At 50.7% G+C, this 70696-nt stretch overlaps 1 protein-coding gene across 8 annotated transcripts; it reads left to right on the top strand.

Moving 5' to 3' along the window:
• The first annotated feature begins 13996 nt into the window (after positions 1-13996).
• Positions 13997-68734, top strand: SYT17 (synaptotagmin 17). Of its 8 annotated transcripts, none has more exons than XM_081299803.1 (8): positions 14287-14611; positions 18142-18159; positions 18841-18951; positions 24424-24572; positions 25002-25621; positions 44851-44971; positions 46455-46610; positions 68210-68734. In XM_081299803.1, the coding sequence occupies exons 4-8, from the start codon at positions 24425-24427 to the stop codon at positions 68404-68406; spliced, it is 1242 nt and encodes a 413-aa protein (XP_081155929.1). In that variant the 5' UTR covers positions 14287-14611; positions 18142-18159; positions 18841-18951; position 24424; the 3' UTR covers positions 68407-68734. The 8 variants fall into 8 exon arrangements, with proteins under 8 accessions (XP_081155924.1, XP_081155929.1, XP_081155925.1 ...); XM_081299799.1 differs by having other exon boundaries at positions 18803-18951; XM_081299804.1 differs by having other exon boundaries at positions 18137-18159.
• The last annotated feature ends 1962 nt before the right edge of the window (positions 68735-70696 follow it).

The raw sequence follows: 70696 nt of genomic DNA, 5'->3' as shown, positions 1-70696 counted from the left end.
ATTCTGACTCCGAGGACTTGGGATGGAACCTGAGATTCTGCATCTCGCTCACGTTTTCAGGTGATGTTGATGCTGCTGTCTAAAGAACCCTACTCTGATTAGCCAGGAGTCATGCATTAAAATTGTGGACCCTGGAGCCTGACAACCCCAGGTTCCAACCCTGGCTCCTCCACTTCCTGGCTGAGTGAGCTTGGGGAACCCCCCTGGATCTCTCAGAGCCTGTTTCCACCTCTGTATAAGGAGGAATCTGATTCCGATTTCATTGTGTTGTGCACAAGGTGTCCAATGAGACAATTCAGGTTTAGCCCTGAGCCTAATGCCCAGCACATAGTAAGTGCTCAACAAAAGGCAAAAATAGGTCTTGTTCTAGGCTCTTAAGAATTATTTGAGAATTCTGAAGCTAGTGCTATGGACATTCAAGGGAGGCTTCCCAGAGGTGGTGACCTGTGTGCTGAGCGATGCGGGACAGGAAGCATGCAGGGCGAGAGGACAGCGTGAGCAGATGTCTTACACCTGGCAGCCTGCTGGGTATAATTGTTCTTGGGTGAAGCCTTGGTGTGACGTGGGCTTGGCAGAGGCTCAGCTCTAATGCTCCTTCTGTTTCTTACACTCGCCTGCTGTCACTGTTGCCTGGAAGGGACATGTACAGGAAAGTGTGTGGAGCTGTTCTCTCCGATGTGATAGCCACAGGTGGCCCACATGTGGAAACAATGATATTTTGGATATATTGGGTTAAAGAAAATACCTGGTAAAATAAAATATGCAAAAAGATATAGTATGAAAATCGATTTCATTGTTCCTTTTTACTCTAATGGAAAAATTTAAAAGGAATGTGCAGCTTGCATTATGATTCTGTTGTACAGCTCTTGTTTGGAGCGCCTTTCTGCCCCTGATTGATTGCCTTGCCGGACGTGGGGGCAGGGTCAGTGCAAAGGTCCCTTGAGGGCCCATGTCAGGCTGTGCTACCAGTAGCCAGAGTAGCCCGTGAGCAGCAAAGAGAACTGAGCATTGAGTTTGAGCAAGTACCGCCAGATGGCCATTCAGATACTGGGTCAGTTAGCTACTGCTGCATAACAAATGATCCCATCCCCCAACTGCCTAAAACAGTAGCCACTCTTATTGCTTACATGCTTGCAAGACACCTGGATAGTTCTGCGGATCTAGAACTGGTCAGGATGATTTTGTTTTTAAATATATTTTTAGTTGTAGATGGACACAATACCTTTGTTTATTTATTTTTATGCAGCGCTGAGGATTCAAACCCAGCGTCTCACACATGCCAGGCAAGTGCTTCACCATTGAGCTACAACCCCAGACCCCAGGCAGAGTTTGACTGGGCCGCTAATTTGATTGGTGTGTGACGGGGGCTTAGAAATCAGCAATTTTTAAAAGCTCCCCAGGTGTCAGGATGGAGAATCATTAATTCAAGTCCTAGAACGGTGGTTCTCAAACTTGGGCATGTATCAGATCCCCTGAAGGGCTTAGGATGATAATACAGATTGCTGGGCTTCACCACCAGCAATTATCATCCTAAGAGTTTCTGATTCAGAAACATTGGTTTGGGTCCTAGAAATTTACGTGTTTTTTTTTTTTTTTTTTACAAGTTCCAAGGTGATGCTCCTGGCCTGGGAACACCCTTTGAGCCTCTTCTGTTAGTTTTGTTTCCTGGAGAAAGACACATTTCAGTTGGAGGTGACCGAGTTGACACATTAACGAGGACGTTTCCTGAACCAGGAAGGGAAATTTCAGCCCCAGCTGAGAAGAATCACAAAGCACTTGGCTGGCTTTGCACCATGGACTCCTGGCTCAGCCCATCCACGTCCTCGAGTCCAGCTTGACAGATTCAACCCAACTCAGATCAAATATGTTCGGGAGGAAACAAATTGCATCTGACCTGAACATGCACAGGTTTTTTTCCCTTGTCAGTATTCCCTAAATAATAGTCTAGCAGCCATCTACACAGCATTTCTATTGTATCAGGTGGTATAAGTCACCTAGAGATGATTTAAAATGTCCAGGAGAGTGTGCATAAGTACTGTGTCAACGCTACGGCATTTTATACGAGGGACTTCATTATTCTTGAATTTTAGTATCTGTGGGAGTCCTGGAGCCAATCCCCCACGGATACTGAGGGACAACTACACACACGGCCAAGTGCTATATAAGTGCTCCTGGAAATTTCACAATTGTCATAAATTACATTGAACGGTCCTGGGGAATGCAGTAACCTGTGGGAGCAAGAAGGAGTTTGAGCTCTCCAAGTCTTGGGTGGGGGGCTTGGCTGGAGGGTCAGATCAGGCAGATGAGGATCCCGCTTAACGCTGCGTGGCAGGGAGTCCACTGCGACTGTCTGCAGCTCAAGGAGGCTAGACCCATTCCGTAAGGTCATGGGCACTCACTGAAGCAGCTTCTCTGGAGAAGGAGGGGGCTGAGGGGAAGGGACAGTCTCTGTGGGCCATGTCACATCTATGGGAAAAACCTAGTGCCGCAGTCTGGCTGGGCACAATTCCCGAGCCGCTCGTGAAGCAGGAGAACGGTTTAGAACACCTCACCACGTGAGCTCTCCAGGAATTCCCTCAGAGCCCAACTGCCACCACAGGCTCCGGGGAGCACCTCAACCGGCACTCTTCCCTGATTGGCTGGGTCACATGGGCGGAGCCAAAAGAGTCCCCCAATGATCAGCTCCGTGGTCTGAAAGGGTGGCGGGGGGGGGGGGGGGGGGGGGGAACAGCCCAATGAGGAGCCAATCAGCTGGAAGTTTGCTGGGGCTGCAGTGAGCCAATCAGCTGGAAGTTTGCTGGGGCCTTGTGAACCAATCAGCTGGAAGTTTGCTGGGGCCTTGTGAGCCAATCAGCTGGAAGTTTGCTGGGACCGCTTTGGCTGTGGCTCTCAACAACCTAGAGTTATGGGTTACACTTTCCCCAGTATGAGAGGGGCCCAGGGGCCTGTGTTTGACTTCTGGACACCATCCCGTCTGAGATGGTGGTAGGGGGCCAGAACCCTTCTCCAGGGAAGTCTGGTGGCCAGGGAAGCAAAAACATGGCCTCCTAGTGAAGCCAACCCAGCCCCAGAGAGAACTCACTGTTAACTCAGGGTACCACCATGAGGTGAGTCAGCTTTTCCTCACCGAGTCCGAAATACTTGACAAGAACAACTTAGAGGAGGAAATGGTCATTTGGGCTCATGGTTTCAGAGGTTCAGTCCATGGTGGGCTGGTCCCATTTCTCTGGGCCTGCTCGTGGCCACGGTGAAGGAAAGCAGCTCAGCTCCTGGTGGCCAGGAGGCAGAGAGAGAGGGAGAAAGGGGCTGCAGGGAAGATGCACCCTTCCAGGGCCCACCCCAGTGACCCATCTCCTCCAGCCATGCCCCACCCACTCACAATTACCACCCAGCAAGTCTATTCAAACATGGCTGCCAAGGTTCCAGCTCTCACAACCCAATCCTTTCACCTCCGAACATTCCTGCATTGACACAGGAGCTTTGGGGGCAACACCTGGCATCCAAACCATAGCAACAGCTCTTCCCACCTCTCTCTCAGCTCTCTTCCTAACACCGGCTCTCCCTATTGCGATCCATTCCCTTCTCCAGCATTGAATGCATTCCCTGTGAAGTGACGCTGGGTCAACCAAAGCCCAGACTGCTGGGCCAAGGGATGGGTATGTATCTGTAGGCTTTGGGAGCAATGGAAACATCTGCACTAAGCATTGCCATGGCATGCATTCCTCGGACCCCAGACCCATAGAAACTTGTGCTCCATGGGCCTCACACAATAATTGATCCAAGCAATGTTTTAGAAAGATCTGAAAAGTTTACCTTCTCTTTTCCAGTTCTCCAAAATCATCTCCAGCCTGTCCTATCTCTGCAGAATGGTCGATCCTTACCCTTACGGTTAGTGGCTCAGGTTTCCTTAATCTTAACTTGGAACCCACAGATACCTTTCAAGCAGGATTTGACACTGACTTACCAAAAGTATGTTGGTTGGCCTACATTTTTTTCCCCGCATGATGACCTTCAGGTTGATTAATTTAAGAGAATTTGAACATTGCATTGCAAGATACACCTCGAGATGAAAATGTCTTTATTCGCCCTGTGTCTGGCATCCAGGACTCTGTGGGGTTAGGGATGGAATGATCAAGCATTGCTTCCTGTAGCGGAAACGGGGGACTCTACTCTCTGTCAGATATGGATTCAGATCCTAGCCTTGTCACTGATTAGCTCTCTGATTTATTAACATCCCAGTTTTTTTTTTTTTTCTTGAAGAATGGGTAGCAATTCTTTCCTGCCCCTGTGCCTTGCTTACAGGGTGGTTGTGAGAACCTTAAGTGGGGACAATCCTGGTGATGGGGACTCCATCACAGAAGCTACTCCCTTCATGGTCTTCAGCCCTAGTCCCAGGAAGATCCTGGGGCTGTTTCTGGGAAAGAGAAGCATAAATACCCATCATGAATGAGACACGCTTTATGTATACAACTCTTCAAAAGGGCTTTGCAGAGCCCTCTAGCTGCAGAGATGTTTGGGTTTGAGTCTGTAGAGGGAGGTGGGTGTGTGGGTGTGTGGGTGGGTTTTGTACTGTGGGATACTGGGTAAGAGGGGGGCTGAGGGAGTGCAGGAGTGGAGCAAGAAAGGAGGGGACTGGGTTCCAAAACTCAGAAGGACCTTGCACTTGGTTTAAGTTGCTGCCTTCATTGTCTCAAAATCCTTAAATTTCATTTTGTACTGAATCCTGAACTTCTTAAGTACCTAGTCTTGTGAAAGGGGTTCAGCTGCTGTTCTGTCCACAGAGACCATAAAGTGACCACATTTCCTCCCAGAATTCTTAGCACTTGCATGTCCCCTTGAGTACAGAGAGCACTAAGCTGTGTATGGGGCTGGCTTTAAGAAGGGATCTGAATAAATAGTAGGCATATTCCCATGAGTGCCTGGGAAACGGTCACTTACGACATGGGCTGCCCTTCATAAGACATTTGGACTCATAATGGCTTTTCTGCACATGGGAATAATACAAAAAAATCTGATGTGTCTGTCTCATCATCTTATTTCCTTTATGGGAACTGCCCTTCTCTTGCTCCATATGTTTCTAGTGGGGCTGCCAATCACGGAGCACTGCACCCCCAGCTGTAGGCATGTGACCCAGGCTAGGCCAATCATAATGCTCCATCCCCCTCTATCCTTGCACCTGCCAATGACCTAGGGTCGGGGATTATATGACCTCTGGTCACCTTTGATTGAATCCAAATGGAAATTGTAGGTCACCAAAGAGACAGGCTAATCAGAGAATTTCACTCTGCCTCCATCTGCCGTAGTCACAATATAAGATTTTACCGCCTGCTCCTGTTCCCCCTGTGAGTGTGGCTTTGGTTAGTTGCTCTGCCGGGTGGTGATCCCTAGAGCTGGTGCATTTTTCAGGGACAAGGTCAGACAACAAAGGCTCTGTGGTCATGACCAAAAAAAAAACCATCTCAAAGGATCAGAACATCATGATCCCTTTTACTGGCTTACACAGGACAAAAAAATCAGACCAATCTAATGTATGAATTTATTTGGTATAAACTTGATTTATATTATTTTGGAACACTGAGAAGTGCTTCTCATTGATCTTTTATAGAAACACCTGTAAAAACAGGAATCGTGATTTTCCCAACAGAATTTGATGGCAGATCCTTTAGACATGGAGAAAAAAAAATTAGCAAGGGATTTTAATTCTATTTCTTTTTTTAAAACAACTTTGTTGACGTATGATTTACAAATCATCAAAATAATCAATTTTAATTGTGCAACTCGATGATCCCTAGTAATTCACTGAGTCATGAAACCCTGGTCACAACACAGCTTCTGGACATGTCTGTCACTCTCCAAAATCTACATTGATTCCCCATTCCCTCCCCTGGCCCAGGAAACCACTGATCTATTCTCTGTCTCTCTGGCTTTTCCTATTCTGGATGCTTCACATAAATGGAGTCATATAATATGAGTTTTTTCCTTTTTCACTTCTTTCACTTAATGTTTTGGAGGTTATGCATGGTACAGCTTGTATCAGTGTCCGTCCCTTTTTGGTGCAGAGACGTAGTCTATTGTAAGGCTGTACCGCATTCGTTTATCCATTCTTCCACTGATGGATATTTGGACTGTGTCCACTTTTTGGTATGATGAATAAAGAACATTTGCAAAGAATCTTCCTGCAACTCTTTAGACAGCGCAGACTTCTTCTCGACAACAGAGAAACGGACTCTTTCTTGGACTAGAATATAGGCCTTGGTGAGCTTACCCTGAAAACAAGAGATAGTGTGTTCAGACTCAGCTCCATCCCCTGAGAAGGCAAAACGGTTATGGGGAGGTGAGACAGTCTCAGGCTCTACTCTAGATTTCCCATGTTTCCCTTCACAAGGAGCCACGACACCCAAGTGGGGTCAGTGGGTCCTTCCCTGGGCGGATGTATATGGATGTCTGGGAAAATCCCTCTTCTCATTGGGATTACTGTGCGGAGGAGATGTGACGTTGACACACTGTGGTGCCACTGTCTACTTCTGTGGAGGGAGACTGTCAGCCCCATTCATTCCTTCTACCCTATTACTGAGGCTTCCCGTAATCTGGGCACTGTCCTAGGAGTTAAGGGACACAGTCTTGACATAAACAGACAAAACACTTGTACACTCACGGAGCTTATCCTAGTTGGGGAAATAGAACATGGATAATATGAAAAAAAAAAAAAGATATGTCTCATGGTACAATGTATTACAGAGACAAATTAAGGAAGGAAGGGCAGTAGGGATACCCTGAGAAAGGACAGAATAGGTATTCTAAAGAGAAAGAGAAGAACAGATTGGGAAGGTGACATTTGAGCAAACCAGAAAGACAAATAGTGTATCTCTTATCTGAAATGCTTGCAACCAGAAATGTTCTGGGTTCCAGATTGTCCTGGGTCTGGAATATTTGTATAGATCTCTCTGTATAATGATAGATCTTGGGGATGGGATTCAAGTCCAAATGTGAAATTCATTTGTTTGCTACACACCTTAACCATACAAATAGCCCAAAGATAATTTCATGTATTTTTAGTGCACTTGTGTTTTGACTGTGACCTCTCACAGGGGAGTGTGGATTTTCAGGAGTGGAATTTTCCACTGGTGGTATCACACTGATGCTCAAAAAGTTTTGGATTTTGGAACATTTCAGATTTTAGATTTTTTAAAAATAGTTTTTAGTTGTCGATGGACACAATACCTTTATTTATTTATCTTTCCATGGTGCTGAGGATTGAACCCAGTGCTTCCCCCATGCTAGTTGAGTGCTCTACCACTGAGAAGAGCATCTGTTATCTCATAACTTCTGGGAGTCGAGAATTGCTGTGTGGCTTAGGCAGATCTTCTTTCTACCCTGGTCCTTTGTGTGCTTCCTTTGGAAATGGGATGAGCCCTGTGGTGTGTGTGTGTGTGCAGGAGTAAATGTCTGCATTCTAGATTTTTTTTTTTTTTTTTTTTTACTTTTCAAATGGTGGTGACCTGTTTGTAGACCAGCCACATTGGTATCTGGGTTAGGCAGCTATCACTGTAACAAAGTACCTGAGATAATGAACTTAAAAAGACAAAAACTTGAGGCTGGCGTCGTGGCTCAGTGGTAGAGTGCTTGCCTGGCACGTGTGAGGCATTGGGTTTGATCCTCAGCACCACATAAAAATAAATAAAATAAAGGTATTGTGTCTATTTACAACTAAAAAATATTTTCAAAAAAGACAAAAGCTTCATTCTGTATTACAGTTTGGGAGGTTTTCCATGATTGGTTGGTCTTGTGGCTCTGGGCCTGTGGTGAGACAGTACAACATGGCAGGAGTACATGTCATGGCCAGCAAAGCAAGGAAAGGAAGAGAAAGGGGTCCCATAATCTGCCCAAGGACCTAAGGACCTCCCACTAGAGCAGCCCTCTTAAAGGTCCCACTACATTTCAGTAGTGCCACCCTAGGGACAAAGCCTGGAATGCACAGATCTTTGAGGACATTCAGCATCCAAAGTGGAGCAGCATCGCTTACAGCTTGTTAGAAATTCAGGCTCTCAGGCCTTGCCCCGGAGACCTGCTCAGTCAGAAACTTGCATTAACCGAGACCCCAGGTGAGGAATACACAGTGCTTCTCACACATCAGTTAGCATCAGAATCTTCTGGAGGGCTTGTGAAACACAGCTTGCTGGTCCCCACCCCCAGAGTTTCTGATTCAGTCAGTGTGGGTGGGATCTGAGACTGCATTTCCAACAAGGTCCCAGAAGTTGCAGTGGCTGCTGGTCCAGGGACCATACTTTGAGAACCACTGGTCCACAGTGTACCAGATTCTGGGGATCGGCATGAGTAAGATGACATCCCGTCTCAAAGATGCTCGCAGCCTCAGGTCCTCTCTTGGCCTCTGGGGAAGATGACACATCAGATCCAAAGCTGCTTTTCTTGTCATAAATCCTAGGAAGGCAGATTTTATATGCTACCCCTTGAAACTACATCAGTGCTGTCATGTTTATGCCTAACCTGGCACGGGCTCCTCTCTCTGCAGTAAAACCCATCTCTGTTCCTCTTAGAGATAGCCGAGAGAGGGGGAACAGGTGGCCACCAGCTTCCTGCTAATAACCCTTCGTGTTTGCAGCCTGTTATTAAAATCGCCCTCAGATTTTCCTTCTTGAAGACTACATAATTAGCTACCCTTTTCTGAATCATGGGGTGGAGAGGCTTTGGCTGGCTGTAGCTACCAGCCTTAGCCAAGGGCATATGGAGTGGAAATTCCTGAACCAGTGTGGGGGCTGGAGGGAGCATGGGGTGGGGGAATCAGAGCTAGACTGTCAGCCTTCTGCATCTAAGCAAGAGCCTCAGGAGTGAAGCCAGCAGACAGCATGCAAGATGAACAGCCGTCTGAGAGGATGCAGGCACCAGCTGGAAGTCGAGCTGCCCGGGTGAGTGGAGCATCTTCAGGACCCAGGGGAACCAATAGGCCCATCCCCCCACCCTTGTGCCATTTCCCACCCTGATGCCCCGAAGCCAGTGGAACACCACCATGGGGCAGCCTGGCTGGCAGTGAGCATCCTGCTAGGTAGAAAGTGTGCGAACATCACAGAGATGATATCGAAAAGGCAAAGGTCAAGGTTAAACTTCAGACCACCTGCACGGGCATCTCCTGGGAAGCAGATCCTCAGGCTCCACCCCTCAATCTGTTGCATCAGAATCTCTGGGTGAGGAATCTGAGAATAGGGAGTTGAACAGGTCATTTGTCTCCCTCCCTCCCCCCTCCCCCTTCTATGCACAATTTTGTCTGTGTGTTTGACGTGGCTCTCTCTTCTCAATCTCGTCCATGCACAAAGAAGGAATGCAGCTCAGGGTAAACGAAGAACTTAGCACAGTGACAAGTCATCCTACCAACTTGTCTGTGTCATGCATACATGTTTTGAAACTAAAAAAAAAATAGTAACAGCTTACATTTATCGAGCGTCTCCTTGGTGGCAGTCACAGTGCTAGGGGCACTAAGCATAGATTGGCTGTATACAATTATCCAGTGGACCCCTCAATTCTACAAAAGAGTGGCTGTTGCCAACCTATTTCCTGGGGAGCAAGCCCAGGCTCACGGAAGGAGTCCCACCGCTGGCAAGTGGCGGGCAGCCAGACTTGGACCCATATCACCTCCACGTCACCCTTTCTTCCTCTATGACATGCTTTTCCCCTTCCAACTATAAAATAAAGCAGATTAAATGTTATGCATTCAGGGAAAGAGACAGAGAACCACTCCTGGTGAATGGCATGACAGCATTTCAAAGGCAATCTTCTCATCTGCTGTACCTCCCACCCCAGCCCTGGTAGGAGAACATTAGATCCATTCTGCAGATGAGGAAAACCGAGGCTTACAGAGGCGACCTGGTTTGCTGGAGGTCACAGGTGGGCGGAGGTCACAGGCTAGATCTATTGCTATCCAACCAGGCCACCCCTGGTGAGGATGGAGATGAAAGGCCCTGACACCCACACAGGGCAGCCTGGGCTCCAGGGCTCATACTTAACTGGGGGCCGCCCTTTCTATTTCAGACTAGCTATTTAATTACCCCGGAGCCTTCCTACTTCCCTGACAGCCAGAAACACTGCCCAGGGTTACGGGAACAGCTAAAACGGGACCCGGATGGCACGTTTGGGAATCTTATAATTAAAACTGACTTCAAAGACAAGTGCCGTTAAGCCTGGATGGCAGAAATAGAAAGTCACCTAACCAGAATCTGCGTGGCCCAAATGGATGCCAGTGATTGGTTTTTACCAGTCTGGGCCCTTCTTAATTACAGTAGGTATTCTGAAGTCGGCAGTTTCCATTCCCACCTCTGACCACTTTCTGAAGTGTCTTAAAGGGAAGACGGTTATTAGGAGCCTGTGTCTCCCACATCCAGGGCTGGGTGCTCAAGAGGAAAAGCTAGAAGGTGGATTGGTTTTAGCAGCTGAAGATGGATGAGTCCAGAAGTGCCCACTGGAGGGCGCTGGTGGAGAAGCCACCAGTGCAGGTGATTGACAGGGTTAGGGTTCGGGTTAGGGTTAGCTGTGAGTGTCCTTCTGTGCTGGGAAGGGGTGAATTCCAGAACCATCTATTTTGCCCACTGGCACTGTCCAGGTGTTCCACGGTTTCCTCATCGTGGGCACAATGTTTCCATCTCCCAGCATCTTTCTTAGAGAGCCAGCCACTCCCAGCCTCCGCACGGTCCTTGCAGGATTGCTGCTCACTGTGCCCACGTATCTCTGATCACCTGTCTGGGCTCCTGCAGAGTGCAGAGTCTTCTGGACACAGCAGGCATGTGACCTGAGCAGGACCAGAAGTTCTCCATAAGAGATGGTGTCAAATCTCTCTTCCTCTGGAGCACAAACTATAAAAATATAAACTTAAGACCATTTTTTTCAGCCATGGGAAGCAAATCTACTCTAGGAAAAAAAAATTTTAACATTTACGAGGAGGCAGTGAAGAGATGAGATCTACCTAGAAAGAGCCTTATGACTTTGACAGCATTCCTAATTCCAGCTGTGCCTGGAGGATTTGCCCTTTGGATTCCCCAGTTAATGAGCCCATAAATTATTATTTTTGCTCAAGCTGGGTCAATTGGGTTTCTCTAAGGAACTCTAGAAAATATCTGAGACTCAAAATATCCAAATAGGAAAGCTCTCGTCCCTCTCCCCTCCACCCTGGTCTGCCATCCACCCCTCCCCACGGCACCCTCATTATTGCCACGGGTTCATGGCCATTGTCTTGGTTCAGCCCACAGCGCTGCTTCTCTGAATTGTTGAAACAGCCTCCCATGGGCCTCCCTGACTCTGGGCTTTTCTCCTGCAGCAAAAAGACAGCCAGGTAGACACGCATACCCCTGCCCCCAATCTTTCCAATCACGTTCCTCCCTACATACAGTTCCATGGGGTACTGGAACTACCCTGACAGAGAAGGACTTCCAGTTCCCAGTCTCCCCTCGAAGATTTTAGGAGCTCTTAACCCTTTCTGTGCCATGGGACCCTTGGCAGATAGTGGAAGCCTGTAAATTGCAGCTCCCAATAATTTTTTAAAGCATAGACTACATAGGATGATAATGAAATTAGTTGCACATACAGTTGTCAAAGTACCTAAACAATTTTAAATATGATACTATATAAGCTTTTTTTTTTCTTTTTTTGGTAAGAGGGATTGGACCCAGAGGCACTTAACCACTGAGCCACATCACCAGCCCTTTTTATTTCTTATTTTGAGATAGGGTCTTGCTAAATTGCTGAGGCTGGCTTTGAACTTGCGATCTTCCTCTCTTGGCCTCCCAACTCACTGGGATTACAGGCGTGTGCCACTTTGCCCAGCTATATGTGTTTTTTGTTGTTGTTGTTGTTAACACATTAAATAGAAAGCCCTAGTGGTGAGACTAATAACTATTGTAATTTTCAAACAGGAAAGGATATAAATGAAATTTCAAGTTATTTGTAACAACTTTTAATGTTGATGTGAACATACATGATTTTTGTGGGTGACAAAGTCCCAGCTAAGGGCTCACATTGTTTTAATTTGTTACTGGCATTTGTAAGGGAAAGAAATATTAAGTTTCAGGTAGAGGTTGGTGGCACTGGAGATATGATTGGGATTCTTTCTAAGTTCATGGACCCTGCAGAGATATTTCCACAACCCCACCCCCAATTAAGCACCACTAGGCTCTAGAATAATCTCATCTTCAGTTCTTTGGGACTCAATTGAATGTCATCCCTTTAAGAAGCCTTATGACCCTCATCAAACTAGATTGGGTCCCTCCTATATAACCAAAAGTCCCCTGGGCCTCTCTTTATCACACCTTGTGTCACATGTAATTCTGTGCATTTGTCAATACCTGCACTGGGGGCTTCTCCACCAACATTTGCATAGCTCTTCCCTTAGGGTAGGGGAGCTTGGTTTTCCCATTTTCAGATCTTAAGACATTAAGGTATTAAATTAACTCTAAGTGTTCTCACCCTTCCCCCAAGGTCAGGTGTTATGAGACAGCAGGAAGCAGAGAATGGGGGACAAACTCAAGTACACCCTATCTGGATTTGAACCCCAGGTCCTGGACGCTGTTATACACCCTGGGAAGGTCACTTCACCTCTTTGCCCCTCCTTTTTTTTCGATCATTTGAAGAGTGGGATGGTAAGGGCATCTACCTCCTGCTAATCAGAGAATTAAGATAGAATTTGTGGGAAAAGCTGGAAACAGTATTGTTCAAAGGCTAGCGGGCAACTCCTCCACCTCCTGGGTGACCCCACAAGGCACACCAGTCCCCTAGGCATCCTTCCTTGGCTCAGTCTACCCCCCAATGAAACACTTCATTACTTCCGAGTTCGCTCCATCAGTGTTGGGGAAACATGGCCAGGTGGCTGAGAACAGTGTGAAAGACCAGGGCCTACAACACCAGCTGTCAGCCCCCCCCCCCCCCCCCCCCCGTGAGCAGCTTTACCTCTCTGTCCCTCAGTCTCCCCCATCTGTAATTTGGGGATCATTGCAGCATCCGTTCCAGAAGCAATGTCAGCAGCAATAGCAAAACCCTCACTTGGGGCTGGGGAAATAGCTCAGTTGGTAGACTGCTAGAGTGCCTCGCATGCCCAAGGCCCTGGGTTCGATCCAGCAACACCCCCCCCCCCAAAAAAAAAAAAAAAAAAAAAAAAAAAAAAAAAACCTCGCTCTCTACTTACTACACTCAGGCTTGTGCTAGAGGGACTCAGGTGAGCAAAGGTGCACGAGGATGACATAGAAAAATGCCCAGGAAGCGTTGGCTTTATGCCGGCCGGATTAGAAGCGCGCAGCATGTTCCATGTGCTGTGCTACAAACTAAACATATCATGCTCAAAATCCACACCAGCTGGCTTTTTACACAAAATAAATACACATATGTGTATTGCATGCTTCATTACTTCCGCGTTCACTTTCTCACTTACTCCCACAAAACAGTCCTGGAGGACAAGCAGGACAGAGATTTTATCCCCAGAGGCGCTGGGAGATTAAAATTAAAAGGCTGAAAAGCTGGAGACCAGCAACAGGAGACAGCTGGTCCTTTAAAGAGGCGAACCAGCGGAGGGCAATGTTTCGATTCAAATTCCTCGGTGCAGAGCCACACCGAGCTCTGTGGCCTTGGGCTGGGGGGGCACCTTGGGCCGGGAGATTAGCTGAGGCCTTCGGGTCCAGCGCGCCCCAGCCACGATCTCTGGCGGTGGACACGCCCCAGGGCGCACGCTGGCGGCTCGGTTGCGGGCGGGCTGAAGCGCGCAAGAGCCGGGCACGACGCTGGGTGGCGCTGCTGTGCCGCCCCGCGCTAGACCTGTTGCGTCCAGGGCGCGACTCCGGCAGGTTTAGGTACCCGGCGCTCCGCTCTCTCCGCGCGCCCCCTGTAGCCCCGGCCACGGCACCGCCCTCGGGGCTCCCTGCGCCCACCTTTAGCTCAGGGCTCCCACTCATTTAGCCTCTGCCTGTTTCGCCGCAACCGATTTAGGCGCGTCGGGTGGGGCGGGAATAAAGTTTTTCCAAGCGGGTTTGGGGAGAGGGCTGGATGGAGGACCCTCCCAGCTCCGGACCCCAGGGCGGGCTAGGCTGTGCACTCCGACCTTCGCGGCCACCCCCGGAGCGCTGCTTACGGGTAGTGCCAACGCTGGGGCCCGCCGGATGGGCTGACCTGGGCGCCGCCCCCGCCACCCGCTTCCCCAGCCCGGTCCCCTCCCCCGCCTCCCGCGCGCTCCGGCCCCGCCCGCGCCGGGGTCGCTGCAGTCCCCGCGGCTGCCCCGGGCTCCCTCCCAGGCGGCCCGGCCTTACTCCAGCCTGGGAGCGCCTCGGGGGGAGCGCGGGACAGCCAGGGAGGCCGCGGCGGGGGCCCCGGGCGCCGAGCTCTGCGATCCGGGGAGGCGGCCCGACTCCGGGAGCCGGAACGCAGGGAAGGCAAGGACGGGGCGGCCGGCGGAGGGGCGGGCGCCGCTCATCAGCCACGCCAGTCACGTCTGGGGCCACCGGCTGCCTTCTCCTTCCTTTCCCCCTTGCTTTCTCCCCCCGCCCCTGTCGGCGAGGGCAAAGTAGCGGTGGCGGCGCCATGCCCGGGCCGGAGTGAGTGCGCGCGGGCGAAGATGGCGTACATCCAGGTAGGGCTGAGGCGGGGGCGCGGGCCGCCGGGGGCAGCGCCCTCCGGCTGGGCGCTCGCCGAGGGGAGGGCACGCGGCCAGGCTCCCACAAACTTGCCTCGAGAAAAAAGGGTGCCCGAGCGCAGGCGACCCGTGCAGCAGCGGTGGTGCGCCCCGGGAAAAGAACAGGGGACCCCGGGACCCCGGGATGGAGGGCCCTCGTGGGCTCTGCCTGCGCGCCCTCGCCTCCCCGGGAGGGAATGGGGGTGGGGCGGACACCCCCCCCCTCGCGCCCGCCTGTCCTCCCCCTGGCACCCCACCCCAGGGGAGGGGCCGCGGAGAGGGCGGCCCGGGGCGCGCCAGCCGCCCGGCCCGCCAGCTGCCGTTGCCGTGGTGACGGCTCCGGCTAATTGGCCGGCGGAGCAAGCTTGAGGCAGCTGTTCAGGACAGGAGGGACAAGGACGTCGTCTCTCCCGGGCACTGAGTACTGAGGGGTGGGGGACATAGAGGCCAGAGCGCATTGGCGAAGGTGAAGGAGCCGGGCACTTTAGCTCCTTGCATTGGGGTCTGGGAGTTTGGACCCTCCCCCCATCACCTTGAAGAAGCTCCCCCAGGAACCCGTGGGCTGAAATAATCTCCAAGCACCTCTTTGGCAGGTGGGGTGGGGATGAGCTGGGCTGCTTATTTGAGAGACGTTTCTCCTCTGCAAAGAGAGAAGTGGCGACAGGTCAATGCCAAGGTCACACAGTCAGACTGGCTGTCAGACCCATGGAGCTGCTGACTTCGGGAGCTGGCTCCTCCGCCTGAGCCTGGCAGCAAAGCCAACGCTTACCCCTCCTGGGGCCTCATCTTATCCCCTCAGCCCAGGCTGGGGGCTGCTGGCTCATGCATTCCTTCTTCTTGTCCCCAGACCCAGGGACTCTGTGGTCTGTCACCTGGCAGAGACTCCCCACTCCTCTTCTGGCTAAGAATCCCTGGATTGGCTTCCTTTTAGTGGAATCCCTAGGTCCTCTTTTCAAGTTCAACGAAGGTCATATTTACTATGTGCTGAATATTGTCCTGAGATTGTTCACTCCTCACTGGACAAATACTTGGGTGACCACCCCCCTGTGCTGAAGACACAGCAGCACAGTCCCTGCCCCTCTGGATGCACAATCTAGTGAAAAATGAACCTTAAAACAAGCCTTTGGGGGCTTTTAGTGACTACCTGCAGCCCAGAAATTAAGTGCTTGCCCAAGGCCACCCATCTGTTCAGGGGTCCAGGTAGGATCTAAAATACCTGTTGGGGATAGTATGGGAGGCAACCTTCAGCATCTCACATGAGGGCTCCTGATACCGACTTTTCCTCACAGAACAAGTTGGTGAACTTCTGTGAAGTGCCAGAAAGTGAATATTTTTTTTTTTCTTGGAGGCTCACATGCTCCTTGTCAAAGCTCTTCAACTCTGTAGTGGTAAAGCAGCCACCGAAGTCCTTGCGTGGGTGTGGCTGTATTCCAATAAAACTAATTGTTTTGGACATTGAAATTTAAATTTTGGACATTTTGCACAAGTCCATAAGGAGTAACCTACTTTGGACTTTTTCCCCCCAGCCATTTAAAATATACCAATCCATTTTAGCTGGAGGGCTGTAGAGAGAAGCAGGCTCTGGGGCCTTACCTGCCCGCCTCTGTTTAGACTAGCTGGGTTCTCCTTCCCTTACCTTCTGGTCTCAATCAGTTCTCCATTGCTGACCACCCACCAGCCCAGGGCCCCAGTGTGAGGAAGAGTCGGCAATCCAGAGGACCTCTCCTCCCTTGACCCTTTTGTCTTTCTTGGGTTCTTTTTACTTCACGACACTCATCTTGCTCCTGGCCTTTGATAAAACTGTGCATCCTCAACAGGGGCACACAGTGGCCTTGGGTCTGGTCATCATGGTTTTATAGATGGTTCCCTTTTGACCAGCCTATGCCCAGGGAATGAGAGAATGGACATGGGACTTTGTAAATAAACATCACTTTATTCCAAACAAGTTGAAGCACTTTTGCCTGTAAACCCCGCCAGGTGATAGATTCCTGCTGATCCGTGTACTTGTGTGTATGTGCCAGGACAATACCTGGGGCCTGGGCAATCAATCACCTTGTTCTCATAAGACACAGAAAGAGTGCATTTTATTTTGCAGCCAGGCAGTACCCAAGCTTTTTCATAGTCCGAGTCCTATCTCAACAGCACCCCTTTAAGTAGGGAGTGGCCTTTCTACTAAAGAGAAGAAGCAACAGGTTCTGAGAGGCTCCCTGACTTGCTCAAGTCACATGGCCAGTCAGTGGGGCGGGGCCAGGATTGGTACTCCCCCACCCGGCTCCTTTGGGTGCACCTTCAGATCTTGTTCTGTGTGTGGTTTGAGGTTGGGGTTTGGGGGAGTATAGTATGTTGGAGTCTTTCCCAAGCTGCAGTTCGTCTCTGGCGGCCTCAAGGATTCTGAACTTTTCATGAGCCATGTATGACCTATACTGTTATTAATTGTTTTTTTCTATAAATGGACTTTTTTTTTTAATTCAAAAAATCATGTGAAGAGGAAACTTTATGTCAAGTACCCTAATAGGAAACCAGGATCACGGGGCGGTGGATGCAGAAAGTAACTGGAAAGCGACTCCGTCGTATCGTTCCCTGCAGCTGGGCAGGGCGGACCTGGGGCTCAGAGCTGGGCTCACCTTCCTTTGTTTCAAAGGGAAGGTGGGCGTGATTCAGGGTCAGAAAGAAGTCAATATGTCCATGGGAGCAAACAGAGACCTTCTCCCTGCTTGCAAGAGACCCCCAAAAAGATGATAACATCCCCCTCTTGACTTCAAAGTTCTGAGCTGGGCACCCCAGTGCATCTCGGGAGGCATCCTGGGCTGGGCTGCAGGCCCCTGAGCTTCCTGGTGTACTCGGCCCATTGAAAATCATTAGCAAGAGGGTGGGGGAGTCTGCGCCTTGAGAACCTGTAAGAAGAAGATAGGGTGTGGGGGGGTCCCCCGCCTCCTGAGGACCTGACCGCAGCTTCCTGTCCAACTCCCCCAATTAGTGGGTGGTCATATAAAACTCTGCACATCACTATTGGAGCAGAATTGGAAGGTAGGGCCTCCGGCAGGGCGTGGGCTCCAAGTGCCATCCATTCGGTGCCTGCTTGCACGCTAGCTCATCATGTCCTTTTGGGGTGGCTTCGTGGCTATTTCTGTATAGGAAGGTTTTCGAGTCCCCTGGAGTCTGGCTGTGCTGGATAGCATGACTCTCTATCCACCCGCTCTGATTCATAACAGCATACGGTGCAAACCCAATCGAAATGCTCAAGTTGCCCATTCATTCGGTGTTGGCTAATCAGGAGGCTACCAGCAGTCCTGAGCATAGCAACACCTTGTTAGAAACTCCTCTCCCTTCCCAGGATGGTAAGTGGAAGATGCAGGGTGCCTTCCAGGTGGCGTGCTTCTCTCTCTTTTTTTTTTTTTTGGAATATGGCTAAACTGGTCTCTCTCTCTCTCTTCCAACCCTCACCTCCTCCCGCCCCTGGGCTTCGGTGTGGATCTCTAAAAGGGCAGCTGGAACCACTGAACGAGGTGGGTTAATTCAATGATGTGTTGGGTCTGGTTTTGTCATCAAGAAGGGCTTGTCTCTCGTTTTGGAGTGTCATGTGGGGTTTCGGGGACGTTGACGATTCAGTAATAACTGGCTGTGGACCAGGGGCACCCCGTTCCCCTGCCTTTCGACTGAAAGGCAATCCCCATGTCAGAGGAAGCACTGATAGCAAGACAGATGTCCCTCCTTACCCGGCTCATTCCGCTTGACTCCCCCCCCCCTTCACTTTCGAGATCATTGGGGAAAAAAAAGAAAACAATTTTTTTTGCTTCTTTGCTTTGCAAGAAGAGAGTAAGACTCATCGGTGTTGGGAGAACCTATTGTCTAGCCCTCATGGGGTTCTGGAAAACGCTCAAAGGCCCACCAAGAAAGATGCTCCCGGACACTAGGAAAGAAATACCTGCAAATGTGTGGCTGGCTGGCAGCAGCTTGGGCGCGGATGTTGGCCGTCTCTGTGCCGCGGTGGGTAAACAGAGATGGAAAACATCTTGCTCTCCAGGCTCCGCGTCCCAGTCATGCTCCTGTCTTTGTTTCCCGCCGGGGATCGGCTGCTTGTAATTTTGGGTGTTGTTTCTCCCCTCCCTCTCCCCCCTCGCCCGCTGCCCACCTCCCCCGGGGCCTCAGGGTTTTCTTTCTAGAATCTCTGATCTGCTGATGTGTAGATGGAGCTGCCGGCACTGCTGTCAGAAGTGCTACGAGTCCAGCTGCTGCCAGTCAAGTGAGGATGAAGTGGAAATCCTGGGGCCTTTCCCTGCGCAGACTCCTCCCTGGCTGTAAGTACCACCTGAGAGTCGGGTCCAGGCCACCGGAGAGAGTTTGATTTTGGGGTGTGAGTCTCTGTGGGGCATCTCGGCTGCTGGTGGGGATGTGTCCTGAACCCCTTGTTTTGTTTGGCAAGCAGGGTCCCGCCGGCTGGTCCCGTGGGGTAGCTGTAGTTCAGCTGGTTTCACACGGGGCTTCTGAGATGGGAGATGGCCTCCCAGTGTTAATTTTGTGGGCACTTTGGATCCCGGGGAGTGATATTCCAAGAGGAAAAGACATCTGTGCACATTGGCATTCTTCAAAGGATGATCGCAGTCTAAGGGTCTGCATCCCAGACAAGTTGTCCTGACTCTCCGCACTTTAGTACATGCTCAATAAGTATTTTTTGCACAGAGGGGTAGATGGATGAACAAGCAATTGCCTTTTTTTTTTTTTTTTTTCTTTGCTGGTCCAAACCAGAATTTCAGAAACAAGGAAGCAGGAAAGTACCTCCGGGCTCCATCCAGCCCTCCAACGCTGTTTATGTTCTCGCTAGCTATCTTTCATTTTATTTCTAATTCGCTTTCCTCCCGCGCCTGCATACAACATCTCCATCTGCCAGTCGCTCAGATATTTTGGGAACGCAGTTTTGAAGCTTCTCAGCCACGTGTCTGGTCCACCTCCCTGGGGCTGGGAGAGGGACATGGTCAGAGAGTCTGGGTAAAGGCCAGGAGGAAGGGCCTGCAAATCATCAAGTGCAGCTCCTCAGGCTGGGGAGGAGCCCCAGAAAAGGAAGAGAGGTGATACCAGTCCCCACAGCCCCGGGGCATGTACCCTCTACCGTCTGAGCTGAGTCCCTGGGCTGGGATTCCAGAAGCTTCTGATCCCTGGCTTTCCCTGCAGGTTGGGGATCATGCCTCAGTATTCTCATTTTCTCTCCTTAGAAGCAAACTTCAGCCAGGTGCAGTGGCCCAAACCTGTAATCCCAGAGACTCAGGGAGGCTGAGGCAGGAGGATCGCAAGTTTGAGGCCAGCCTCAGCAACTTAGTGAGACCCTGTCTCAAGACTAAAAAATAAAAAGGACTGAGGATGTGGCTCAGTGGTTATGTGCCCCTGAGTTCAATCCTGAGTACAAAAAACAAAAACAGAAAAGCAAGTACCAGACCTTTCCACAGCAGAGTGGCTCTCTGTCAGACTGTGTGAGTTCAAATCCTATTTCTACAGTCATTTTCTAGTACTGTGAATTGGGCAAGTTACTTTAAAAAAAAAATCACTCTGTGCCTCAGTTTCCCATCTGTAAAACAGGAGGATAAGATAGAGGCATCTCCTAGTGCTGAGATTAATTGCAGGAATTGCAGGAATAAATGAATTCCCGTATGGAAAAGTACTTAATCCTGACCACACCTTGTCGATCAGGAATGGGATTCTTTTTACTGTACTGTGGTCTTGGTTTCCTCATCTGGAAAGTGGAATAGTAAAAGAACTTACAGGATTGTGACTGAGGGTAAGTGAGAGGTGCATATCACACGCTCAGCACCGCAGTATGAGCTCTGTAAGAACTGGCTTCTGCCATTACTAGCTGTGGATAGAGAGCCTTGAAGCTGGTGTCAGGGTGCTGAAGATCTCTTCCATTATCTGTGGGCAGCCTGAGTCCTCCGAGTGTGTCTGAAGTTGAGACGTTGGTGAAAGCAACTCATTCATTGAGAAGTAATTCCCAGTTTGCTGCAGCTTCTGTGGCAGACACTGGCTCAGCCCATCTGGTCTCATTAAAGCTCTGCTTGCAAGAGGGCGGACTCTGGCAGGACAGGGAATTTTGTCTGTCTTGTCCACTTTAAAAAAAAAAAAACAACAACAACAAAAAAAAAACAGTTTAACCTACAGGTGGAAAAGGAATCCCGGAAGTGCCAGCCATCCAGTTGAGAAGTGACTGTCATTTTTTTGGTAGTTACTTCCTGAGTACACAAAGAGCTGGGGTCCTGTTACCATGCTGGGGGATTTTGGATTTCATAGAGGACCTAAGTCAGGTGGGGAAGTCCAGTTGTCCCCTTGAGTTGTGCATTCACACCCTGCACACCGTATGGGACAGCCCAGCAGAGGGTCTTGTTATGGATAGTCCGTGGATGAGGGCTTCAGGCATGGCTGGATACAGTAGCTCACGTGATATCGTTTCTTTCTTCTGTTTCTTTTTTGAATGGGGCTGCTCTCCCCACATGCTAGCACTAGACTTACCTTCTATTGTCTTTGTAGCAAGAAAAAAAAATACAAAGAAACCCAAATCAGGAGAGACTCACTGGCCTGGCTTGTGTCCTGGGTCAGTCACTTGACCTAGCCCTTCCCTTGGAGGAAAGATGCTCTAGAATCATTCTGGCTCGCCTGCCCACCCCAGAGCCGCCATCACACAGGGGCTAAGCTGAGGCATCGAGGACTGGCGACTGTTTCCCGTCAGGAGCCCGAGGGTGAATATTTAACCTAGGGGCCATATGGCAACCTCTTCCCTCTCCTGCAGCTGGGTGATAGCAGCCTTGATAAGCAGAACCAAGGGACATGGCTGCAATCCCATGACACACCATTTCAAGGTCGGGCGGGGGTCTGGCTCTGCGGTTTGCTGACTCCAGAGAGGAGGGAATGGGCCCCGGGTGGGCAGATACCACAAGCAGACCCATGTCTTTTGGTTGTGCCACAAGCCGAGAAATGGAAGAAGGGGACTGGAACTTTCCCACCGGGGTCAGCACACCACACACACTCCAGGTGGCATCCTTCACAATGTGGTCTGGATGAATGGCACCATCTAGAGTTGTGCAGTCTGCAGCGTGAACAGCCATACATGAGCCTCACGCTTCCCAGGATGAACCAGGTTTCCTCCCCTCGACCGCGAGCAGCGCTTAACCCACTTTTGGGTACTCGACCGAATGCGACAGGGCATGTGAAATCTGTGCCGGGGAGGCAGGGTACGTCGTTCAGAAAGCGAATTTCCAGCTTGTGTTCGCCCCAGATTGATTTACCAAGTGGGCAGTCGAATGTCATCAAACAGGCAGGGAGGAGAGATGTCACTAGCGCCAGCTTGGCGGAGCTGCTCCTACAGTGACATCGGAGCTGGGAGCCACCTCTGAGAGCCCAAGAGCCACCTCTGTGTAGTGGCACGTGGCAGAGGAGCTGGCCCTTTGCCTGTGCTCTGCAGGTGATCTCAGGGGACATCTTATCGTCACATACTCAGGTCACCAGCTTTCTTCAGCTGGGCGGGGCTGGGCTGGTAAGGGTCTGAAAACCGTGATCTGATTGGCTGCTGGGGGTCACGTCAGAGGATCCCTGTTGAGGAGTAACAGTTAATAACGGTGCTTATGTATTTGTCCCCAGCGCATACCTTAAGTGTCTAGCGTGTGCACAGTGGGGACCGGACCCACAGGGGATGCACCACTTGCAGACCTCGACATTATCCTGGGCTCATTTGGGGTCCTGCTCATCACAGTTGTGCCTGTTCCTTATCCCTCTGTCCCCCACGTGTGGCCCTGGGGCTTGGAGTTCAGGACCCCTGGGGGAGGGGATGGGCTTCACCCTGACCCCTGGTTGCCTGAAGGGTGAAGTGAAATGGTGCGTTTGTGCACTTCCTGGCACATCACAGGTGCTCAGCGCCTGGAAGCTTTAATTACCATGAGCACAGACCCCCACCCCACCCCCCACCATTCAGCAGCGTAACCCCTTGTGAGAGGGGAGAGAGGGGACAAGGGACATTCACTCAGAGACCTGTGACCTGAGACTCAGATAAGGACCCCGGGAAAGGCGTGTTCATTCATTCATTGAAAAGAGAAATGTGGGGCATCTCAGTGTGCCAGGCACCTTGTGAGGGCCAGGTGGGTGGGCAGAGTCCCCTACAGGGAGCTGCCGTGTGGTGCCAGAGGCTGAGGATGAGCAGGCCAGCCTCCAGGGAGGAGGAGCCCTCGCGGAGTGCAGCAGGGGGAGAAAAGGAGCAGGGACATGGGGGTGGGGGTGACCAGCACAGGATGGGACCCTTGGCAACTTAAACGTTAAGAAGGAACTGGAGCCGGGCGCCAAGGCACATGCCTGCCATCTCAGAGGCTCGGGAGGCTGAGGCAGGAGGATTGCGAGTTCAACGCCAGCCTCAGCAAAAGCGAGACCCTGTCTCTAAATAAAATATAGAATAGGGCTGGGGATGGGGCTCAGGGGTCAGGTGCTCCTAAGTTTAATCCCTGGTACCAAAAAAAAAAAAAAAAAGAGAGAGAGAGAGAGACCAGGCCTGGGGTCCTGCCTGTCCCCCTCCCCTGCGTCTGTCGGAGGCACCTGGCGCAGTCAGCTCTGCCTGGGGAGACTTCCTGGAAATCACCTGCCTCAGGCGGAAAGCTCAGGCTGGGGGTGTGGCCTGGAGGGTGGACCGCTGCCTGGTGACTCAGGGGCCCTTGGAGCTGCAGGTTCCCCGTCGGCATTGCCAGCTTTCCCTGCCCCCTGCCGTCCCCAGCCTCCTCAGCAGCCTGGTGGGTATTCAGGAGACCCTGAAGCCACACCTGTTGTCATGACATCACTGACGCGCACCGAGCGCCTGCCTACTGCATACCAAACATTGTTCTAGCATCTTCTATGTGTTAACGTGTCCAGCAGGTACGGCAGCCACACAAGGCAGCACTGTGGGGAAATGAGGCTCAGAGAGGGACAGGAACTTGCCCCTATCACCCAGCCAGGGCGCAGACTGACCACCTCCTATCACTTCTTCCCTGCTCGTCCCCCATCTCCTCTCCCACCCCACAAAACCTTATGTGTCCCTTCTTGTGGGGGGAGGGTACTTGGAGGCATGGCTGTTGGTGCTGCTGCAAATTCATGGCTGTTTCTTCCCATCGAATTTCTGTTCTTAAATCATTGATTCTCCGGGCTGTTTTGCAGCGGCTGCCCTGCCACTCTGAGAGCCCTTGAGTGACATTGTTATGGGAGATTTTTGAAGGATGTTAAATTATAGACGCAGGGACTATGGAAATAGTAGGACTCTTGTCACCAGAAGCCACTTGCATAAGTTTGGATGCCTATAAACAACCACAAAGTATCCTTTTGGACCCAAGATGGACAGGTCTCCTTGACAGGTCTGTCTTCACTTAGCCAAAGTGGCGCCCCCACGTGGCAACAGGCTGAATTTACACATCCCTCCCCACCCACCAACTCCAGTTGGAAATCATGCAAATCCCTGACAGATTGGTCTACATTGGGGACTATTCCTGGGCATCACGTCACATTTTAAAGCAAGATGCTACGGAGAGTCTAAGGCGACCACACTATAACCTGTGTTATTCCAAGTTGCATCAAGTGCGTGGAGCGGATCTGAGAGCCACTTCCCTGGGGGGGTGTCTTTCATCCTGTGCCGGTGTCTGCCCTCAGCCTTTGGAGATGCGCTTGCTTCCTGCTCCTGGTGCATAAAAGGTGCAGGCAGCCAATGAAATTAGGGGTGGGGGGGCACATCCCCGGGGATTGCTCAACAACCCGCGGCTCCTCTTCCCCACCTGTAGGATGGCCAGCCGGAGCAGCGAGAAGGATGGCGACTCGGTCCACACAGCCAGCGACGTCCCCCTCACTCCCCAGACCAACTCCCCGGATGGGAGACGCTCGTCCTCAGACACATCCAAGTCCACGTACAGCCTGACCCGGAGGATTTCCAGTAAGTGTCTCTGCTGGGACCCTTGGGGGTCCTGGCTGGCTTTCCCAGGCACTCAGCAGTGTCCCCAAGGAGAGGGGGAAGGGCCTCCTTGCTGGGGGGAGGAGGTGGAGTGGGTGACAGTCTGAGAGACAGGGTGACACAGATGATGATGTGAAAGAGGAGTAGTCACACCTCCCTGATTTCTGCTGAGCTCAGTCAAGAGTGATCATTTTGATTGATTTTTGCTCTTACTGATCACCCGTTCGATGACTCGGCTCAGTTGATTGACATTCAACCAGTCCCCTGCACAGATGGAGAGACTGCCATATTTCCAAGTGTGCAGACAAGAGCGTTCAGAGCAGAGTGGACACTGAGAACCTGTCTGCTGCCCCCGATGTCCCCCTGCCGTCCAGGTGGCGGTACTCACTGTCATTTCTTGGGGCCGTGTAGGTCTGGAGTCGCGGCGCCCCAGCTCCCCGCTCATCGACATCAAACCCATTGAGTTTGGCGTCCTCAGTGCCAAGAAGGAGCCCATCCAGCCGTCGGTGCTGCGCCGGACCTACACCCCCGACGACTACTTCAGGAAGTTCGAGCCGCGGCTCTACTCCCTGGACTCGAGCAGCGACGACGTGGACTCGCTGACGGACGAGGAGATCCTGTCCAGGTACCAGCTGGGCATGCTGCACTTCAGCACGCAGTACGACCTGCTGCACAACCACCTGACGGTGCGCGTCATCGAGGCCCGGGACCTGCCGCCCCCGCTCTCCCACGACGGCGCGCGCCAGGACCTGGCGCACTCCAACCCCTACGTCAAGATCTGCCTGCTGCCCGACCAGAAGAACTCCAAGCAGACCGCCGTCAAGCGCAAGACCCAGAAGCCCGTGTTCGAGGAGCGCTACACCTTCGAGATCCCCTTCCTCGAGGCCCAGAGGAGGACCCTGCTCCTGACCGTGGTGGACTTCGATAAGTTCTCCCGCCACTGCGTCATTGGGAAAGTGTCCGTGCCCCTGTGCGAGGTGGACCTGGTGAAGGGCGGGCACTGGTGGAAGGCGCTGATCCCCAGCTCTCAGGTAAGGGTGGGCTTCCTCGGCAGCTTTGAGAAAAAAGCATCATTTTAATTTGATTTTATTATTTATTTTTTTCTTGGGAGGGAGGGACTGGGGATTGAACTCAGGGGCACTCGACCACGGAGCCACATCCCCAGCCCTATTTTGGATTTTCTTTAGAGACAGGGTCTTACTGAGTTGCTTAGGGCCTCGCCTTTGCTGAGGCTGGCTTTAAACTCGCGATCCTCCTGCCTCAGCCTCCGCGTGGCTGGGATGACAGGCCTGCGTCAGGCACCCAGATATTATTTAAAATTTTTTGACATGATTTTTGACTCCCAAGAGGTTGAGGAAATCGCATGCAGTTCCTGTGTCCTCTGTCCCCCAAGGACAGCGTTTCAATGTACCCCAGAGTACATTAGCCACATCAGGAAATGGATAATGGTGATTAGCCTAGGCCTGGCTCAGATGTCCCTGTTTTTTGGGTTTGTTTTTTTTTTTTTTCCCACGGGGGTGTGTGTTGCGGGCGGGGCGCCTTTGTGTGTGTGGTTCTGTGAAATCTCACCACATATGTAGGTTCATGTAACCAGCACCACTCTGGGACTTGTTCTGTTATTGATGTTGAGTTATTTAATCAGGAGAATGATTGTCTGGGGTATAAAGCTATCCGTCATTCTGACTTCCAGAAATTGATTTGGGAAAAAAAAAAGTGAGCAGGAGAATTGGCTGATGCATGGATATTTTTCAGGCAAATTGTTAGATTGGCTTCCTGTCCCCCCACCCCCACCCCCGCAGCGGGGGACCTGTGATTGGCTGCTGCTGGGAGGCCACCCAGGGCTGGGTAGGAAGATCTGGACCACCCCCACCCCCCAGGCAAGGGGAAGACCCAACCAGTGCGAGGCCCATCCAGCTGTCACACGGGTGACCACAGTCCACCCCGTGCAGGCAGGATCGTTTTACACGAACACACCAGGTGCACCTCAAAACTGTACTCTCTTGGCCAAAGCTTTGATGACCTTGCACCACATCTAGGGGTGCAGCTTTTGCCGGGTACAGGGGACCAAACCCAGGGCCTCATGCATGCTGTGCACACACTGTGTCCCCAAGCTTCACCCCCAGCCCTCAGGTGCAGGTTCTAAACACGGGGACAAAAGGGACTGTTCCACTATCAGTGTGTGTGTGTGTGTGTGTGTGAGAGTGTGTGTGTGTGTATGAGTGTGTGTGTGTGTGTGTGAGTGTGTGTGTGTGTGTGTGTGTGTGCTCAATGGTAGAGACTGATCCCTCCCTTAGTTTGGATTCCTCGAGAAGACCCTGAGGCAAAGCAAGTCGTTTATGAGGGAGGGGACCCCAGGAGGTGACAGGATGCGTGATCTAGCTGGCTGTCTCAGGAGGTGACTAGTTCCTCCCCCCTGCTGTGGATCACGCTGCAGAGGGGCGAGGTGCTGGGTGTTTGTCCACCAGCTGCTGCTGGGCTGGTCACTGATGGAGGGCTGCTGGGAATCGGGAGGTCCATTCCCTGACACCCCGGATCTGTGGCACTGGCGGGCCAGGAGACCTCTGACTTCTGCACATGTCCATGAGTGCAGCTGGTGGCAGCTGGCTGGCAGGCGGGGTGTGCTGAGGTGCTGAGGGTGAGGAGAGGGTGGGCAAGGTGTTGGCTGGTCTACTATCACCCCAGCCCAGCACCCGGCTGTTCCTCTGGGCAGATCTTCCCTCCCGGGACTACCAGCAGGTGGGTTGGGTACTTCCTGTGAGTCTCCCGTGATGCTTGACATCTGGTGACTTACGGAAACTTATGGGATGGCAGCAGCAAGCACAGGGTGGGAGATGGACCCAGGGGAGGGGAACTGGGCCCCCCTCAGTCTGGTAAGCCTGAGGGAGGTGGCCGGTGCTCAGCCCCCCCGCCACGTCCTGGCTGTGCGAGGGTCCCCGTGCTGTCTCACGGGTGGAGTGGAGGGAGGGACACCACCGTGCAGGTGTGAGCTCGGAGTTAAGGGGTCTCCTGGGTAAAGGAGCTGGTGGGTGGTTAGCCCACCCCAGGGGCCAGCTCCTGTCAGGACACAGTCATGACACCTACGTGGGTGTCGTGAGAAAGGCCAGAGGGGGAGAGGCTGTCTGCCCACTCCCCACCTCGTGGCTTCTTGAAGCAGGGTAGCTGCCATTTCAGAAGTCGAGTGACTCTAAGGACAGCTGTCTGCCTTCCTCCTAAAGAGAGACAGCAGGGCCTGGCTTCTGTCATTGTGGAAGCAGGTTTGTCCCTGGTGACAGGCCGGCTCCCCGTCCTCGGCATGAGCTGCAGGCCGGGCCTCTGGGTTCCTCCGTGAGCTCCAAGTGTGTAAGACTGAGATCTCTCAAGTGTGGGAACAGCTCGGATTGCTCATCTGCACTCTGTGCTGTCACAGCGAGGCTTCAGAGCTTGCTGCCCGTGCTGTTGGCAGGCGGATGGTGGCTGTTCCTTCCTGTCACTGTGGGTTTGGCCCTGCAGTCCTGGCCGAGGACTCCTCTTGTGCCCCTCTTATGATTAAGATGACTTTATTTTTTTTACAACTGCTTAGAGCAGTGTTGGGAGAATCATCTAGACCCTTTGGATAGATTTTTCTCTCTTCCCCCCTATTACCCTTTGTTCTTTCTTCTTTTCTAGTTTGCTCAGTTTTTTTTTCTCCTATTTTTCTTAAGGTCCTATTAGGTGCCAGAGATCTTTAGTTGGATCAACAAAATAAATATCATACAATCCCCGTCTGCAGGGAACTTTCCACTAGCAGAGGACACAGACTTACAAATGGCAGTTCTTAGTATATAGTGCGCCTCATGCAGGGACCAAGGCGCCCGCTTCATTGAGCGTGGTCACATCTGCCCTTGAAAAAAACCCTTTGGAAGGCACTGTCTCCCCCTGATTCCAACACAAGAGGTCCAGCTTGCAGTTGGGGAATCAGTGGATCTTTTTTTTTTAATATTTATTTTTTAGGTGTAGATGGACACAACACAATGCCTTTATTTTTATGTGGTGCTGGGGATCTAACCCAGGTCCTGCCCGTGCTAAGGGAGTGCTCTACCGCTGAGCCACAACCCCAGCGGAATCCGTGGATCTTGTTTTTTTTTTTTTTTTTTTTTTAAAGAGAGAGTGAGAGAGGAGAGAGAGAGAGAGAGAGAGAGAGAGAGAGAGAGAGAGAGAGAGAGAGAGAAATATTTATTTTTTAGTTATTGGCGGACACAACATCTTTGTTTGTATGTGGTGCTGAGGATCGAACATCCCCAGCCCGAATCCGTGGATCTTAATTGAGAGTTTTCATGTTAGTGACACCGACTTGGGGGAATCGTGCTGCATGGATTTCTCTTTGAATGCCAGAGCCATACTTTCTGAGAGACAAGGAGCTCATGCTGACTTGCAGGGAAGAGTGCGCTCTCTGGGTGGGAAGGCCAGTTGGTTATGTTGGGTTCTCTGGAAGCACAGCCTATGACAGGGATGGGGACGTGGGTTAGTTTCCTGGGCACGAATCCGTGTCTCTTAACACTCCAGAAATGTATTGTCTCGGAGTCCTGGAGGCTCATCCTCCAAGATGGATGCACTGGTGCAGCCAGACTCCCCCGCAGCCTGCCGCGGTCTTGCCCTCCGGCTCCCTCCTGGCTTCTGGTTTGCGGGTGCTTCTCAACCTTTTCTGGCTCCCAGCTCCATTTCTCTGCTCTCTGTCTTGGCTGTCAATGGCCAGCTTCTCCCCGGGTGTGTCTCCCAGGACACCTGTCATATGGATTAGGACCAGCTCTGCTCCAGTGTGACCTCATCCTAGATAAAATCATCATAGGTGCCCCTGGACTTAAGACAGGGTCACATCCCAGCTAGCCCATCCTGAGTCCCAAGTGCAGTTCATGCCCCTGGATCTGTTGCACACGAGTTTGGCTCGGCCGGGTTTAAATGCCCACAGGACGCTTGGATCAGCCTACGCGGGGCAAGACCGTCTAGTGCAAGTTCTGCTTTACAGCCAAGCGTTGCCTAATGTGTTGAACTCTACTGAGAATGGAAACCGGTGTTTTTATGGGCTCCCTTCCACACCATAATAAAGTCAAAACATTGTAAGTCAAGCCACTGTGAGTTGGGGGTCTTCTATATGTTGGCAGTGACCTTATTTCCAAAGATCACATTCTGAGGTACTAGCAGTTAGGACTTCAGAATGTCTTTTCAGGGGACATAATTCATTCCATAAATAGGGTGCATGAGAAAGTCCTTCTAGATTAGGGTTCACAACCAAGCACTGCATGGTCTCCTGCCAAACCCAGAGTGGGGCTGGCCCATGGCGGGAAGGGGACTCTCCATCATAAACTCATCATAAACTCACTCTGCACAGTTGCTCCCTCTCTAGGGACAGCTAGAGCCACCCCAGTTTCAGCCAGTCATTGGCTATGAGCCAGACTGGGAAACTTGATTCTTGCCAAAGCTCTAGAACAGCGATTCTGAGCCAGGGACAACTTGGGGAACATTTTGGGTCTGGTGGGTGGGAGATGCTACTGGCATCTCGTGCATAGAGACCAGGGATGCCGCAAAGTTGCCCAGGACAGTCCCCACCGCGCAGTTGTCCAGCCAGTACCGACAGGAGTGCTGCAGACTGCCATGCGGGAAGGCAGAGAGCATGCTGGGAGCCGAGTCCTAGCCCACACTTGGAGTGGAGGGAGAATCCTGGAGCCGAGGGTACCAGGACCCGGTTCCTGGTGCTGCTTCGTCTTTTGCACCGTACAATGGAAAAGGAGAGACTGGCCCCAGACAAAGACCTCCATTTAGCAAAAGAGGCCTGCAGTGTAGACGAGAAACAGGATCCCCACACAGCACGTGAAGGCCACGACTGTGATCGGAGTTTCTGGTTCTCACTGGAGGCCAGCATCTGCCTTCACCTGATTGCTTGGTGGTCAGTTCAACGGGAAGTTCCGGAGGACATAGCTGTGTCACAAGGTGTAATCAGAGCCACCTGATCCCTTGGTAATGGTGTACAGTGATTCTGAGTAACTCTAGGGGTCTAGTCCTGCCGTCTCTGCCCTGGGGAATCCACATGGAGGATGAGCAGGGGACTCGTGGGGCTGGTGTGTAGGCATTCTCGGGCTCATGGCCTGTGAGCGTTGTGGCTTTGGTCTTGGCCTTCAGGAACTAGGCAGCGAATGGGCCTGTCATGTATTTGTGGTCTGATTGATTAGATGTGGTCAAAAGATCGTGGAAAATAAGGACCCAGAGATACAGAACCTGAGGGTGAACACCACAAAATTACCCTGAGTGTGAAGGGAGACCCCGCTCCTCCAAGCAGATTGAAGGCCACTTACCAGCGAGATCTGTGTCAGTTCAACTCTTTCTTTAAAAATTACTAGTCAGGGGGCTGGGGTGGTGGCTCAGTGGTGGAGCACTTGCCTAGCATGTGTGAGGCCCTGGGTTCGATTCTCAGCACCGCATATAAACAAATAAATAAAGGTCCATCAATACCTAATAACAATTTTTTAAAAAAAAAAATCACTAGTTAGTTTTAATTGTGGTGCAAAACATGTGATCTAACATTTATCACGTGTCTTAGCTTTCCAGGACTACAATAAAATGCATGAGAGAACAAACTCATGAGAGAAAAGGTATATTTTGGCTCATAGTTTGGAGGTTCCAATTCCAAGGTTAGGGTTCCCCTTTGCTTTGGGCATCTGATGAGATCGTAGGTCATGAGCAGGATGGAGTAAAAAAAAGAAAACCTACATCACAACCTGTGGAGTGGTGGAGGAAGAGGAGGGCGAGGCCCCCAACCCTTCCCTTCAAGGGCTGCCTTCATTGACTAAGGACCTTCCAATAGGCTCCGCCTTTTAAAGGTCCCACCACCTCCCAGTGCTGCCAACATGGGAACGGAGGCTTTACCACATGGGCCTGTGGGGGGCTCGTGAGATCCAAGCCAGACGTGGAATGTACTATAGCCTCAGCTGCTCTGAAGCCTGAGGCAGGAGGAGAGTGTGAACCTAGGATTTCAAGGCCAATTTGGGCAACAGAGTGAGAACCTGCGTCTTGAAAAAGAAAAGCAGATCCACACATGGCCTCATCTTCGCCATCTCTGAGCCTCTAGTTCATTGGCTCTCACTCAGCACACGGATGAGGACGGTCGACCTTCACCACTGTCCATCTCCAGAACTGTCTTCATGCTGCGGAACGGAAATTCTGTGCCGTTAAACAGTGATCCTCTTTCCCCTCGTTATGGGCTGGACCTTGAATGTCCCCAAAGCTCAGGCTTTGGAGACTTGGTCCCAGGGCAGCGGTGGCCAGAGATGAGGCTCTGGGGGCGTGTTTGGATCTCGAGGGCTCCAGCCTCATCGATGGGCTGATCCATTTGATGGATGAGTGATCTGAATTCACGACTGGGTAGGTGGGGCGTGGTTGGGGGAACTCGGTCACTGGGTGTGCCCTTGGGGACTATATCTCGTCCCTGGCCCCTTCCTTCCCAGCTCCTTCCTGGCTGCCGTGAGCTGGGTAGCTTTCCTTGGCCGCAGGCTTTTCCCCAACCTCAGGCCCAGAGCAGCGGAGCCCACCACCGAGGACTGAACTCCTAAAACTCCGAGTCCAAATGATCCCTCCTTCCTTTATTGGTCTCCTGAGATATTTTGGTTACAGCAACAAAAAAACACAGCCCTCCTCCCTTGCCCCTGCCGACCACCGTTCTGCTTGGCATCTTGGTGGGTTTGACTGCTCCAGGGACCTCACAGAAGTGGAGACGGACAGTATTTATCTTGTCGTTGTCTTATTTCCTTATGTCCTTATGGTTTGTTCATGTTGTGGCACATGAAAAGATCTTCTTCCTTTTAAATGCTGGGTAATATTCCTCTGTGTGTGCGCGTGCGTGCATTTGTGTGTGTGTGTGAAGGGGGGAGATTTGTTCACTCATTCATCTATTGGTATATCACTTGGGTTGCATCCATCTTTTGGCTCTTGGGAATGATGCTGTGCTGCTTTGGAACACACTGGGTGTACAGACATCTCTGATCAGCCCTTTTCTTTTCTTGAGCTGTATAAATATCCGGGGTGTTTCCAGTTCATTCCTCTTGAGGGCACATGGCTTTGGGAAGGAAGGGCAAAGGTGCTGGAGTCCCCGGGATCCTGGCAGAACCTCCCAGAGCAGTTGGGAGGATACACAGGCGTGTGTGCCTTTAGGGGGCTCACCAAGTCTTGAGTCTTAAGATTTGCACATTTCACTATATATCAATTTAACATAAAAATCTTAAAGCCAACGAACTCCCAACCATAGGCAAACATTAAACTCTGATGAATGACATCCCTGCCGACATGTTTAGGGGTACTGTGGTCTGGGCGTCCGTGTCCCTCCCCCACACATATATGTTGAAATCCTCACCCCCAAGCTGAGGCACAAGAGGTGGGGTTTTGGGGAGGTGGCTCGACCTGAGGTCAGCGCTCTCCTGATGGGACCACTGACTGTACAAGAGGCCAGAGAGGGCTTGTCCTTCCTCCATGTGAGGGTGAGGTGAGGACGTGCCGTCTACGGAGCAGACCCTTCCGGACACCAAACCTGCCCGCGCCTTGATCTTGGACCTCTCAGCCTGCAGAACCGTGAGCAGCACGTTTCTTTCTTTCTTTTGGTTGAAGGACACAATATCTTTACTTATTCATTTTTATGTGGTGCTGAGGACCGAACCCAGGGCCTCACCTGTTCGAGGCAAGTGCTCCACCACTGAGCCCCAGCCCCGGCCCCCCCGGAGCAGCACATTTCCGTTATTCACCAGCTGCCCAGCTTCTCACGTATTTGTGGCAGCAGCTCAAGTGCACCAAGGCCCCGGGGAAGTGTTCTCGTGTCCGCAGCTTACTCTGAAATGCATTCACAGCAGTGATGGATACGCAGAGATGCAGTAAAGCAAATATGTTTAAAAATAATAACAGAATCATTAATGTCAATAGCTGTTCCTCATGGAACCCCGCAAGGTACCTAATGGCGTTAGGAGTTTTGCTGGCTGTGGATGAGAGATGGGGACACTCTGGACTCCATAGAAGGTGGAAGTGGCAAGTGGTCAGCTTTGGGTTGCAGTTGGAGGCAGAGTCTTGAGGATCGGGTCCAGCTCTCAGACACCCTAGAGCGGGCTGTCCGCTACCTCTTGACCAAGCATTAGCATCTCCCAGAGCACAGACAGAGGAGGTTCCCAGACCTCAGCCTTACTGATTCTGATTTCCTAATTCTTGGATGTGCTGCCCACAGATCTGCATTCTAGCCAATGTGCTAGAAGATTCTAATGCAGGCGAGCTCTGGACTTCATTCTGAGCATGCTGGGTGGTGGTGGAGGGTGGAAAGAGTTTGGCTATTAGAGCAGAATAGAACAGGGCAGAGTTTTAAGCTTGGCTCTGCCACTTACTGGTTGGATGGGAGGTGGTTTAGTGAAATGGCCTAGCTGGTACCATGCCCATGCCATGCCAGTGCCTGGTGTACAGAGCACAGCCAAGGTACGGCTGCCATTTTGGTGGTGTTCCATGGAACCCTTCTGCACTTATAAGTTCATGGAGCATGATTCTTGAGTCTTGTCCGGGTCTAGTATCTTGTGTAACAAAACCAGAATTGCCTGCTGAGGAGGAATGTTTCATTTGGTCTCAGAAGAAGAAAATGTGTTTAGTGGAAAATGATATTTGCCAATGGGAGTGCTGGGTATTTATGTTTCTGCAAATTGCATTCACCTGAGATTTGCCCTGTCCAGAATAGACCCTGGTAGACCTTTGCTGCCTAGGATTCTGGATCCTGTGTATCGAATCACTCATAGTTTCAGATTATAGATTTGGATTTTCCAACGTATTACCTATAATCAGCATCCTGTTTTATAGCACGGAACATTCTGTTGGATAGAAATGTAATGTGAGGGGCTGGGGCTGGGGCTCATGGTAGAGTGTGCTTGCCTCGCATGCATGAGGTCCTGGGTTCGATCCTCAGCACCACATTAAAAAAATAAATAAAAATATTGTGTCCATCTACAACTAAAAAAAAAAAAAAGAAATGTAATGTGAGACCCAAATGTAACTGAATTTCCTAATAGCCTTATTAAAAGAAAAAAACAACTAAATTTATTTGAACACTTTTATTGAATCCAGTATAGTAAAACATCATCCTTTCCACATGTAACCTATAAAAAATTATCAGTCTGAGCTTCGGCATTGCCTGATCATACTAAAACGTCAAACCCATTGTCTCGGTTACGCTTTGAGCGTGTCTTGATTCTTGTTGAGGAGGGTTATAGGACCTCCCCGCAGGGTCCACGTGACGATTAGTCAGGGAAATAAAGGCGGGCACTGAGAACTCTGCCTGGTGCACCTGAGCGCTCAGATGGGCAGCAGCGCCACCCCAGGGTCCTTCTGAGAACTGGATGAGCTGATGCACGCAACACGCTCAGAAAGTGTTTGCTGCTGTGGTTACAGTGCGTTGGTCTCACGGGCATGTGAGGGGGTTCCTAGGTGTCAAGCAGTGAGGGCTTGGTGTCTAGCCCAAGGTGACGTTTAGAACCTGGAGTCTGGAGACATGTCCTCTGTGGGCGCTCCCTGGACATTCATGGCTCTGCACCTGGTGCCCCCCCAGCACCTGGCTTCACGTGGGGTTTCTGTTCATGGAATAAATGTCCAAGAAGAGCTCATCCTAAGAGGTAAGGAGCATATGGAAAGGCCACAAGCCGCCACGGGTGGACAGGCAGTGGGAGGAGTTTGGTCTGGAATGTTCCATCTGCCTGGTGCATCATTTGAAAATGGTTTAAAGCCAGATGGAAGGCAGCTGGGGTGGGACGAGCCTCCTAGACCAGGTCACGGATCTTACCTCTTATTCTGAGGGGAACTGGAGCCATTTAAAGATAAAAAATAGAGGCGACACCCCCGGTCAGGTCGGACTTTGCATGAGGTGGTTTTACAGGTGGGGTCTTCCCATGGTGCTCATGGCGTCCTGGGCTGGGTCGTGGTGTTGTGGGGGTGTCCCCTGATGGCAGGACATTAGACAGCACCCTTGGCCTCCACCTGTAAATGGCTCCCTCTCCCGGAGTTGCCAGAGGCAGGGTGACTCCTAATAGGGTGTGAGAGGTGTCCAGGTGTGACGTCGAGTGGCTGTGGTGGGCTCTCAGTTGGTGAGTTTCAGGAGTTGGAAAGGACATTGAGGGAGGAGGGTTGTGGGGTCCTGGGGCCCTCGGTCAACTGGCTCAGGTCTCCCAGGAGCAGGTGGCGGGGCTGGTGAGGATGGGCAGGTGGCCATGATTAGTTCAGCTTGGGGTGCAGGTTATCGAAGGTCACAGTGGAGCATCCCGGGGGAGATTTCCAGGGACCTAAAGGTCCTTCCAGAGTCCCACTCTATCCCCTGACAGTATCAGTATTTCTAAGGCACATGTGACAAACATCAGTTCCCAGGCTCTGCCCTGAAGGATGACTGAACGGGTTCCCGGAGGTCCCAGGAGTCTGCCTTTTACAAGGTCCCTGGAGGACTGTCATGTTGAGGGCAGTTTGGAAACACAGAACCTTGGTCCCCTTCTTGGTCGGCTGGTGTCATCTCACTCTTCACCTGAAAGGTCACTTGTTGGCTTCTCCCCAAGTTCCTCCCCGACGGGCGTTGCTGGAGGGCACCACCGTCCACATCCCATACCCAGGGGCAAATCACGTCACTCCGAAGCCACCTCAGAACCCTTCCACTCCAGCCAGGCCCAGGCCACCGTCACCTCCCACCTGGAACTCTGTGACGCTGTCCTCAGGGGCTTGCCTTTGTTGACCCCTGTTGGCCCTTGTATCAGTCAGCTTTCTGTTACTATAATAAAAAAAAAAATCCCAAGAAAATCAACTTAAAAAGAAAAAAGGTTTATTTTGGTTTGGGATTTTCCCACCTCGATTGCCCTATGGATTTGTGGGTGTGGTGGCACATCATGGCAGGAAAAAAAACACTCTTCTGGCTAAAGAACAAAAGAGAAAGACCATGGTCCCACAATGCCTTTCAAAGACACATCCCTAATGACCCAATGACCTCCCGCTAGGCCCCACCTCTTAAAATGTCCAGCACCTCCCAATAGTGTCAAGCTGGAGATGGAGACTTGAACATTCCAGATCCAAACTGGAGGCTCCCACGCAGCACTTACTCATGACACACCACTGTGCTAATTAAACAACTGCATAATTAATGCGGCCTGATAGTTAATCAGGAAAGCATTGTGTACTCTCAAGACCTCTGTTCCATGGCTCCCGCCTGTCTTGGTCACCGCTGCATCCTTCGTCCTTGCCTTAGCCACCTGGTCAGTGGACAAGCATTGAGCGCCTACTGTGTGCTCGCTGTGTGCCTGGGTATTTCTCTGTAAGTAGCTGGGCTGGACATGCTCTGTTAAAGAGGTCTTGGTGAGTGAGAAACCCAAGTTCAGATAGCATCGGGCTCTCTCTCTGCAGGTGCTGGAGTGGCTGCTGAGCCCACAGCACAGACTCTCAGAGGCCAAAGGGTGACCTGCTCTCCAGCTTTCCTGGAAGATTTGGCTTCACATATGGGGTATAACTAGACATCCATGCACCCACAGTTGGTGAGGTTCTGTTCTAGCAGAGGGGCTGAAATGTCTGTTTCGGTGATCATAAAGTCCAAACCACAGAGGAAAACCGTGGACACACGTATTGTGTTAACATTATGAACTTCTGTCCACCAGAAACCATGATAAAGAAACTCGAAAGGCCAGCCACACGGGGAGAAGACGTTTGCCCTGCGCGGGGTTAGTTGGCCAGGGCTGTCGGTCACCTCTGCTGTGATCCTATTTCCAACATTCTGCATGGAGGGGGATATATAAGTCACCCCATAACTACACATGGCTGCTGAATAATTGGTGTTCACAATACTTAAAGCCTTATTGTAGGGGCTGGGGTGTGGCTCAAATGGTAGCGAGCTCGCCTGGCATGCATGCGGCCCGGGTTCGATCCTCAGCACCACGTACAAACAAAGATGTTATGTCCGCCGAAAACTAAAAATAAATAAATAAATAAATATTAAAATAAAAAAAAAGCCTTATTGTAAATTAATAAGAGAAAAACACATACCTAATAGACAAATGGGCAAAAAGAATTAGAGGGGATTTTCGCAGAAGGGAGAGGGTGGATAACTGACAAACATGGGCAGGGGCTCACCCTCCTTAGGAGGGTTTTGCGTTTTTAAACTAAACCCACAATCAGGTATCCTTAGAACAAGGACAACCTAAAAGCCGGCCAATAACAGACAAATATAATCCAGTGTGAAATCGATTGTCTCCTCAGCCACGCCGTGGCCACCTAGAGGACTCTGAACTTACCCAGAGAGTCAGACAATCACGGTTCCTGAGCCAAAAAGGAAATACTCTTGTCCCCCCTCGATCAAGTTTCGCTTTCCTTGATGGAAGTTAACAGGGTCTACCATGGTCAGAATACGTGACATGGAGGATTCTAGAAAGAATTCATAAATGTTAAATAACTTTTATTACAATGAATTGTTCTAATTGTTCTGTTTTATGATCATCATGATGGATCATCATGATTGCTGTGCCTAATGTAGAAATCAAACTACAGCATAGGTATGAACATATAGGCCCAGACGGTCTACACGAGGCTCTACAGTATCTGTGACCTGGAGGGTCTTGGAACACACCCCTCAGATAAGGGGAAAAGGGGACTCCTGCGCAGTTAACTGCAAACCTGCCCAGATTTTCTATCTGAGAAATGCAGTCAAAGCATGTGGTAGCATTTTGCAGCTGTATATTTTAGCAGTGACACGGATCCCGCATGCATTTGCTAAAATGTGACCAGTCAGTGCTGGTCACCCGGTGGGGAGACTTCTGTGCTCCCCTCTGCTGGTGTTTAAAGTTCAGCCGTTTTCTAGCAATCAGTCTGGCAATTCACATCAAGTGGCAGGAAAAAAGACCTTGATTTTTCCTTGAGCCAGTGATCCCATGCTTGGATTTTATGAGGATGTGACCTAGAAGAAAGAAAATGCCTACGTGTCCAGTTGAAGTCATTAAAAACAGCCAGGCACAGTGGCGCACGCCTGTAATCCTAGAGGCTCAGGAGGCTGAGACAGGAGGATCGCGAGTTCAAAGCCAGCCTCAGCAACTTAGCAAGGCGCGAAGCAACTCAGTGAGACCCTGTCTCTAAATAAAATACAAAATAGGGCTGGGGATGGGGCTCAGTGGTGGAGTGCCCCTGAGTTCAATCCTGGTACCAAAAAAAAAAAAAAAATTAAAGAAATAACCCCAGTGTGTAGCCATAGGAAAGTGGTTACAATCTGTTACAGTATTTCAGCCTCATGGAATGTTACCTGTGGACATTAAAAATGACACTTACCATGTTTCCGTTGTCAGATGCCAAGTGGGGCTATATGTTTAAGTTTTTAAGAAAGGGAATTGAAGGATTTGCTCGTGTTATGGAAGCAGCATTGACAGTGGCCGGGGGCCGGGGACTTTTAGAGAGGGGGAACAGAAAGAAAAGAGAGCATTCGGTGGAATGTGTAAAATGCTGGGATTGTGGTTGGATTTTGCTTTTAAAAAAGATCCATTCTTACGTAAGGTTGTCTGTGCAGTAAATTAAGAGACAAAAGATGAACCAGGTGGCAGTGGGGTGGGCGCAGCTGAGTTTGGGCTGCTTAGAAGTTGTGTGCACGCAGACGAATCCCCCTGCCAGGTAAGGGCCAGCCAAAGGGCCATTTAGAAGCACTTCAGAGAGAGCCGTCAGGAGGAGAGCCGGGCTCTTGTCTTCCCCAGAGAATGTCTTTTGTCCCAGATGGTTTTCTTTGATTTCCTTTTTATTGATGAGAGCATGTGCATTTAGAGGCTGCAGGGAGAGAGGCTTTTTGTCTGCAGCGCTTGCTGGGGAGCCTGCCGGGTGGCTTCGGGCCTATTTTGGTTCTCCCCAGCCCACCCCATGTGCTTTGACCAAATTCAGCTCATCAGACTCTTACAAGAAAGGAGCTATGTTCATGTGTGACATTGCCTCAAAAAGAGAAGAGGTAGAAGTGACATTGGTCACCTAGTTCCTTCTCCTGTCTCAGGTTCGATTGTCTTGAACTCAGATAGGGCAGGTGACAGGATGTCTCGCTGAGGTCCCCTCTGGGACCGTGGTATGGCAACAGCTCGGCCTCCATGTTGCAGCCCCCTGAGATGGTGCTCGGGGTCATCTGGATTGACGTGGTTCCGGGTGCTGTAAACACAGGCACTCCTTGACTTGCGATGGAGTCACATTTCCGTAAACCCATCGTAAACTGAAAATAGTCTAAGTCAAAAATGGATGTATTCATCCGGGCCGGAGGTGCACACCTGCAACCCCAGTGGCTTGGGAGGCTGAGGCAGGAGGATCACAAGTTCAAAGCCAGCCTCAGCAACAATGAGGCACTAAGCAGCTCAGTGAGACCCTGCCTCTAAATAAAATATAAAATAGGGCTTTGAACATGGCTCAGTGGGCAAGTGCCCCTGAGTTCAGTCCCAATCAAAAAAAAAAAAAGGATTTATTCTGCTTCTATAATTGGGATCTTAAGTGTCTCCAAGGGTCCATGTAATGAAGACTTGTTCCCCTGAATGGCACTGTTGGGAAATGGCAGAGCCTTTAAGAGCTGGGGCCTAGGAAGTCTTCAGGTCATTGGAGGTGTGCCGTTGAAAGGGAGAATGAGACCCTAACCCCATCCTCTTCCTCTCCTTCACCTCCTGGCCATGAAGTGAATAATGGGTTTGCTCCACCATGTACTCCAACCATGATGTGCTGCCTCACCACAGCCCCAAAGCAAAGGAGCCAACAGATCATGGACTGAAAGTTCTGAAACTGTGAATCAAAATAAACCTTTCTTCTTTATAAGTTGATTATCTCAGGTATGTTGTTACAGTGAGGGAAAGCTGACCATTGCACCATCTAACCTACCAAACATCCCAGCTCAGCAACACAGCACACTCCTCATTTCTCCTTTGATCATGTGACTTATTGGGAGCTGAGCTCACTGCCACAGCCTGAGCATTGCAAGACCTCATATCACTAGGCCAGGGAAAGATCAAAAGTCAAAGGATGGTTTCTACTGAGTGGCGATTCCTTTCATGTCACTGTAAAGTGGAAATAGATCATGAGTCGAACCATCACAAGGTGGATCATCTACAGTAGCAGGCAGATGGGCGCCATCCTGGCCTTTAGGGAGAGCAAGAAAATATCAGCAAAGAACAAAGTATCATGAAGGAAATAAAACAGAGTGATGTGATAGACACAGGGGGCTGTTTGTAGTGGGACGGCCATGGAAAGCTTAGATGAGAAGGTGACATTTGACCTGAGATTCCCAGGAAACAGCAGGAACAAGCCTTGGAGTAATCTTGTGTTTTCAAAAAACAGAAGGAAGACGTGGTTGGTGGATGGGTTCTGCCAACTCATTTAGATCCTTCTGGATGGGTAGTTCTCAGCAGGGTGATTTTGCCCTCAGGGGACATTGCAATGCCCGGAGACATTTGGGGTTGTCACAGGAGTGGGGAGGGGATGCCACTGGTTCCCAGCTGGTGGACGCTGGAGACCTACTTAACGTCCTACAGTGCACAGGACAGCCCTCCATGGTGAAGAAGGACGCCTTGCAAGTGTCAGAAGTGCCGAGGGGGGCGGATCCCGTGCAGACCAGGCCGAGAGCTCTAGATTTTAAGAGCAATGGAGGATTTTAAAGAGGGAGAAGAGCGAAAGGCATGGTTCTGTTTTCTTTTATAGAGTGTGCCACTGAATTATTTCAGCTCTGGCATCCAACATTATTGTCCTAAATTTGGTTAAGGGAAAGGGGACTTCAGGAACGAGATCCTTCCAGAACAAGCATCCACTCTCCTTGGGACGGCGAGCCCACTTCCTGGGAGGATTATCCTATGGGAAGGAAGCGGAAGGAGGGGAACCGTAGCTCGGCCTTTCCAGGTTCTGGCTGGGAGCTGGTGCTTTGGCCTTTTGGGGTCTGAAGAAGGTTCAGGACAAGTTCCACTGAGGCAGGGAACAGTCTTTTCTGAAATTGATTGCAAAAGAGTTCAAGTCTGGTTCCTGTTAACAATTCGCTTGGCCAGAGTTGTGTCCAAGAGAGAAACCTGAAGGAGCCCAGGATTCATGGGTTTGGTTCAGGATTTCTCAACCCAGGCATTACAAATATTTGCAGTCAGATCATTCTTCATTGAGGCAAGAGGAAGCTGTCTGCACCTTGTAGGATGTTTAGCAGTATCCTTGACGTCTTCCCACCAGACCAGATGCCAGTGGCATCCTTATCCCAAGTTGTGGCCATCAAAACTGTGGTGACATTGTCAAACATCCCTGAAGAAGATGGGGAAAGGGCAAAATCACCCCGAGTTGGTGCAGTTTTAATCCACCAGTACTTTACGGGCATCTGCAAAGGGCACCATTAACTCCACGATCTGTCTTGGGGGCCATGGGTTGGGGAGCTCCTGGATGAGGTGGCCCTGCTTTCGGTTCCCGTATTTGAAGTTCTTTATCCACTGGCTACTGGTCAGCTTTTAAATGTAGTATCAGATACTTCCGCAAGGGAAGAGGAATTAAAAAGACTCTGGTTCCAGGAAACTGGGGGACATTTTTGCCTTCTGGTTTTTAGAACTGCAATTGGTTTTGGCTTTTGGTTTTGTTTCTAAGGTGCTGGGGAAGGAACCCAGGGCCTCAAGCGTGCTAGGCATGAGCTACAGTTTCTGATGCCCACGTGGGCTGCTGCTGATCCTCTGTGCTGCGCCTTCTGGGGCAGATGTTAAAGTGGGGGACTCTGCACTTTCTCCAGGTCTGGGTTAAAATAAAGACCTTGAGGCCCCAATTCCTACCTTATGCCATTCAAAATACTAATAGTTCTCAACTGTCAATCTCAGCAAGGTCCTCGTGTCTCAATGATTCCTTCATTGTTATTACTGAAATATCCACTCCTTTCCCTCCCAAATATATTTCTGTTATTTGAAGTGGAGGTGGAGGAACTCACCTGCTTCTGGGGGGTCCAGAGCATGCACCTGTTCTGCCTAACCCACACAAACCGAGAATGCAAAGAGGGGTGATGTTCTTTGTAAGGAGATTCCTAATTCATCTTAAAAATCTTAAGTTATTAAACATCGTTGGATATATACAAGTCACTTTGGGCTTTTTGTGGTGAGATTGGGAAGTTCAGGAGCAGAATTCGCATGGAAGCCCTTTGCTGTAACATTTCTCAGCAGTAGAATAAACCTGACCAAATCCTACATACCTTTCAAGGCCTAGCCCAAGTATCTCCTTCTGCATGAAGCCCTTTCTGTCCCCACCCCTGCGCGGAATAGGCTATACTTCAGTCTTCCTGGGTCTGGTTCCTGTAGCCCGTTAACACATAAGCCCTATAATTTTTTTTTAATTGAGGTGAAATTCATATAAACATAAATTCAGCCATTTCAAAGTGTGTGATTCAGCGACATTGAGTCCACAACCCGTGGTGTGCCGCCATCACCTCGAATTCCAGAACATTCTATCACCAAAGGAGACCCTGTGCCCATGAAGCAGTCACACTGCTTTGCCCACCTCTCCTAGGCCACAGCAGCTGCTCATTCTTCTTCCTGTCCCTGTGGGTTTCCGGGTCTGGATGGAGTCCTACCAAATGTGATTTTTTGTGTCTGGCTTCTTGGACTGAGCATGACCTCGAGGTTCACCCACATTGTAGCACCTGTCAGCGCACCGTTCCTCGTCGTATCTGAAGAGCACCCGTTACCTAGATGGACCATAAGTTGTTTTTCCCAATGGTGGACACTGGGCCTCTCCCCCTTGGGGCTGTTGTGAACGTTGGGGAGCAGGTTTTGGTGCGGCTGCGTATTTTCTGCTCTGGGGGGGGATTACCTGTGAGTAGACTCGCTGGCCTGCGTGGGAGCTCTGTGTGCAACCCTTGCGGGAGCTGCCACAGTGACTGACCACAGTGGCCGCGCCGTGTCGCATTGTCACCAGCAGAGTTACAACCTTGCCCACACCTGCCACTTTCTGCTTTTGTGTAATTATTGATTTGTTTGCTGTGGCCTTTCTAATGGGGGTACCACCTCTGGAACTGGCTGTTTCCCTTGTTCCTCGCGCTCTCCCTGGGGGCCACGTCTTGTCGACGTAGGTTATGGAATGAATGTTGGTTACGCGGATCAGCAAACCCTCTGACGGGGCTCAGTGAGCGCCCCTTCTATCTTCCACCAGCTGTCCCCTGACTCCAGACATCGGTCTTGTGCAAATTGATGGCTCCTGTCCCGCAGGAGAGAGAGGATCGAGGCCGACGCTTGGCCAGAAGACACACCATCCCGTGCTCGGGGTGGGGACAGCATGGGCGAAGCTTGTGTCCTCCGGGGGAAGGAGGAGGGAAAGGGCTTTGCTAGAAAGATCTGAGACTCTTTCTAGGAGATCAGTGGCTGCCAGAGACCCTGGGGACGCGTGGGCAGCTGCCTTGCTGATGGGGTGTTCGGGCCCAGGAAGGAGAGCCGCCTGGTCCATCCAGGAAAGGCCTGTAGGTGCTGAGGGCCTAGGAGATGGCCTCTCCTCCTCCTCCTGAGTCCTGTGAGGGTGGCCTTGGGGGTGGCCAAGGGGGACAGCGCTGGGCAGCTTGCTCTGGCTCCGATGGACGTCTCTCACATCAGCTCTTCCTGGCCTTTCCTCTGTCCCTTAAACACACCGAGTTCATTCCTTCCTCCGTCACCGGCCCTGACCCTCGCTGTCCCCTCTGCTTGGTGAGCCCCCTCCCTGCCTCCCCAGCCTCAGTCCTTCATGACATTTGGGGCCGTCCCCCAGCCTCACCTCTCAGAGAGAGTTGGTCTCCCTGCCAAAATGGCAGCCTGAGCCTGTGCCCCACCGTCCCACAGCTTCCTTGGGTCTAAAGGCCAGTCCTACCACTTTCGTGCTGTGTGGCCTTGGACATGTTACTTAACCCCTCTGAGCCTCCGTTTCTTCATCTGTTCAGTCAGTAAATAAACTAACTCCTCGGGGACTCATTATGAAGATTAAATCTGCTATGACATATAGAGAGCGCTCAGCCTAATACATGACATCTTGCATTTTTTAAATTATCCAAACTTTTGTTGTTAAAATTGTGGTTGCTGCTGTTAAGGGCTCTAAGGTCAGAAGAAAACATTCCGTGATGGACTGGAGAAAATAATTGGAGGCAGAATCTAAAAGAAGTCAACGAGACAGGCACCCACTGTCAACGGATCCACCCACAGCTACTCATTTAGAAGCTGCTGGAATCCGTCTCTTGCATGGTGGGTGCAAAAGGAATGAGAGAGGAAAAGAAAAAAAAAAGCGACTTTCTCACCATTTTCTTTCTCTGCAGAATGAAGTGGAGCTGGGGGAGCTGCTCCTGTCTCTGAATTACCTCCCGAGTGCCGGGAGACTGAATGTGGACATCATTCGAGCCAAGCAGCTTCTTCAGACCGATGTGAGCCAAGGCTCAGGTACACTCAGATCTACCTCCCCCCCCCCCGAATTCTTTAAGGGGACACCTGTGTTTGTTTGGGGGACCCTGATTTTTCTGCATCCTGTGTTCTCCTGATAAGGCCTCGGGAGAGTGGATAGCATTCAGAATTAGGATGCTAGTTCAAGAAGGAAAATAAATGATCAAACATCTCTTAGGATGAAGCAGGTACTTGATACCATCTTGGGAGCCCTATTTGAACTGGGGAGTGGACTGTGACCAGGTGTGATCACTCCTGAAAAATCTAGATTGTCTTTGAACACACGAAGCCCCAAGGAGGTTGCTCGCCTTCTCAAAACTGTGCCTGCAATAGAGACACCATGCTCTAGGTGGCGGTAGTGTGTAAGGACTTTGTATTCCAATCCACCAGCATGGTGGGCACAGCCTGGTTGTTTCTTTTTTCACCCCCAGCTCATTCCATGTGTAGCATAAATCTTTATACACCCCAGCTTTGAAAGGGCTATGTGTTAATTGAAAGGACTATGTGTTAAGTGTCTATAGCAAAACCAACTCAAACATGATCTTTAATGAACTGGAACAGGTGTTGGGACATTTGTATGTAGCTTCTCCCATGACAGCAAAAGGTATTCTTGTGAAAATAGCCACGGTCCCTGGCACCTCTTAAGTTCAGTGTTTTCTCTAAATGCAATAAACAAAATAAATTATATTTGCAATAAGGTGACAACCGAGTCTAGAAGACACATTGCATGCTCAAAAGACACATTGTAAAACAGGGGATTTCAAGGGAACGGGTGGAAGGAATGGTGTGAGGTTTGGAGAGTTTCAGACTCATCCTAGTGGGAGAGAGACGGTGTGATGAATGAGTAAAAAGGTTCAGGAGTCAAACTTCCTGGAACCAAATCTCAGTTCCGCTGCATACAGATGATGTGGTCTTGGGGGAAGTTATTTAACTTCTCTAAATGACTTGATGTCTCCATCTCAAAAGTTGGCATAATAACAGTATTCATCTCATTGCATTGAGAGCTTAAATAAATGTTAAATTAGTTAATGTACATGAGTCCCTATAAAATGATCGAAGGATGATATTTATAATTCGTTAATGTCTTTTCTCCTGTGGATGGGCTGTGAGCTCCCTGGCGTGATAAATTTGTCAGCAGACAAAGATCCAGGGTAACCTCTGAGCCTGGTTTTAACTCTACTGGTCTGAGCTTGAGCAAATCATTTGTTCTGTTGAGTCCTCAGTTTTCTTACCTTAAAATGAGCTCCGTGACTGAAACCTGGGGGAAGTTGGTAAATGTTAGATACCTGAGGAAGAAGGACAAGGATGAGCAGATAAGGAATGGATGGGGAAACGGTGCGTGGATGATAGAAGAGATGGATGGATGGGAAATTAATCAATGAAAGAGAGGTCTGGACTGGTGGAGGGGGTGGTCCTAGTGGAGGGGTGAGTGGATTTGTTTTCATGGTCTTCAACATTCTCTGATGCTGTGTCCAAATCTCAGACCCATTTGTGAAAATCCAGCTGGTGCACGGACTCAAGCTTGTGAAAACCAAGAAGACATCCTTCTTAAGAGGCACCATTGATCCCTTCTACAATGAGTCCTTTAGCTTCAAGGTTCCCCAAGAAGAACTGGAAAATGCCAGCCTCGTGTTCACAGGTAGGTAGCCTCCTAGACGTCGAGGAAGCCCAGGTGAGGCCCGTTCAACCCCTTCCTGTCCCAGAGTCGAAAGGCATCTGGAGCAAGTTGTGTTTAGGAACGTCATGTCGGATGTTCAGCCAGCTGAGTGTGAATCCACTTACCATCTGTGAACTTGGGCAAGACCGTGGAGCCGTGTAACAAAATTGTTCTGTGTTATGAATCTGACTCCGGAGCTAGATTTCCTGGAACTGCCACATGATAACTCAGATCTTTGACGGGTCACTGAACGCCTCTGAGCTTCCGTTTTCTCACTGGGGTGCTTGTGTCATAAGATTATGGTGCTTGTATCATAAGATTCTTGTGATGAATAAGTATCTAATGACCACAGAACAGTACCTGGCACATAATAAGTGCTCACTGTGTGGAATCTTTGATGATGATGATGATGATGATGATGATGATTCAAGTTCCTTAGTCTAATAGGGGTACGTATAAGAAAATAGAGTCAATAATTCAGAGAGGAGGATTTTGAAAGCATTCCCGGAGGATAGAATGTTTAAGTAAAGGCATCATCTGCCACTGTCCTGTAGAGTTCAGTCTGCTTTTTTCCAGGGTGTGATTTAGTCTTGTTTCCAGGGTGCAGTAGTCACACCGTAGCTTAAATCAACAATCACAGTTCCTGTGCTCGGGAGCTTAGTCAGAGTCTTGCTGAGTGGCTCTGACTGAGCATCTCTGACAAGGCGGCAGTCAGGGAGTTGGCTGGGGTTGCAGGCTCATCTGAAGGCCCAACCCGGGAAGCTCTGTTTTCTTTTTTATTGTTGTTATTTGTTTATTTATTTATTGGTGCACCCTAATCATATGTGTGGTTGGATTCATCGTGAGGGTCTGTGCACGAGCACTCTCTCGTAGTTGATGGCAGGACTCAGTTCCCTGCAGGCTGTTGGACTGGGGGTCTCAGTCCCTTCCCGGTGGTTGGCCGGTGATCTTCCTCGATTCCTTGCGGTGTGGACTGCTCCATGGGGCAGTTCACGGCATGGCAGATGGCTTCCATCGTGGTGGTCAAGTGAAGGAGCGACAGAGGGAAAGGAGGAATCTTTTGTCATCTGATACTGGAAGTAACATACTATCACTCTCGCCCGGTTCTATTCATTGGAGCGACTCACCGGGTCCAGCCCACATTCAGGAGGAAGGGATTTCACAAGGGTAAAAATGGTGTGAGGTAGGGATCAGCCGGAGCTGTCTCAGAAGCCGCACACACATGAGATCATATTCAGTGAAAGCCACAGTATCATTCCGTGTGTCCTTATCACAGTAGGTACGTCCTTATGTCATGGATAACATGCACCACGACCCGCCCTGTCAGTCAGTCACTATTATCGTCCTCAGGTTACAGGTCTAGTGACTCAGGCTATGCAGCCCACCCAAGCCCTCAAGTTCTGGTCTTGCCAGCTCGACAGGTCAAAGGTCTGCGTTTCCTCCAGCACCTGGTAGGGCTGGCATTGGGGGCCCAACGTCACCCCTTGAGGAATCCTGCTCTGGGGCAAATGGAAGCTCTCTGCTTAGATCTAGTCTAGAATCCCTAGACCCAGGTCTCCCACGAGCTCAGGGCTGAAGAACCCTCGTGCAAGGCTCCTTCTGCACAAGCTGGTTACACTTCCTATATTGCACGTGTCCATTCTTGGAGACCCCCCATGGGCCTCTTGATTCTGGACCTTCTCAGGGCCTGTGGCCTGCCCTGTGCAGATCTCACCATCTTCACTGGTGCAGCCTGAGACAGCTGCTGTTACAGACCAGGGCCGCCCCCTCCAAGGTGTCAGGCCCAGACAGATCAGTGACTGTCCAGTCCCTGAGTGGCAGGCGAGCAGGCTGAGGGAGTGAGGTTGAACCAAAACGCAGATCGAGGCGTGAATATCTATTTCCAACCTGGACTGGAATAAAAGACTTCCCGTGGCCTGCTTGGACGAAGCGGGGACCTCAGAGGGCCCTGGGAGCCCCGACACTTCCATATTTCACCTAAAATTGTACTACAAAAGCAGCACATGCTTGTTACATTGAGTGACATGACAGAAAGGTGTACAAGGACCAAGGACCAGAAGGTCAGGGGTTGAGTGCACAGGCCGGAGATCCAGCCTGGGTCCCAACTTTGCCACTCAGTCACCTTGGTGGCCTTGGGCCAGTCTGTGTGCTTAGGTTTTTCTCATCTGTGAAACGGGAATAACAAAGACCCCTCTAAGGATCCGTAGGTAGATCCACAAGATCAGCACACACACAGTGCAGGGCGCTGTCCCTAGCAGAGAGTGAGCACTCTCACAACTTTTTTTGTGGGGGACTGGAGATTGAACCGAGGGGCACTTAACCACTGAGCCACATCCTGGTCCTTTTTTTATATTTTATTTTGAAACAGGGCCTCACTAAGTTGCTGAGGCTGGCTTTGCAATCCTCCTGCCTCAGCCTCCTGAGGGACAGGGTCTCACTGAGTTGCTCAGGGCCTCACTAAGTTGCCGAGGCTGGCTTTGAACTCGCCATTCTCCTGCCTCAGCCTCCCGAGCTGCTGGAATTACAGGTGTGCACCACTGTGCCCAACATATGTAAATGTATTTTTAAGGCACCCAGATATTTCTGATGTTCAGTCAGGGTTCGGAGGCACAGTGTGAGTAGGAATCACGGCTGGCTGGCATTTTATATACAGGCCACTGGCTGGGATAGTAGAGGAAATGGGGGTGCAGCCTGTAGAAATCCAGGTAAAGCTACCGCTCTCCTGAATGCAAATCCGCAAGATTCTAACTTGCTTTGTTTGTCAGCGGAGAAAGCGGGCGCTGTCACCTCCAGGCTGAGGATCTCAAACCCAGCCCCCTTGTGTGTTTCCAAATACTTCATCACAAAAGTCAGGTTGATCTGCAATTTAAGCATTTGTTGAGAATCCCCAATACAAACCCGCAATTAGCTGCTGGGCTGGGCTTTCTGAATAGTTCCCTTTCCTGTGTGGAGGAGGGTTCTTCCCCTGCAACTTTCAATTAGGTGATTTCTGCAACTGAGGGTTGTTGTTTTGTTTTGTTTTTTAAGGAAGACAGAAAGAAAAGAAAGGGGAGTAATTACCTTTTGACTCCTGAGATAGCAACATGTGGTGCAGAGTCCTTCTGGGAAATGCAAGAAGGTTTTACGGAACCCAAGGAAAGTGGAGCTGGCCCCGGAGGTTTTTGGGCCACTTTGGAAGGAAGAAAGGGAGGGAGGGAAGGAAGGAGAAGGAGGAAAGAAAGAAACTGAATGGCGATACTTCAAAATATTAGAAATGGAATTGTCATATGATGTAGCAATTCTGTGTCTAGGTATATGTGCAAAGGAATTCAAAGCACAGACAGGTATTTGTACACCAATGTTCACAGCAGCATTATTCACAATAATTCAATGATGCAAAATACCCAAGTGTCCAAGCAGGAATGAATGGATAAAGAAACTGTGGTCTGTCCATACAGTGGACTCAGCCTTAAAAAAGAAGGAAAATCTGTCACCTGCCCCAACATGGATAAACATTGAAGATGGGCGGTCATTAAAGGACTCACAGTGCATGATCTCATCTATTTGAAGTATGCAGAGTAGTCACAACCTTAGAGAACAGAATGAAGGTCCTTAGGGGATGGGAGGGGAGGCATAGGGAGTTACTGCTTATTGGGTACACAGTTTCAGTTTGGGAAGACCAAAAAACCCCAGGTAGGAGCCAAATGAACCTTTCTTCTTAATAAATTCCCCAGCCTCAGGTATTTCATTATAGCAACAGAAAATGGGACAAAGACTTTAAAAAAATTCCTGATGACCAAGCCCCAGCCCATAGTTACAGAACCAGCCCAGGTCTCTGCTTTTGTTTTGCTCTTTGGGGAGCATCTGTATTTGTCAGAGCTGGCCAGATAGCTCTCTTATGCAGGCTGGGCTGGCCAGCCTTGGCCTAGAGCAGCTCTGCCTCCCTCCCAGCTTGCTGTCTGTTTGGAGACCTCCCAGGCCCCACTGTGAGAGCAAGTTCCAAGGCACCTGGTCTGTTTTCCATAATTACTTGGCTTTCTGCAGCTGGAGCATCAAATTGGTTAATTGAATCTGCTGGGGCAATGAGATGGGTGGGGAGACGCAGCAGGAACAGCTGAGAGGCCTGGAAGGCAGGGCTGACCCCGGTCCAGTGAGCACCAGAGGACACGTTTGAAAAGCAGGACCCTGGAGAAGCTGAGGATACCCAGCAGAGGAGACAGGATATCCTGTCTGAGAGGGGCCCAGTCTGTCTGAGATGGAGGCCTTGGGCTTGTTCTAAGTCACAGATGTCCCCCTCATAGCCCTGGCCCTGCCTCAGCCCAGCCGCCACCTCCTCTCTGCAGTCTTCCATAAGTCTTCCCCCCTCTGCCCTTATGCCCTGACCCCGTGGGCACCCGCCCAGCTCTGCCTCCTCGAGAGAGGGTTGCAGGCCCATCATCATATGGATTGCAGCGGGTTACGATTTGGTTCAGATTTCGCCTCCCACCTGGCAAGCCCTTGACATTGGGTAAATGATACCCCTTTTGGGGAGCCCCAAGTTCTTCCTCTGTCATGAGTATCCAGCCTCAGTCCTTCATAGCATAAGCTCTAGATCGCGCCCTGTACATAGTTAGTGCTCCATAACCTGCTGACGGGATGCTCCTGATGCTGCTGGGAATAGATGGACCCTACCCAGAGGGATGGCCCCTGGCATTGCACAGACCTGGGTTTGGATCTGGGCCCCCCTGTCAACCAGCTAGGTGACCTCAAGCAAGTGACTCCACCTTTCTGAGTGCCAGCTTCCTCCTGTATCAAATATAGCAAATCGTGCCTCTTATGGGAATTAGAGACAAGTCAGCATATGGGCACATCCAGTCCAGAAATGGATGCTTGGAAAATCCTGTTTGCCGTTTTAATCATCACAGTGTGAGAGAGTCGAAATGCTGGCACCCGGGTGGTGGACAGCTCGGCCCAGCTGCCTGTGCCCATCTCTCCAGCGTCTCCCTCACCTAATCGCCAGCACCCCAAATCAGCCAGCTGGTGCTGTGTTCAGCAGCCAGGGACGGATGCTAACTCTGTGCCAACCTGGCCGCAGGACCAGACCAGTTTGTGCTTCCTGCTGTTCCCTGTGATTGGCAGATGGGAGACAGGTCACAGCAAGAGCTGGCCTTGCCGCTGAGCTCCAGACCTGGTCACGGGGAGTGAATGGAGGAAGACTAAAGCCCATGCTCTAACCAGAGGCCATGAAGGTGCACCCCTGGGAGCCAGAGTGTGGGGACAATTACAAAGCGGGGAGATTGAGAAGGGACCACGAACTTGTGCATGAATATCAAGCTGCTCACAAGCTGATCTCACACCAGATGGTATCACATGGGCTTTCAGAACTGAGCTACAGGTTAGTCCCTAACCCAGGTCCTAAACTGGGCCCTAGGGGACACCTCAGAGGGGCAGACATGAGCAGCTTGGCAAACAGAGTTGACATTGCAGTCACAGTCTGCAGACAGCAGATGAGAACCTGTGGTCAGGACCTAACCTGGTCAGCTGCTGACACATCTATGCATGCTGCAGGATTTAAACAAGACACGGAAGTCTCATATTGTTCAAATTGACGAGGATACAATTTTAAATGACTTGATTTATGAGGACTGGGGAAATCTGACAAATTCTTAGAGAAATTAGGATGGACAGACACCAACTGCAAGGTGGCCTAGATATGAGAACAATCAGACTTTAAAGCATTGATGATAACCATGTTCCAAAAGGAAAGGCAAACCCTCTTGAGAACAATAGTAAATAGGGAATTTCAGCACAGAGTAGTAGTTTAGTTTTTTTTTTTTTAAGACCAAATGGAATTTTTTTTCCCCAATTGGAAATTTTATAACAGAAGAAGCACAATAACTGAAATAAAATACTGGGTGGGCCGAATGACAGAATGACGACGATAGAGGAAAGAGAGAGTGAGCTGGAAGAGAGATTGAGAGAAATTATGCAGCTTGGGCCACAGAGAAAAGAAAACTGGGACCCAGGAAGAGAGATCCAGAGGTCTAACTTCCACCATGTGAATCTTGGAAGGAGAGAAGAGAACAGAAGCGGGCGAGGGCAACTTACCCTGGAGGAACTCAGGCGGCTTCCTTACCAGGTTGCTGGGGCCCCATCTCAGCCACACCACCACAGTTCTTCCTGGGGACACTGTATGGCCCTGTGGCCAACGTCGGCAGACGTGGCTTCTGTGTGTCTCTGAAGACATAGCTTTACCTCTCTGATCTTCCATTTTCTTATCCAAACAGTGGCAACAGTGGTACTTATGTCCACCGTAAACCTCCTGTGCCCTCATTATCCTCATTTAGCAAACATATAAGGGACAACCTGTGTTATGGCCATTTTTCAGTTGGAGAAACTGAAGCTCAGCCCCCACAGAGTCGGAGACAGCAGTGCCCACAAGACTTTTCCTCATTTCAGGTACGAGCCACAGGTTCAAGTTCAGGAGGTCCCTAGGACCGTCTCCATCAGCCTCCCAGCTCCCAGTCATCTGCCCCTGGTGGAGTTATTACTGTCACCTCCTCCTGGCCACCCCGTGTGACCATACAGAGCACTGCTCACCGAGTCTTGGTGTCTGGCACTTGACGTGGTCCAGTCACACTCTGTCCAAGTGTCTTTCCTTCCGCCTCCAGCCCCGCCTCAGGAGGTCTGCCAATGTCTTTAGTCATCAGTTTCTCTGGTCTTAGAACTAATGCCGTGTGGCCCTAGAGTCCCATCGTATGTCACATTGCCAGGATGACCTGCCACCAAAGCCCTGAAGCACGCAGACTCTCCTCTGAGGCAGGACATGCCAGGGGGGAGAGGTCATTCTTAGGAGCCCAGGACAGAGGCCAGAACTCTCTTGGGGCAAAGAGAATTCCTCACTGTGCAGGGATTTATCAAACTGGGACTTACCAAAGTCACTCAGCTGGCCGGTGGTTGAGTGGTCAACTAACGCTGGTTGGTTCCTAAGCTCCTCTCTCTGAACCTCTACGCGGCGGGTGACGTGCGTGAGCATCCCCTGGGGATCTTGTTAAGAGGCAGATACTGGCCCTGTAAGTCGGGAGTGGCCCCTGAACTTCTGACAGCAAGACCCGGAGGAACACATTTTGAACAGCAAGGAGACCCTCTCTCTGTTTCTCCCAGGGGACCCCCAAATGGCCAGAGCAGGGAGACCACGTGAGTTTGCAGAATTAGCAGGGGCAGGTCCAGCAGATCCTGAGGGAAAAGAGTTGTGTGGGTTTTCCCCTCAGTTCACTGAGGAGCCTTTGTAGCGGTTTGACCAGGGAATGACATGATCTTGAATTTGAAAAGCATCATCCCTGATGTTAGCCGGGGCTTGTAGGAGAACAAGGGAGGAAGGTGGAAGAGGATTCTTCCGGAAAGCGACTGCATTGGGCCAGGAGAGAGGTGACGGTGGCTTGGACCAGGCGGGCGGCAGAAGGGGTTCAGAGAAGCAGCTGAGTGGACTGTAATTTTGGAGGTGGAGCCGGTGGAACGTGTGGGTGGGGTAGACGGCGGGGAGCCGGGGGCATTCCCTGGGCCAAGCCACTGAGCTGGGCCCAGTCTGGGCTTCCTGTCTAGATCCTGGCTCCCGCCCTGCAGGCTGTAGTGGGGACAACAGGGAAGGACGTGTGTGCTCTTCTCAGCCCGGCGCTTGGTGTATCTGAGGGCTCCGTGGATTGGGGGTGTCGATCCTACAAGTGGGCATAGGCCAGACCTCCTGCCAGCAGTCAGCAGATGGAAGTGCAGACTTGTCACCCTGGGGCTCTCCTGGCACAGCCCTGAGCCCCGGTGGCACCTGCCTCTCAGCTTCTCCTTGAGGCTGCCCAAGTTGGCCCAGGTGGTGAGACTTGGCAGGATCATCTGGGATCCTGAGGCAGCCTCTGAAGACCAGGCCAGCTGCCGGAGCCCCTGGGGGTTTGTGTCCCACTCAAAGAAATGGCTGTTGCATGACTTGATGCCTTTGGATGGAGCCTTATTGCAGACGTATCCCTGTGGGGTGTGGGGGACCGAGGAGCAGAGGATTTATCCAACCACATGTGTCCCTGCAGGGCCCCAGCTGGGCCGAGTGGGCAGGAAGCCAGCAGAGGCCAGGCTTCCTCGCTGTGGGCAAGCGACAGCTCGGGCTCGGCCAGCGCCCGGGTAAGGCTTGTGTAGGGGATGACGTCAGACACCCGAAGCATGTTTCTAGACATCCCCGGCCATCACCTGGTCCTGACTTCAGCCACCCAGCCAGCGCTGTCGTCAGCAGCTTGACCTTTCCAAGCGCAGGGCCTGCAGGGTGCCAGCCGCAGCGTGAGCTGACATTTCAAGGAAACCTTTTGCTCTAGCGAAACTGGCTTTGGCTTAGCAATCAGAAAGCTGGATTCCCAGAGCTTAGCAGCTGCCTCATTTTGAACAAGACCTTTTCATGCCTTTAACTCTATTCTTCATCTATCAGACGCGAATAAAAATCCCTCTCAGGGTTGTTCGTGCCATATTTGACCATAATAATAGCAAACTCGCATCTAGTGCTTCCTACGGAGCCAGGCACCGCTCCAAGTATCGGGCATGAAATAGCTCATCTCGTCCTCATGGCAACACTGTAACTCTGAGACCATATTTGTTACCATTTTGTGGGTGAAGAGACCCGGCAATGAGAGCCTCCGGAGTGCCTTGTCCCAGTTCCTGAAGGCAGGATTCAAACCCAGGTCATCTGGACCAGAATCTGGGCACCCAGATGACTACTCCCTCAAACATGTGGACAGCCCTTTGACCCTGAAGAGCTGCATTTGTTATTGAAACAAGAGCAGAAAGATAGAAATAATTCATCCTTTCCTGGCGCAGGCATTCAGGTTGGGGTGAGACAATTGAAACCACCTAACTAATCCTAGAGTAAGGCATCAGAGAGGGCCTGGAGAATTACTTTAAATTGCATAATATGAGCTGAGAAAGGGCCAGCTATGCAAAAATAAGGGGAAAGAACATCTAAGTAGAGGAAATGGAAAGTACAAAGGCCCTGGGGCAGAATAGGCTGGTTTTGGTCAAAGAAGAGGAAGAAGGTCAGACTGGCCAGAAGGTAGTTGAAGAAGAGAGTAAACTGTGCAATGAGGCCAGAGCCTTAGGTCGGGGCCATGGTAAGGGGGGTAGGTGGTACGAGTGTATCAGACACCTACTGTGTGCTCAAGGCTGTAAGGCACTGGGGAACAGATGTGGCTCCTGGCTCTGTGAAGGACGGGGTAAGATGACATGCATGCAGGGACTTAGCACATAGCAGATGCTCCGTGGGTGTAATTTTCTCTCTTTTCCAGTTTATAAGTCATTATGAAAACTTCTCTGGGTTTCTGCCTCCCCCTTATTAGAGCAGCACAGAATGCGGTTGGCTTATCATAATAAGCTGGAAATCATAATTAGAGCGAGCTTGAAGCAAGGGCCCGACAAAGCAGGCAGGTGGGCAGAGTCAGCAGAGCCGGCGGCCGGTGAGAGAGCACAGCCCCCCTCCACCTTCCCGAGCAGGCGCGCCCCACTTCCAGGGTACAGGCTTTGGAGCCTAACTGTTGGTCACCCCTTTTAAGATCCGGGGTTACAGACCAGGCCCATGACCAAGGACAGTGTCTTCTGACTTGGTGACCAAAGTGGACCTGATGTTCTGCTGTGGGGTCCGTTCTGCTGGACCTGTTGGGGCTGCGAAGGCAGCTGGTGGGTGAATTGGAGGGTGGGTTCCTCTTCTGTCTTGGTTCAAGGTCACCCTTGGCCTCTTGGTGGCCTCTTTGGTAATGAGGGGACCAGAACATTTAACATATGCCAGGATGGCCTTTGATAAAATGAGAGCCCCCAGCCTCATTATGAGAAGTGTCCCCAAGCCCAGTGAGTCCCTAGGGTGTCGGAGGGCCGTGGCAGACCACGCTTTCCTAAGTTGTCCAGTGTGGCTTGGAGAAGGAAGCCCAGCAGGGTCGCGGGAAAGGCCTGACTTGGAGGCAAGGAGTTCGTCGGTAGCTCTTTGTCCCTGCAAATAGTAAGCACCAGCCTCTGTGAAAGGTTACTCTCCTGCAGTCACTGTCCCCAGGCCTGTGGGAACACTGATGACCAGACCAAGTAGGTCCCCGTGGCCCTACCCGCTGACCCTCATGGCAACCCTGTAACCCTGAAGGCGCTTTGTTACCATTTTGCGCAGGAGAGATCCAGGCAGCGCGAGGGGCGGGCCTTGTCCAAGGTCCTAAAGGCGGGACTCAAACCCAGGATTCCTCCCTATTTTACAGGGGAAGAAACTAGCAGAGGGGGCTCGAAGGATGGCTGGGAACTGAGAGAGAGTCGCTGTGTGAGTCGAGGGAAGGCCGCGGGGGTTTGGTGGTGGGCACCACAGACACCTGCTGCTTCCCGGGTAGTCTGCGGCTTCCCTTCAGGGTGACCCTCCCTGCCGCGATTCAGCCAACCAGCTCCTTCCATTCCTTGGCTCTGCTCTCTTCTGAGGCCCTGGAAGGCTTTGCCTCCAGCCGGTGATGGGACAGGGAGGGGGAGAGTAGTGAGGGTTGCATGGGAAGATGTTTGGGGCCAGGCCTGGGAGTCATGTCAATCACTGCAGGGGATGCTGGGAAATGTAGTCCTTCCTTGAGTCCATAGAGCCTGGTGAGCAGTCGCTGGGGACCACACAGAGCAGACTTTGCCCTTAACAAGCCGGCTGTGCCGCCTCCCTGCGCACCGTTCACCGCTGAGTGCATCCTCAGGTCACCACTGAGGGACTCCCATGTCCCCAGATCTCAGGCTGGCAGTCACCTGGGCTACCTTGTGCCCGGCAAGCCCCCAGGCACCTGCTGATTTATGAAAGCAGTTAGACCCAGGTTCTCCACGGGGATTCACGGCAGTGCCTGGAGGCCCTTTAACTGGACAATTCGGCCTCCTCCCGGGATCTAGTGGGGAAAGGCCAGATGTGCTGCTGCATGATCCCAGGGCACAGCCGCCCCTCACAGCAGAGGAGGAGCAGCACAAAGGCCATCGGCACCCAGGCCGAGGCACCCCGAGGTTGAATGGTGGGATTGTATGGTCTCCTGGAGCGTGGGGGACCATGACGTCCCTGGGGAACTGAGAAGGGCAGGTCAGGTTGGGCACGGAGCCCGCTGGCCCCTGTCCTGCACCTGTCTGGGGTTCATGTACCCTCCACATGGTACTGTCACCTCCCTGCGTTCCCATTGGGCCCTCTTCAGCAGCCTCAGTGGGACAGATGAAGGGTAGAGTGTCCGGGGTCCCTTCCAGGCGGATCTTCACAGCTTCCCGGTCTCCAGCCGTGAAGATGGGTGCGAGCAGAGACAGCATGCTCTGCAGACAGGAAGGTGAACGGGGGTTTTCAAAATCAGGCCTCTGCCCTCTCCTACCTGGTGGGTACTCGTCATGTGCACGAAGTGACTTGAAGGGGCCCCGTGGGCAGGGGTACTGGTCCTAGACGGACCATGGTCCAGCAATCCTTCCTGAGCTTCAAAGGTCACTTTTGAACAGTTCTTCTCATTGCACTTACACCCTGAGCCTCAGTCTCCTTATCTGAAAAATGGGAGGCCATTCAAACCTGGCAGGTGGCCTTGAGGGTGAGACAAGATCTTGTGTACACAGGGCGTAGGGGTCAGAGGACTGCTACTGTTCTTTAAGCAATGTCACTGTTATTCAGAACAAGTCTCTTTTGAAACTACCCCAGAGTATGCCCCACATTAAAAGAAAACATCAGTAACTGTGGCAGAATTTTTCATCCTTGGAAGCGAGTGACATGTTTTGTAATGGTTTGGGTCTTGGAAAGCTAAGTGATTCCACAGATGGAGCTCAGGAATGCCTCCCCCCACCCCCCTTAATCAGAAATAAGGTATCATTCTAAAGAAATAAGACTGTTTTCTTTGGGTATTTTTAAGGGGGTTCTATTCCCCATCTAAATGTTTGCATGAGGGGCCTTACCTTAGACCAGGAGATCTGAAATCTGGCTGTGTGTGAGGGCCAAACCAGGACAGCTTTTTAAAAAATACTGACGCCTGAGTACCACCTCCGGAGATCACCACAGAGGGCCGTGGATATCCCCTTCTCCACCATAACAGTTTAAAAAACTCCCCAGTGACTGTAGTGTATGCTTGAGATACGAATCAATGTCAGAGGTTGGCTGGAGCAGATTACGGAATCTCCTCCCCACAGTATCCGATTGAGCAGGTCTGGGTAGGCCTGAGAATTTGCATTTCTGACAGGTCCCTGGGTGCTGCTGATGCTGCAGGTCTGGGAGCCCACTTTGAGAACCTATATCAAGCTACAGCTTACAGGCCAAATCTGGCCCACTCCCTGTTGTATAAATAAAGTTTTATTGAAACCTAGCCACACCTGTTCATAGACATACTGTCTGTAGCTGCCTTCTGCTACAACAGCCAATTTGAGAACTTGCAACAGAGACCTTAGGTGCTCCTCAGCGCCTCAGATACTTGGTATCTGTCCTTTGATGCAAAAAGTGTGTCCACTCTGGCCTAAAGTAGCACCTCGGCACTCTTGATCCTTTATCCTCTCCACCCAGGGGAGAATTGCCTTCTCTGATTGGGAAGAGGGTGAGCACCTAGGTAGAGGTCCCTGGTCCTCTGCTGGGTGGGGTTGCAGTGTTAGAAGTCCCCACCCGTCACAGGCAGCATTTTCTGTCACTGTTAGGGCTCCACCCTACAGGGACAAGATCTGCACCATAGCAGTCAGAGAAGTTTAATCCGGAGAAAGAGCAGATGTCAGGGTCCTTGTTTGTAGAAAGAACAAGGCTAGGCCATCAGGTCAGCTGACAGTCCTGCTCTTGCATCTAACTTGTGTGGCTGCACCTGGGAGCATTTTTAAAACACCTGGCACAAGTCCCCCATTCCTAAACCAACCAACAGGACCTTTGGAGCCGGCTGGGGCGGGGGGTAAATCCAGGCACTGAGGAGAGATGATTCATTATCCCCCCCACACACACCCCCAGAGCTTCAACAGGTATCTTGTAACTAGCTCTGGAGACATTTGCAGGGAACAGTTCCCCAGTGCCACTGTGCCAGCAGATCTGAAACAAATGTGCAAGGACGGTCCCCATTCGGATGTTTAAATTGTGGCTGTTCATGTAAAAACAAGCACATGGCTTTACAGTTGCACCTTTAAATGCTTCCCCCCACGATGGTGTGATTCACACCCAGAGCCGAACGCCATTCTTCAACCATATGTCGTCCTGACAAATGCAGGCGCCACGCGGCTCAGTCTCCACAGAGGAATAGAGAAGTGGTCCGGCAGCCCCAAAGGAGTCGGAAAGAACTTTCCATCTTGACTTCAGCTCCTAAAGAAGGCGGAAGAGCTCTTTGTCATTCCTAAGTCCCCTCCAGTTCAGAAGGGCTCCTGAGCCATTTCTCAGAGGCCTCCCTCAGCCTCCGCCTCCTCTCCCCTGATTTGGTCTGAAGCCTCCTCTCATTGCTCCCTCCTCAGACCTGGGGCTCCTTTTCTCTTGGGTCTGCAGAGCTTCCTGGATACCAGCAGCTTTCCTGGAGGGGCTGAGGTGAGGGGGGATTTGGTGTAGAGGTTGGAAAATCCAGGTGCTAGTTGACATTTGGGGCTGGATGATTCCTGGGTGCCAGGGGACTGTCCTGTCCTGTACCTTGTAGAACGTTGAGCAGCACCCTTGGGCTAGATCTACTGAATGTCACTGATACCCACCTCTCCACTGAAAACAGGGTGATAAATATCTCCAGACAGGGCCAGGTTGAGAGGGCAAAATTGGTCCCAATTGTGTGAAGGAATTCAACAACTCAGCACTACCTGTAGGGCTCAGGAAATGGGGCTCCAACCTTGGGACTCGTGCTTCCCATGGGATGAAGGGTCCCCAGGCGAGGAGTCCACAGAGGGAGGAGCCCAGGGCTCCAGGGAGCCTCATCTTGCTTTCTGGCTCACCTGGGCATGCAGAGCTCCCAGATCTTCCCACCCAAACAGCCCACCCCTGTTTCCAGGGCCTGCCTTGTGCTCTTCAGGCAACCCAGGGAAAGTGGCCGCCAGGCCAGTGTGTGCCCTCCAGGCACAGGGAATGGAGACAGTGGTAGCACTTACCGCCCAGGACTGTCGTGGGGGCTGAACATTTTATTGGCAGTCCACACAACAGGGCTGGCCCGCGGTTGGCACTGTGTCACTGTTAGACGCTGTCGTGTTGGTTTTCCTACCCATCATTCCTGGGCACCTTTGACAGTTTGTTTCTCCTGCTTCCCGGCCAAAAAGCAGCCACCCTTCAGATGCTGGAGACAAATGTGCTGGTCCCTGGAGACATGGGGGCAAGGTCCCCAGTGTGGGCCCTTGAGAGGGATCATCATGGGATTTTCCAAGGCCATTCTGACCCCGGCACCCCTCACCTTGCATTACTGGGTTGGGGACCTGACTCCTTTTCAAACACACATGCGCACACACTACAGAGGATCCCCAGTTGACAGCAGTTGGACTTAACAATCCTTCGAGTTTACGATGATGTGAAAGGAAACTCAGACGGCCATTCTGGGGATTTTTTGGAGGGGGAGAGTGATTTGTTTTGTTGAGTACCAGGGATTGAACTCAGGGGCACTGGACCACTGAGCCACATCCCCAGCCCTATTTGGTATTTTATTTAGAGACAGGGTCTCACTGAGCTGCTTAGAGCCTCACTTTTGCTGAGGCTGGATTTGAACTCGCGATCCTCCTGCCTCAGCCTCCCAAGCCTCTGGGATGACAGGCATGTGCTACCGTACCTGGCCAGCTATTCTGTTTTGAAGTGCAGTTACATGAAATATCCAACAAGTGACATGAGATGTCCAATGCTTCTTTATCAAACTGACTTCTGTGAGATTGTTTTGTCGGGCTGTAGGCCAATGTGAGCATTCTAAGCCCCTGGGAGGCCGGCTGGGCTGGGCTGTGGTGTCTGGTAGACGGTGGGTATTAAGTGCTTGTTTTAACCTGATATTTTCAGTGTATTAGAAAGGTTCTATGGGATGTAGCTCTATCCTAAATGGTGTATTTTTTTCTCCGTGTATCTTTTCTTCTGATATTGTCCTTGTCACATGGGAGGTTCGAGGAAAGCAGGGAATGGGTGAGATTTTCTTTCTGAGATAAGAAAGAGAGAAATGAAGCTTAGAGTTTCAATTCCTACTGGACCACATGGTGGCTGGGTGACTCTGGACTCTGTTCACCTCTGAGCCTCAAATTTCCCATCTGCAAAATAGGGGTGTAAACAGTACCTCCCCTATTCAGGTTGCAACGCCGATTAAATTTTATAAATGTACATAAAGTGCTTTGCTCAGTGCCCAGTACAAAGAGCTCAGGATTCGGTGTGGTCGATTTTTAATTATTATGACGTGGCTATCTAAATTGTCAGTTACTGTCGGAAGGAAAAACAAGAAGAAAGTTCTGTCCGAGCAGCTGCCACGAATCACAAAATGAGCCAAGAAAGCTCGGAAAACATCACCCTGAAGTCATGGATGAAACTTCTTAGAACAACAACAAAAGTCAGAGCTGAAGGTCGGGACTGGAGACCTGCATCTGGCAACTGGTGGTATAAATGGAGAAACTGGGGCCCAGAAAAGAGCGAAGATCTACCTTGTTTGGAAGAAAAATCTGACAAGGAGCTTTTATGTTCCAGAAAGAAGAAAAAGAGGGAGGAGTGCTGTAGTTTGGGGGAGTTTTGCAGAAGTTGCAAAGGGAACGGGGTCACTGTTTCGGGATGCGCCTGCGGGAAGGGAGGAGGCAGGTGAGGCTCTGCAGGTGCCCTTTAGCAGTCAGCTCTACACACCCTGAGAAGTGGGGGGGCCCTTTTAAGGAAGACCTGGGAAGCAGACCAGGGTGGGTCTTGCCGGCTTAGCACATTTTTTTTCCCCAGAAATCCAGGAGCAATGTACCTGGCACCCACTGCTGGATCACGGGGTGGGGGGGCAGTGTTGAGGTGCTGGGGTTCCGGCCACAATCTGCAGGTGTCCCTACCCTGTGCTGTCAGGCTCAGAGTTGCATGAAGGGGCAGCCAGAGCCCGGGGCCCAGAGGAGAGCCCACTGTTACCTTGCGAACCCAGCTTGCAAGATGAAGACCTGTCGCATCTGCTCCCGTTGGTGGAATTGAGATGTTTTTTCTTTTCTTTTAATTTGCAGTGTTTATCACACCCACATTCCAAGTCATCCAGCTTCCCTTCCAGAACCGTCTGCCTTGGCAAACGAAATTAGCAACCCAAAGAGTTTAGCTCCCACGGAGAAGAACAAATTCATTTTTACTGCAAATATCAACATGCGAGAGCCTCAACTTGCCCCTGACTCATTCAGACCTCAGTCTTCCCAGCTGTAAAAGGGGCCAGCGAGAGCAGCTGCCTTGGAGAGGTGGTTCTCAGCAGGATTGGCACTGTCAGGAGACACTCTTGCTTGTTACAGTGTAGGGCTGCATGTACTGGCACGGGTTACTGGCACTTGGCATCCAGTGGCCAGAAGTGCCACTGACCATGTTTAGGACCGCCCATCATAGCACAGAGTGAATCCACCCAAAATGTGCACAGTGCTGAGAGTGAGAAACCTGCTTTAGAGGGCGTGGTGTAGATTCCATGCGTTAATCCATGGAACGTGCTTAACACATAGTAGGTGCTTAGTAAATCAGTGTTGCTTCTCGGGCTCCTCCAGATCCTGCCCTTGGGACCCAGTGGTTCCCTGGCCTGGGTGGCCATGGTGATGGGCACCACAGAAGTAGACAGATCTGTCATTAACTCTTAAGTTAAAAACTCATTTCAAATCTGCAATGATTTTGCTGTAAAATACGGTAAATAGGTTCTTAGAGAAAGCCTGAGAATTCCTCTCCATGAATTTTGTGTACCAGCTGTATGTCATCTGTTCTATTGGATATTTGGGGTGGAAGATTGTTTGTTAGTTTTTTTTTTCTGCCATAATCTAGGTTGTTCACGTTGTTGGGAAATGGGCTCCTGATGACCAGGGGGCATTTGGAGTCAATCCATTATCCAGTAATACATTCCTGTCTACATTCCAATATGGCCCCGGTAACAGTGAGTAGGAGAAATGGGGTAGGGAGGTGCTTAGAACAAAAACTGTAGTTCTGAATATTTCTAAAGAGAGGAAATTTAGGGACCTAGTTATAAGGAATTGGCTTCTTTCTCGTGTTGGTTGCTTCAAACGCTGCTAGCCGTTTGACTCGGTTTCCTTAGCCATTAAGGGAGGGGGCAGGGGTCTCTGTCTCATTGTCCCTCATCCTTGTTTTGGATTCTAGATGTCAAATCTTAATACTCTGTTCTCTCCAGCAACCCACTCCAGCCAGGGAGGGCGAATCTTGGTATTCTCCCAAGAGACTTTTATTATAGAAGTCATTAGTTCTACATCAGCTTCAGCTTATAAATTTGCATTTTAAATTTTGAACTTTTTTTTTTTTTCAAAAATGTTCCGGCTGCCCTCACTCTAACCAAGTGATCTGCAAAGGCTGACGCCTGCCAGTCAACTTAGATGGCCGGGACTGCGCTGCCCTCCCCTGGGGAGGGCTGTGTCCCTCTAGCGCGCCCACCAGAGCCCCAGAGCCAAGTGATTCACCAGCCAAGTGACTTTGCAAATTGGGATAAGACGCGTAGGCTATTAGACTTCCTTTTCATTTTCTTCCCTTCTGGCGATTTAAATGTGAATTTTCTAAGAGCCACTTATTTTTTTTCTTTGTTTTCTTTCCAGAATATGTACTGGTGATAAGAAATTCAAACTGTACATACTTATGTAATACAGAAATTATAGCGATTTCGCTCTAGAGAAAGTTGCTCTCCACCGCTGGGTGAACTGACACTCTTCATACAGAGTTTTCTTAAATGTAAATCTCTGCTTTAACAAAAAGAGGTTGTATTTATATGTACAGTTTTATAACCCACTTTTGTCTCCCAGCAAGGTCTTAGAGACTTTTCCATCTCATGTACTTGGGTATGTCTCCTTTTTAACAGTAATGTGGATTTCCATGCTATTATTATATGAGATTCTTAGCGCTCCTCAGGGTCAGTGTAGACACCTCCCAAAGTGGATTCTCAGATGATCACTTGACCACAGGAAGTAGCACTAAGGGAGTAGGGAGATGAGATAAGAAAGGATTGTGAGGGTTGGGGTTGTGGCTCAGGGGTCGAACACTTGCCTAGCATGTGTGAGGCACTGGGTTCGAATCTCAGCACCACATATAAACCGACAAATAAATGATTGAATAAATAAGTAAATAAAATCTATTTTTTAAAAAAAGGAAGGATCGTGAGTTCAAAGCCAGCCTCAGCAACTTAGAAGCAACTTAGTGAGACCCTGTCCCAAAATATAATAAAATAAAAAGGGCTGTGGATGTGGCTCAGTGGTTAAGAGCCCCTGGGTTCAATTCCTGGCACCCTCACCCCCCACAAAAAAAAAGAAAGGGGGGCAAACCAGTTGGGGACATTTGATGAGCGAGGGGTCTACAGTCTACAAGGTCTTCAAAACCACCCTCTGGTCCAGTCTTCACTAGAGGGACTCACAGAACAGAGCAAAGCCATTGTGTTCACGGTGACAGTTGATTATAGCAAAAGGATTTAGACGAAATTCAGATGTGAGTCCAGTTCATGTTGGAGTGCAGTCCCCAGCGTGATGTCACGAGCCAGGCCTGGGGCTGGCCATTAGGTCCTGAGATCCATGCTCCCAAAAGGAACCCGTGTCCTTACAAAAGACCCCAGGGAGCTGGCTTGTCCCTTCTACCATATTGGAAAGTGGTGGGAAGACACCATCCATGAGGAAAAGGCCCTCACCAGAGTCCGAATTCGCCAGCTCCTTGATCTTCTCAGCCTCCGGAACTATAAGAAATAAATTCTTTTTTTCTTCTTCTCTTCCTTCCTTTCTTTATTATTATTATTATTACTATTTTTGGTGCCAAGGATTGAATCCAGGGGTGCTTTACACTGGTAAAGAGCCACATCCCCAATCACCCTCCCTTTTTTAAAAATATATATATTTTTTAGTTGTTGATGGACCTTTATTTTATTCACTTATTTATCTGCGGTGCTGAGAATCGAACCCAGTGCTCACACACACTAGGCAAGTGCTCTGCCTCTCAGTTGCCTAGGCCCTTGCTAAGTTGCTGAGGCTGGCTTTGAACTCACAATCCTCCTGCCTCAGCCTCCCGAGCCATGGGGGAGAAATGAATTTTCTGTTGTTTATAAGCCACTCAGTTTTTGGCATTTTGTGACAGCACCCTGAACAGAATGACATCATTCCTGCTCTGAAGCCGAAAAGAGACATTATGTTAAATAATAATAATAATAATAATAATACATGAGCAAATGGGTTTGGCAGTGTTCCAATAAAACTTTATTTACAAAAGCAGGTGGTGGACTGGATCCAGCTTGGAGACTCGACTCTGCCAAACCCTGTCTGTGTAAAATATACTTGTATGTGCATTTGTGCAGAAAATTCTGTGGGATAACAGTCCTCTACTAAGGCAATGTGTTGGGACTCAAGTTAGGATGCTTTTATTTTGAACAGATACCCCAAAAGTCGAACCAACTTGCTCTTCCAGCAAGAGCACATGAGAGTCCTTAAGATTTCCTTTCTTAAAACCCCTTTCCTGCCAGACGCGGTGGTGCACGCCTGTCATCCCAGCGGCTTGGGAGGCTGAGGCAGGAGGATCGCGAGTTCAAAGCCAGCCTCAGCAACAGCAAGGTGCTAAGCAACTCAGTGAGACCCTGTCTCTAAATAAAATACAGAATAGGGCTGGGGAAGGGGCTCAGTGGGCGAGTGCCCCTGAATTATATTAAAAAAAACCCTCTTCCAAAGATATAAAACCCATACCCATTTACTAGGTATGTTATTCATTGATATCCTCAAGCTTTGGAGAGGCAGAGAAGGAGAGAATGTTTTTCCCCTGGAAGAAAAAAAAAAAAACAAATGGAGCCTAAAACAGTCTCATAATTGTATCCTGTTAGATCTGATGCCCTCAGGGAAGGGGGCTCTGGAATTCATTCTTGTTTGGTGACCTCCAACCTGTATCCCCCACTAAGCTCGGTTCAGAGAAGTCCCGAGTGCTGTTTTTAAAAATTGTTTTTCAAGTGCATCAAAGAGTCTTAATCCTTTATTAAACAAAGATTCTATTCCTGACATTTCCCTTCTTTTGTAAGGGATTTTCATGTAAATGAAGTCCACCTGTGTGTACTGGGCACATTACCAAATGTACAAAAAATATACGTGGTCCGTTTTTCCCCCACAGAGCTGACGGGGCACAGGACCCCTGGAGGGATGTGGTTTTGCGTTTGACTGATCCTAGGTCATTGGGTCTTCTTGGTTATTAGATATCGGATGGGGGCCGGAGGGTCTTGTCTTTATTTTTCCACTCCTCTTTTTTTCCCCCCATTTTTATCATTTGAAATGCTTGGCATGAGCCCCACGGGGGAGAACGGGGCTCGTTAGTGTTCAAGCTCTGTTTGGGGCTGCATATTTTAGCTGTTTTATCTGATAATCGGCCTCCCTCCTGGGATCCCGCCTGCCTTGGCGCGGCTCACGCTGGGTGACTGTGTGATCTTTCCCCCTCTGCGGCCCTTCATTTATAAGCGACACAGCCTGCTCCCCCATTAGCGGGCTGCTATGCTTCAGCTACCCACATGCACGTAAAGAATTAGACAGAACTTGGCCGGGAAGATAAATCAAGCGAACCATCTCATTAGGGCTTAAAAGACATAAATGAAGCTTGTGCTGGGAATTTACAAAGAAGCCTTCCAAGGAGACGGGCCTCACCGAGGTGGCAGAAGTTGCCCCAGCCACTTCTCTCAGCATACTTGCCTTATTCCTGGGACAGAAGTTCAGGGCCCAGTGGCGGTGCCGTCGTTACTGAGCACTTGCTATGAAACCACTTGCTAGGGACTCGGTGATGGGAGTTGGGAGCTTTCCACACACGATTTCCTTGAAACCTCACCTCGACCTGTGAGATGATGTCCTACTAAGAATCCTCTTGCACCAAAGAAGAATCTGAGGTTCAGAGAGATTACCTTCCTCGCCTCAGAGTCACAGGGCTCTGTCAAAGGACAGAGCTGAGTTTCACCCCAGAGCTTAACCGTGGTGGTTCTCATGGGGATGAATGTCTCCCCACCTTTGGGAGACTTTTGGGGTTGTCCCAGCTTGAGGTGAGGGCTGCTCTTAACATCTACTTGCTAGACCCCAGAGATGCTGCTATGTTTCTTACAATGCACAGCAAAAGGTAATCCAGCCCGCAGTGCCAACAGGGCCACCACTGAGCAGCTCAGGGGTGCCCACTCAATTGGACTGCAGCAGCTCGCCAGAACAGCTTCTAGAACCATCTGCTACTCTTGAGGCAGCATGGCAAGGCAGGGGACCCTACGTGCATAGTGACAGGTATTGCTGCTACCTGGCTGAAAGGGGAGCCGGGGAAAGACTGGGCGGTGGGGACAGGGCCTGCGTGGTCAGGGACACCAGGAGACCCCATGTGGCTTTTGCAGAGAGACTCACAGGAAGAGGAGGGGAGGGAATCGGGGAACTCGCTCCATGAAAGAAACGGACCCCGTCCCCGGAGCAGCGAGCCCATATGCAGAGGCGCAGTGTGTCCGCTAACGGTCTCTGTCTTCTCCCTGCTCTCTGTCCCGTCCCCCCTTCTCTCCCCTCCTGTGCCCTAGTGTTCGGCCACAACATGAAGAGCAGCAACGACTTCATCGGGAGGATTGTCATCGGCCAGTACTCCTCGGGACCCTCCGAGTCCAACCACTGGCGACGGATGCTCAACACCCACCGCACGGCCGTGGAGCAGTGGCACAGCCTGAGGTCACGGGCGGAGTGTGACCGCGTATCCCCTGCCTCCCTGGAGGTGACCTGAGGGCCGCAGGGGCAACGGCTTTCAATTGCTTTAAAAAAAAAAAAAAGACAGAAAAAACGTGTCACCTCCCTATTTCCATCCACACCCGCACACACCCTTCCGCACAGACACACACACACACACACACACACACACACACACACACACACGCTCACCTACGACCTCTCAGAACCGAGAGGAAGCAGACTATTGACCACACAACGGCCGCCCTCACTGAGGGAGGCCTGAGAACTTTCTAGAAGCCCCGTGACATCTCGAGCGCTGAGTGGGCCGTGGGACTTAATGCCAGCGCTGCTCCTGTTGATACCCTTGTCCCCAAATGCACTTTGTACCCTGATCCCCCCCCCCCCCGAAACCCACCCCTGGACGGGCGGCTGTTCCCTGGGGCTCTCCAAACCCAATACCTCTCTCCAAAGGTGTAAGTATCCTCGTCTCCTCCTTAGTGACTGTCACATAGAGATTAGACTATTTGGAGAAACCAAATAGCCACACACACGCAGAACTATCCCAAGCGTGAGAGCCCTCTCCTGGCTGAACTGAACCTGTCCTTGTGTCATCTTACCCCAGGGGACTGACTCCCCGGGGGCCTGTGTGTGTCCGTCTGTGTGCATGTGCCCCTCCGCTGAACACTTCTGTGCCTACGTGTCCTGGAGAGCAGGTACCGGCCAGGACCCCCCGCCCTGAGCATGCCCTGTGTCCACCTCCCACACCCTGTGAGATTTCACCCATTCCCTATGTCCTCTGTCTGTCGAAGACCCCCCCCCCTTGGGTGACGGGGATATGTGTGTCGAGTCACTAGGACATGATAGGGAAAAGCTGACGTTTTCTGACCGAATCCTGGCGATGAAGACCCACCGAGGACTTCGTGGAGTCACGTGGCCACACACCCCATCCATGATCATCATCTTAACCACACTCGGAGGAGCTTGGTGTGTCCGTGTGTGGACCGAGTCCCCTCTCACGGGCTGAGGAATTAGTGTAGAATTAGCACAGGTCTCTCCCTCTCCCTGTTGGATGCTTCATGTCTTTCCCCCCAGTGTACCGTCTAGCGTGATGAGGAGCTGTTTATTGAAATTAAAGATTATTTATTTGTGCCATGTATTGGTGGGTTTTTTTTTTTTTCTTCATGAACGTGGGATATAAAGGATGGAGGGGCTGGGGTGGTGGCTTAGTGGTAGAGCGCTGGCCTACAGACTGCCATAGTGGGATCCGATAGCCAGTCATGCTGGACCTTGTGGGTAACCTTAGTGTGGGGTCCTGGAAGGAAGAACAGCTAAAACATGGAAGTGTATTGATCCAAGGACTGAGAGGAGAATCCGCCAAAAGAGAAGACAAGTGTCAGGAAATTAATTCCAAGTAGTTGAAACAACAGGGGAAGTTCTGGCTTCAGGCATAGCTGGATCCAGGAGATCATGTGAGGCCATCAGGCTTCTGTTTTCTCACTCCATCTCTGGACCGACTCTTCCCATTTATATGAGCATCATGGTTGCCATGGGGATTAAGCCCAGGGCTTGATGCATGCTAGGCAACAGCTGCTGTTCTTAAGGCCCAGGTTAAATTGTCCCTCCCTTATTTCCAACACTGAATCAACAGCTCCTTCCTGACCTCCGCATGACAAAGGCTTGTGTGCCTATTTAACCCTTTGTACTAACATCTCCCACTTATTGGTGGCCATCCATGAGCCACGCAGTGTGCTAACCCAGTACAGGTGCTATCTCATTTAATCCTTATCACAGCCTTTTGAAACGGAAGCTTTAGGACATTAGATGGCACACTTCATGTCACCCCAATGCTGACAAATAGGAATACAGACTATTTCCCCATGGCTCACACACTGCCACTGTGACTCCCTTCGCTCCAAAACTGCTTGACTTGACCCAGGTAAATGCCATGTGGACTGAGATGTGTCACCCCCTCCTGGCCATATTGGGTATTGCAGGAAGGGACCTGGGAGGTCTCCAGTGTCTCTCTCCTGCTCTGAAGTGATTTGGGGTCAGTTATGTCCTCAGGAGAGGACGGGAGGGACGGCTTCTTTGCTGTGGTAGAACAGAGGTCAAAAAGCATGAGCGGATCGAGAGAGGACAGGGGTACGGTGGCGTTCAGGACAAGAGATGGGGTGCTCATCAATGAGGCCGGGGCTCTAGTGCCAAAAGAAACCCTGGTTCCAGTCCTGTGCCCACCACTCCTTCCTGCGTCCCTTGCACAAACCCCAAACCCCTACCAACAGGTTCCTTTTTGCCCTGAATTCCTCAAAAGCCAATCCCAGGGGAGGGACTTGGGTGCAGATAGA

The sequence above is a fragment of the Spermophilus citellus genome, assembly GCF_964194105.1.
Source record: "Spermophilus citellus genome assembly, chromosome: 6".
Taxonomy (NCBI): domain Eukaryota; kingdom Metazoa; phylum Chordata; class Mammalia; order Rodentia; family Sciuridae; genus Spermophilus; species Spermophilus citellus.
The sequence above is the reverse complement of the archived record's forward strand: the minus strand, read 5'-3'. Positions and strand labels throughout refer to the sequence as shown.

Coding starts and splice junctions, on each gene's coding strand:
- SYT17 (XM_081299798.1), top strand. CDS start 14,032: ATGGAGGACCCTCCCAGCTCCGGACCCCAGGGCGGGCTAGGCTGTGCA. Junction 18,952..24,423: donor GCGCAGACTCCTCCCTGGCT/GTAAGTACCACC, acceptor CCCCACCTGTAG/GATGGCCAGCCGGAGCAGCG. Junction 25,622..44,850: donor CGCTGATCCCCAGCTCTCAG/GTAAGGGTGGGC, acceptor CTTTCTCTGCAG/AATGAAGTGGAGCTGGGGGA.